Source organism: Sapajus apella, unplaced genomic scaffold, assembly GCF_009761245.1.
Source record: "Sapajus apella isolate SASKATOON/1434 unplaced genomic scaffold, GSC_monkey_1.0 scaffold40, whole genome shotgun sequence".
In the NCBI taxonomy this organism is placed as follows: Eukaryota; Metazoa; Chordata; class Mammalia; order Primates; family Cebidae; genus Sapajus; species Sapajus apella.
The window spans coordinates 6,845,442-6,917,530 of NW_022436980.1; the positions used below are offsets into that span (position 1 = coordinate 6,845,442).

Here is a 72,089-nt window from a genome sequence, read left to right on the forward strand (position 1 = left end):
TGCTCTATCTAAAAACTATTTGCATTCACTTTACATAAAAATGGGCTGGCTAAACGTAAGTTTTCTACAGGCATAATGTGGCCACCAATTTTCCATCTCTATGCCTTTATTAAGTCAGTTTCCTAGTCTGCAGCCCAAATACTTAAGCTTTTGAAAGGATCTTAGAATTCATAAAACCATGGACAATTGGAGCTGGAAATGATCATAGAATTTATTTATTACAACTTCATCTTTTTCAAATACGGGAACTGAGGCTCGAAAGATTGATAAACCAGCCAAAGCATATGCAACAAGGATATAGCAGAGTTAACACAAAACTAGTCTTCTGCTCCAGGTCTGATGGTCTTTCAGCTACTTGCCATTGCTTCTCCTAATGTGTTGGCTATAATCTTACTCTTGACATGTGCTTAATATAAATATCCCCTTTAAAGATCTACTGCACTGATATTAATAACAGTAAAATGATCAAATGATATGGACTGGATTAAAATGTTACATCAACTGAATAAAAGAAAATTTAGTTATTAAAGATGATAACCATAATATAAAATGTGTATAAATATTATTTGTAACTACTTTACATAGGGAGCATGATTATGTTGAATTATCTAGTGTTATCTAATGTCTCATTTCATGCGTTTGGTCAGAATGAATAAGAGGCACAATCCATTTGCTTGAGCTACTTGCTATGGTTCTATTAAGTACCCTAATATGACTAGAACCTTATGAACATCAGCACTTTCATATAGCATCTTGAAAACATAAGAAACAGTTGGAGCCCGTTTAAGAGAAACATAGGGAAAATAAGACAGGAAAAAGGAGAAAATGGGCATTTCCAGGGATAGTGAAGCCATTCCAATGAAGCTGAGTTTTTGAACTCCCAAGAGTGCTAGTGATCCTAAACGCCCTTCTTAGATGGTCATATTTGTCCTTTTTCAAACCAACCACTTTGTAATAGTCTGTCATTTTGCTCCACTCCAGGAATGATATTTCAATCATAGCAATGCAGTAGGATATCTGAACATCAATGACAAGATTGCAAAGGAGCTGTGGAAGCAGCAAAAGCTTCATGGAATTCAAGATTATTGTCATTAACATACAAAGTTCTACAAGTCCTGTCTGCTGGGGAGAATTGAACTTTTGAGGATTAGACAATGTAACCTGCAGAAAATGGATTGCAGGCCAGGTGCTGTGGCTCACGCCTGTAATCCCAGCATAGGAGGCCGAGGCAGATGGACGGACCACGAGGTCAGGAAATCGAGACCATCCTGGATAACACAGTGAAACCCCATCTCTACTAAAAATACAACAAATTAGCTGGACATGGTGGCATGTGCCCGTAGTTCCCGCTACTTGGGAGGCTGAGGCAGGAGAATTGCTTGAACCCGGGAGGCAGAGGTTGCAGTGAGCCGAGATTGTGCCACTGCACTCCAGCCTGGGTGACAAAGCGGGACTCCATCTCAAAAAAAAAGAAAAAGAAAAAGAAAATGGGTTGCAGATATACTTTATACGTGCTGAACATCTTGGAAAACAAGATATGAAGATAAATCAGCTCCTTTGTGCTCTAGGGCAGAGATCAAATCATTATGAAGGCACTCACCCAAGAGGAGCACAGTGTGTGAACACACAAACCCCAATTTATGACAAAAATAATGATATACATTTGCAAAAAAAAAAAAAGAAGACGAAGAAAGAAAGAAAACACACGGCCTGTTCTATGATGGAATGTTGTCAACTATGAAAAAGTTAAAGTGCCTCCACTACCCCTCCATCTTATTCCCCATGATATGTGTCCCTAAATGCCTAGGGTAAAACAGTTGAAACATTTCCCACCCAGTCTAGAGTCTCCAGGCAACCTTTGAGCCTCTAGATCTTCACTTTCCCAGACATTCATGCTTCTGTCATGAAAACACTCCCACATCTCTGATCCTCCATCTTCTATACACGCAGCTCTCTGATTTCCAGAGGGAGCAATAAAAGCTAGTGGAAAAAAGGGGAGGATTTCAGAAATATGGTGGAGTAGGAAGCACCAAGAATCTGTTTCCCCACTTAGACAACAACTGCACTGGCAGAGTCTGCCTGATGTAATTATTTTGGAACTCTGGAATCTATTGAAAGTGTGCAACTTCCAGGAGAAGGCGTGGATGGTAAATTATTAAGTTTATTTTGTCGTGTCAGCTCTTAGCATAATAGCAACTACCCATTCCCTATTCTCAGTAATGTGGCATACAGCTGTGTTTGAATTCTTAGAGCAGCCTGCAGGAGCCAGAGTGGGCAAAAAGAACCTTGTCCTCCAAATAGCAGGGAACTATGATCTGATTATTGATTGCTGTTTCTGATCACAGGCATGCAGACAAATGATCATGCTACCATGGTTGTTGCAACTTCCACACTGTTACAAACCCCTCCCTGTCTGGCTGTAGTAACTTCAAGAAGATTTAAGGTGGCTCATGCCTATAATACCAGAACTTTGGGAGGCCAAGGCGGGTGAATCACCTGAGGTTGGGAGTTCGAGACCAGACTAACCAACATGGGGAAACCCTATCTCTACTAAAAATACAAAATTAGCAGGGCGTGGCGGCACATGCCTGTAATCCCAGCTACTCGGGAGACTGAGGCAGGAGAATCGCTTGAACCTGGGAGGCAGAGGTTGTGGTGAGCTGAGATTGCACCATTACACTCCAGACTGGGCAACAAAAGCAAAGCTCTGTCTCAAAAAAAAAAAAAAAAAAAAAAAAAAGAAGATTTAAAGGGGCAGTTCCTTTTTTAAAAAAAACCTATCTTTATTTTTTTAATTTCCCCCTTTTGGAAGTAAGATATTACAGACTAGGACATTAAAAAACAACTGCATATACAGGGAAAATTAGAAAGTGACTGCGCATACCTAGGGAAAGGTGCAGGTTTAGAAAAAAAACCTTAAATTTGCATGTCAGGCTGATCCTTGACACAGAAACAGTACATAACTTTTTTTTTTAAAGTAAACAAAACACTAACCAAAAAAATATATATATATGCAAACCCTGGGGAAGAGGGAGAAACTGAGTTACAGAGTTACCAAATTATTAACTTCAAATGTCTGTTTTTCAACAAAAAATTATAAGACACCAGCCTGGGCAACATTGTGAGACTTCACCTCTATAAATAAATAAATAAAATAACATTTTTCAAGCATGGTAGGCCTGTAGTCCTAGCTATTGTTTGAGCCCAGGAGTTTGAGGTTACAGTGATCTATGATCATGCCACTGCATGCTAGCCTGGGTGACAGAGCAAGCCCTTGTCCTTAAAAAAATAAAAAAATTGCAAGGCACATAAAGAAACAAAAAAGGATGGCACATTCAAATTTTTAAAGATCAATCAACCAAAACTATTTCTGAAGGAGACTCAGTGGAGACTCAGTGGCAGACAACGACTTTAAAATATCTAACTTAAAGTCTCAAAGAACTGAAAGAAGATGTGGAAAAAGTCAAGAAAACAACATATGAATAAAATGGAAGTATTAATGAAGAGATAGAAACACTAGAAAGAAACCAAAAAAAAATTCTGAAGCTTAAAAGTATAATAACTAAGATTTTAAACTTCACTAGAGAGATATAAAGACAGATTTGAGCAGGCAAGAAAGAATCAGTAAACTTAAAGACAAGATAATGAAAATTATCAGTTTGAGGTACAAAAAGAAAAATAACTGAAGAAAAGTGAACAGAGCCTAAAAGACATATGAGACACCAACATGTGAACCAACTAACACACTGTGACAGTACCAGAAACAGATGGACTAGATAAAGGGGAAGGAGAATATTAGAAGAAAAATGGCTGAAAAGTTTCTAACTCTGATGAAAGACCTAAATATAACCATCCAAGAAGCACAATGAACTTCAAGATGAACCCACACCAAGACACATTATAAACAAACTTCTGAAAGATAAGGATAAAGAGAGAATTTTTGAAAGCAGCAAGAAAGAAGTAATTCATCATATATAAGAGATCCTCAGTAAGGTTATTAACAAATTTCTCATGAGAAACTTTGGCCTATCAGGTAGTGGGCCAATGTATTCAAGATGCTAAAAGAAAAAAAACACCTGTCAACCAATAATTTTATATCGGTACAATTGTCCTTCAAAGTGAAGGAGGTCAGGTACAGTGGCTCACACCTGTAATCCCAACATTTTGGGAGATGAATGTGGGCAGATCACTTGAATTCAGGAGTTCCAGACCAGTCTGGCCAACACGGCAAAACCCCGTCTCTACTAAAAATGCAAAAGCTTAGCCAGGGGTGGTGGCATGCACCTGTAATCCCAGCTACTTGGGGAGCTGAAGCAGGAGAATCGCTTAAGCCTGGGAGGCAGAGGTGGCAGTAAGCCAAGATTGTGCCGCTGCACTCCCGCCTGGATGACAGAATGAGACCTTGCCTCAAAAACAAAAACAAAACATAAGTGTTGCCAGATAAACAAAAGCTGAGGGAGCTCATTACCACATTACCATCAGACCTCCCCTCCGAGAATATTCAAGGAAGTCCTACAAGGTAAAATGAAAGGACATTAGACAGTAACTTGAAGCTGTATGAAGAAACAAAGAGCTCAATAAATGCAAGGACCATTATAAAAGCTAGTAGTATTATTACAATAGTTTGAAACTCTACTTTTTGCTATTTACATAATTTAAGAAACTAATTCATTTAAAAGATAAAAATCATTAGTCTAAAAGCTAATACTGTCATAACTTTGGTTTGTGGCTCCATGTTTTGTTTTTTACATAATTTAAGAGACTAATGCATTTAAAATAATTATTAGTTTATGTTTGGGGTCACACAATATATAAAGATGTAATTTTATGACATCAACAACCAAAAAGAGTGAAGAAAAAATAGTAGAGGACCAGAGATTTTAACATGTTATTGAAGTTAGACTGGTATAAACTCCAATTAGAGTATTATAACTTTGGAATGTTAATTGCAAACAATATGTAGGGCATATTTGGGGGGTAAAAAAGAAGAAGAAGAAAGAAAAAGAAAAAACTTTCAGATGTTAAGTATAATCTCTATGGTAGCCAAAAAAGAAATAGCTTAGGAATATACACAAAAGGAAAGAAGAAAGGAGCTTAAACATTTCACCAGTAAACATCAACTAAACACACACAAAAAAAGACAGTCATGCAGAATCAGATGAGGGAAAGCTAGAAGGCATATAGAAAACAAATAGCAAACAACAGAAGAAAGTCCTTCTTTATCAGTAATTTCTTTAAATGCAAATGGATTAAACTACCCAATCATAAAACAGAGATCAGCAGAATGGATAAAAAACACATGATTGCTGGATATAGTGTCTACAAAAAACTAACTTTAGATTGAAAGACATGCAAAAATAATAATAAAAACAATAAAAAAGAAAACAAAGACACAAGTAGGTTGAAAAGGAAAGGATGGAAAAAGATATTCCATGCAAATTGTAACCAAAAGATAGCAGAATGGCTAGACAAATATCAGACGAAATGAATTTAAGTCAAAAAAATTATGAGACAAAAAAGGATATTATATTTAATAAAAGATTTAATACAACAAGAAAATATAGCAATTTTAAACATTAACATGCCCAATAACATATGATCAAAATATATGAAGCAAAACCTGGTAGAATTATACAATTCTGGAGAAATATACAATTCTGGAAAAATATACAATTCTCCAGTCTTGGAGAAATATGCAATTCTACATTAATAGTTGGAGACTTCAACATCCCACCTTCAATCATGGATAGAACCACCAGGCAGAAAAGAAGTAAGAAAATAGAGGATATAAACAACACAATAAACCAGCTAGACCTAAAAGACACATACAGAACACTCTACCTGACAACAATAATACACACATTCTTTTCAAGTGCACATGGAACATTTTCCAGGATGGGCCATATGTTAGGTCACAAATTGTCTATCTATCGATTTTAGAAGGCAGATATTGTACAGAAATCAATAACAGAGTAAAACTGGAAAAATCACCAATTTGTAGAAATTAAACAACACAGTGGATCAAAGAATAAAGTATAATGGAGATATAATGCTCGTGAGGATGTGGAGAAATTGGAACACTCATGCACTATTGATGGGAATGTAAGATGATACAGTTGCTGTGGAAAACGGTGTGGTAGTACCTCAAAAAATTAGAAATAGAATTACCATATGATCCAGCAATTCCATTTCTGGATGTATATCCAAAAGAATTAAAAACAGGATCTCAACGAGATATCTGAACACCTATGTTCATAGCAGTGTTATGCACAATAGCTAAAATGTGGAAGTAATTCAAGCATCATCCATAAGCAAAATGTGGCACAACTGAGTATTATTCAACTTTGAAAAGAAAATTCTGACATATTCTTCAATATCAATGAACTTTTAGAATATTATGCTAAGTGAAATAAGCTAGTCTGAAAAAGACAAATAGGATTCCATTTATATGAGGTACTTAGAGTTGTCAAAATCATAAAAGGAGACAGTAGAATGATGGTTGCCAGGGTTTGGAGAAAATGAGGAGTTATTGTTAAACAGGTAAAGAATTTTAGTTTTACAAGATGAAGAATCATGAATATGAACAGTGGTAATGGTTGTACAATGTCATAAATGTATCTAGTACCACTGAAATGTATAACTAAAATCTGTAAGATTACAGATTTCATGTTACGTGTATTTTAAAAAATTAAAAGTTGAAAAATATAAGAAAGTGGAAAATAATAAACTCTTTGTCCAGCATCTAGAGATTTAGAGATGCATCTGTTTTATAGTCTTGTTTTTCACACCATTTGTTGCTACAACTTTAATAAATATTGGTGTACCTTGTTAAGATTAAAATCCTGGATTCAGTAAGTCCAGGGTGGTGGCCAAGATTCTCCATTTCTAAAAATTTCCAAAGTGAAGTTGATGCTCCTGGTCCTGGCCCTTGGCCCATATTTTGAGGAAAAGGGTTTTATAAATTTCGCAAAGGTGATATAGATAGCATCTAGTTTCAAACAAACACACCAAATAATTAAATAGTGATTTCCTCAGAAGGAGATGGGTCTCAATAGGATTTGAGATGTGCTCCTTCTGAACACTAAATGTGCCATGTTCTAGAGAAAATGAGTCTCAGATTATCTATTACCTATTGCTAAACATTTATTTTGCCCGTGAATCTGAAATTTGGGCAAAGCTTTGCAGAGATAGCTTGTCTCTATTCCACATGGCATCAGCTGAGATGGTTCAATGGGGGACTGGAGGAGCTGCTTCCAAAATGACTCACTCACAGCTGGCTAGTTGATACTAGCTTTTAGCTGTGAGCTTAGTCAGGACAATGATCTCAGTTCTTATCCACATGGCATCTCCGTGGGTTGCCTGAGCTTTCTCATAGCATGATGACTGAACTCCAGGAGCAAGTATCTCAAGAGAACAAAGTGGAAATATATGGCATTTTTATGAGCTGGCCTCAAAAATCACATAACATCACTTCTACCACACTCTCTTAGTAGACACAGTTATGGAGGTCTACCAGATTCAAGAAGAGAGACATAAGTAAGGTTCCATCTCTTGAGGGTGGAATGGTGAGGTTCTAGAAGAATGTGAGGAATGGGGTATATCAGCATCATCATCTTTGGGAAATATAATCTGCTATATCTACCAACCCCACATCCTTTTTGAACAAATGATAAATTAACTAGAATTCAAAATTCTCTAATTCTAACTGATCCTCATTTCTAGTTACGTATTTTGGGAAATAAGGAAAGAAATATAGAAGAGATGGAAGAAATTGAGGAAAAGTTGGAAGAAATTGAGGAATAGTTAAAAGAAATTGAGGAAAAGAATAAAAGATCAGATAAGGCCAGGTGTGGTAGCACATGTCTACAGTTCCAGCTACTCATGAGGCTGAGGTGGGGAGGGTTGCCTGAGCCCAGGAGGTCGAGACTTCAGTGAGGCATGATTACACCACTATACTCCAGCGTGGGTGACAGAGTGAGACCCCCCCAAAAAAATAGATAATGATGAAGGGTAGGAAAAAACAGGAGAAAAATAGTTTGAAAAGTTAAAATAAAAGTAGAAATGGGAGATAAAATTCAAGCACAAAGAAGAATAGATGCAGCAATAAAACCAAATATCATTTATTTCCTTCCTTACTATTAACTTACTATTACTCTGCGACCAATAATGAGTGACTAGGTACAAATCTGATTGAATGAGAAGCCTCCTTCTGTTATTTGCTGCCATTCTCTGGTAGAAAGAAAGAAAGTGGTGCTCAGTATTAGACAATAATAAATTAATTGAACTATTTTTCTTTCAAAAATTTATTATAGCAGCAAAATGAATTCAAATGTAAACCCTAAGACTTTCTCAGATGGTCCTCATCATACCAGATCTCATTGGAGAGGAACAGGGGCTAAGGTTGAGAAGAAATAACCATACTGCTGGAGCACTCACTGCATTTGCCAAATTACATTTACACTTTTACCACTTGAGGCCTGATTTGAGTGAAAAACATACTAAGAGGATATTCTTCAGACCTGATCAGTATCCATGCAATTTAAGATCATCATGTTAATCAAATCTTCCAGGTCACTGTAAGGAATGCTAGTTATAATAAGACATGGAAACAAAATGTTCATCTATTCATACAGGTCCTGCAAATTGGCTCCCCACACTGCTTCATTTGGTCTCCATACTGTTCTGGTGAGAGGGAGCTCAGTGAGGGTTTGAAGTGGTGTGAGAAACTCATGTCATACTCAAAGGTTGGTGCTCAAGGCAAGGTCATTCTATGGAGCAGCATTTCAAAGGCAAGAAGAGAAAATTCCCACCACAAACGTCACATCAATTTCCTTTTAAACAAAATCAGAGTAACCGTACATATCAGAAGCTCAGTATCTCTCCACTCTTTCTCTAAACTTCCCACTTCAAGTTCAAAACATAAAGACTTTCCCGATGAAGGGCCGGCCATTGGCTAGTACATGAGAATGTTCCAGCCATGCTATTGAGATAGAGTTTCTGGAAGGAAGACGAAGAAAATGACCTACATTTTTCTTGATTTCTACCCAGGCGTATCTGTTCTGTAGGCATCCTGGAGTTCTTCCCAGAAGGCATATCTCAATGCCAGTCATGAATAACGGTTCCATTTACTTAAAAGAATAAAATTATTTGGTGTTGTATGAATGGAAAGTGTCATGTAAAAGAAGCAATTGCTAAGTCACCTATAGTGAAGTCCAGAGAGAAAGGATCACCTCATTTACCCTGCTTCTCTTCTATTTCCACACCAATCTTTCCCCATTCACCATGAGGGTCAAGGAGTCTACCAGAGAGAGCTGAGTTGGGACACAGCCGACTGCCTAGATGTGTGATTTTAGGCATGTCAGTTCATTTTCCTGTCTCTTGTTCCTACATAGAATTAGAGTAAGAGTCTATATCCATCTGTATCTTCCTTTTAATTTTGCCAAAGAAAGGCACTAAAAACATGCTGAGGAGTATCTTGCCAGCATTTATAACTGCCCTGGGAAGATAGGATATGTGTTCTCAACACAGAAAGTCTACAAATAGGTTTCTTCCTACTACATCCATGCATTATCAGGATAGCATAATCATTAGGCACAAAATCTTCAAGTGTTAAAGAAAATAAACACAGGATACTGAAAGGTAAAAACCATATTGCTGAAAGTGAGCGATATGAGGTTAACTCCTTAGAAGGCCTCTGCTTCCTTCTGCTCCCACACCAGCCTGACATTAATCCCTGCTTTTATATGTCAGACAAGCCAAGATTTAGAGGTGCATATTCTTTTGGTCCCCTTATCTAAGGGAAGAAAAGCCTGGGGTTTCACATTCAACCCAGGAGTTCTAGTCTTAGGGCATGCTCAATATACTTATGCCATATAACTACTACATTTATGCCCAGTAAATTATGGGCAACCTTGGATATGAGATCTAATCTCTCTAAGCCTCTGTATTAGTTTGCTAGGAATGCCATAACAAAATGCCACATGCTAGGTGGATTAAACAAGAGAAATTTATTTTTGCACAGTTTTGAAGGGTAGAAATCCAAAATCGATAGGTTGGCAGGTTTCGTTTATCCTGCAAGACCCGTCTCCTCGGCTTGCAGACAGATGCCATCTTCCTGTGTCCCTTCCTCTGTGTGCACATTCCTGGTGCCTCTTCTTTTTCTTACAAGGAAGCCAGTCATATTGGATTTGGGCATGCCTTACAGGCCCCATTTTTACTTAATTCACGCTTTAAAGACCTTATATCCAAATACAGTCATGTTCTAAGGTTAGGGCTTCAACATATCAATTTTGGAAGGGCACAAATTATCCCATAACAGCCTCTGTAAAAATAGGCATCATGAAGATTGATGTAAGATGCAAATAAGAACATAATTTACAAAATGATTTCTAAATCATCTAAATGATTTCTAAATATAACTATATACAAATGTATTAATATTATTGTCATTATAATTATTATTCTCTCTGACATATTATCAGTCTTCTGGGAAGTTCAAATTTTCTACCTTTGGAAGACTATACCGTAGTGTTTAAGAGAATTAGGATGTTTAGATCCAAATCCTGGGTCTGCTACTTGTCAGCTGTGCAACTTTCAGACATTATGCTAACCTCTTTAAGCTTTAATTTTCCTATCCCTAAAATAAGTGTGGTAAAAATAGTACCTACCTTGTACGGTTGTTGAAAGGATTAAAAGGGGCAACGCATTAAAATGACTGGCTATAAGTACATGCTCAATAAATGACGGTTGTGATCAATAGCAGTATTTAGACCTTGTTGATGCTGCTGCTTTCTTTCTCAGCCAGCAGAGGTCTCCATCACAGTCAAATGAGAAATAGCTTCCCCATGACTGCACTGCAGTTGCCAAGCACATCCACTGTTGGCAGAGAAAATAGCAGAAAAATTACCACATTGCCTAAAAGGAGGAGAAAAAAGAGAGAGAGAGAGAACAGGAAATGGTTAGGATTCCACGGTAAAATGTAAGATGAACAGGTGACCATAAATTAGGATTGTTTATGTTTTACTACTGACTTTCACTGATATTGTCCTTGGTTGCATCTCACTTTAGCTTGTTCTAAACCAGTTTTTAAAACAGTATATATATCGCAGAGAATCAGTAAGAATGAATTGGCAAATATTTGTAAAGTTCTCTGAAAACAAGAAGTGCTACTACGTAAACATTTAACATGTCTTACAGTATTAAGCTTATTTCATCTTTATTACCAGTTATACGCCATGCCTCAATTTTGCTACCTTTGTAATATGTTTCCTTTAACCTTCTTTTCCCAGACAGGCTTACACCTCCAAATTCAATTATCCTGTCAATTGTATTTTAAATTGTACTGATTTCCATTAACCAATTGTGGTATCAATTTGATGATCTGTTCCTTCTTCTGAACTAATCATCTTTACACCCACCAAAATCTGGAAAGGCAATTAAACTGAGGACGGTGAGAGTTATTCAAGAGAAATTAAAGCATAAAGGTAAAAAGAGTGGAAAAACTAAGATTAAAAAGAGCACTGAGGGGAAAATACACATGTGCCAAAAAGCACAGTACCAGAGCAGATAGAGACAAAGAGGAAAAGAGGAGAGCGAGGTAGAAAACGGATCCTGCTTATGCCTACTCCATCTCTCTTTCAGCACCAAGGACAGAACCTCAGAACGGCTGACCCAACCAATGCTCAGTTTAGGGTCCCTCCCAAATCCTCTACAGAAAATCGATGCATTCAAAAGCAGCTATGAAACAGGCACTAAGGTCTAATAGGAAAGCTGGAAAAGCAGCACTCAAGTAATTTCACCTTGCAGGCAAAAATGGGTGATTTCTTTCTATTCATTTGCATAGTTTCTGAGTCCTGAGAAAAGCAAAGTTTGCTTTGCTTGGGTATGCCTGCTGTCAGTAAATGGCTGCAGGAGCTGAACTGGTAAACTCCTCGGTCTCCGGAAATCAGAAGAAAATTTTAGGGTAAGTAATTTTTCTTTTCGTTTCTAATTTAGTACATAGTATTTTCCTCAATGTTATTTAATCAGCTTGGGGTTCTGTGGATCTCTAAAAATATGCATTAAAACTCAATACCCACTCTTATTTAAAAACCAAAGCCCTGAGGAAATGGTTTTGTTTTTCTTCTAAGTGGTTGGACAGTAGAAACCTTTCCTATTCCTTTTCTTTTCTTTTATTCCCCAAAATTGAATCCTTGTGGGCTCTAGAAGCTATATCAACGAAGAATTAAAAGATGGGAAACAAAAAGCTGTTATTATTTCCAGGATTTGTATGGAAGTTGATTGTATTCCTCTTAAGGATTTTACTTAATTGTAAGGGTCTGTTATTTTAAACTCCTCAATTCAGCACCCTGGCAATTCAGAGCTGAAGGTTTGGAGAGGCACTATTTTCAATGGTCTATTTAAAGTCAGGCTGTTTCTAAGTCAGAATCCAATTATTCCCAGCAGAGATATGTAGTACTTGAGATGATGATTGTGTATGTTTCCTTTGATGATAGTATATGATTTTTAGGGTATTGTTGTTATTTAATTGTGAGACTTCCATTACTTGCTGTAGCTTACTGGGGCAACAGAAGTCATTGCAATTAGGTATTTGTTCCAGTTCATACATTTAGTTTAATTGAATACCATCAAAATGCATGCATGAATAATAATGCAGCAATAGCAAAGTGAAACTTGGAATCTAAACTCATTGTGCATGCCTGTTTCACTTTATAGGTGAAGCCCTTTGCTTGCTGATACTAAAAGGTCTGTAAAATGTCTGTCCTTAGGTAAGAGTGAAGACCCACTACTTGACATGGCACTGGAATCTCTAATAGTCAAAGAGAAGTAAAGACAATGTGAGAAAGATTCTTACTCAGGCACTCATTTATTCATAGTTGAATATTTTCAAGGGTCTGTATGGCTAGCAGTGAGCAAAGGTATTGAGCAAGGAAAATATTGACAGTATCCAAATGGGTGTCCAATATTAAAGCATCCATACAGAAGCCTGTTTATTATGGAATATGCATTAAAGCAAATACCAAACAGTTTCTACTCAATAGCAGATTCAATTTCTAATGCATTGAAGTTTGTCATCAATTAATATTTGCTTATTGATTGATTTCCTGAGTTCCCCATTTTATCTCCGATTAGAATGGTAGGATGCTCAGTCTTTAGAGGTTGTGATAGAAAGTGAGTATGCTATGCTTTACTAGACAGGTTTATTGAGGGGGGAAAAACTATTATCTTAGCTACTGGACCTAAGTAACCAGCAATAGTTTTTCTCTGTACATTTACCAACAGTGTAAATGTGCCCAAATACATAAACATGCTATGTATTGCAATGCATTTGTGAATCTTTTCTAGGAAAATAGGCAGCAATTTGCAAGAAGAAAGTAGCATAGAAATGCTAAAGACTGTCTCTAATAATAATAACAATGTAACTCCCACTGGCTCTATGAGCAGCGTGCACCTGCATTACTTCACCAGACCTAGTCAGGTGATATGCATAAGATACCCTGAACAAGTGAGATTTTAAAATTAGGACCCATTTCACATTTGTCTGTCTCACCCCAAAAGTGGCATAGTTAAGAACATGAACTCTGGAATCAGATAAATCTTGGGTTGAATCAACTCCATCATTTACTGGTTTGTGGCCTCACCGAGATACTTAACCTCTCTGTGACTCACCTGTTTTTTCTAGAAAAATTGGTATGATTATAGTGCTTACCTTCTTCATCAGGTTGTTGTGGGGTTGAATGATGATAATGCTTATAAATTTTAGCTATAATTATTAATTGTATCAGGCAATATAGCAAGTCCAAATTATAGCCCGGATCAGAAAAGCTCTGGTGACTGGTAGTCAGGAGTGTCTGAGTAAAAGATTAGAAGTGGCAATAGCCAGAGACCTGTGAAATGAGTGAAGATGTGGTCATGGAACCCTGCTACTGAAATGTTTTGTTCTTGGTTGAGTGAAACCCATCTCAACTTGGGAATGAAAATTTTGTGGGGTTTTTAAACTTTGAGACAGGATCCTGTTCTGTCACCCAGTCTGGGGTAGCACAATTATACTGCAGCCTCTAACTCCTGGACTCAAGCAATCTTCCCGCCTCAGCTTCTTGAGTAGCTGGGAATACTAATTTTTCTTTTAATTTATTTTTTTTAAAGATGGAGTCTCACTATGTTGCCAGGATGGTCTCAAACTCCTGGCCTCAAGTCATCCTTCCACCTCAGCCTCCCAAGGTGCTGGGACTACAGCAATGAGCCCCTAAGTCCAGCTGGGAATAACTGACATCAACTTCCATGCCTAGCATAGACACATTAGATAATTGTCAGTTTGGTATTTAAGAATGCCTGAGATAAATCTTGGTTCATATCAGTCCCTGACACATGGTGTAATCTTGAGAAAGTAATTGAATCTCTCTGCCTCACTCTGTCTCAGTTTTTTTTAATCCAAAAAAGGAATATGTTAATATCCACCTTTAGGGCTCCTGTAAGTATTAAAATGCACGTAAAGTACTTGTACCTGATACACACTAGTAGCCCAGATGTAGTTGTCTTTATCTTCATTTGTTCTCTTACAGAAAGAGAACAAATAATTAAAACTCTGTAAGTCTTAATGAGGTGCTAAGGAGGCACCCCACAAATGTTTCCAGCAGACTGTTACTCAGCACTGAGAAACTGAACATCAGCAAAGCAGGACAAATGTCATAACTGATGAGGACCTGACCCACTCTCTGTTCCTCTGACTTTTTAAATAGGTTATGCACTCACTCTGAAAGATGCTAGAACAAACTATAAAGAACAAGATAAATCAATACTTTATAAGGAATTTAAAAGCTCATTAAAATGTGTAAGTAGTGTTATATGTAATGAATCTTAAAAGAATGAAGTAAGGAGTAATATTCTAGTTCTCTGCCTTCTCTACTCTTTTACCTCCTATCCACTGTTTGCCGAGGTTACCATGAATGTCATCATTTCCAAGTTCTCTAGATACTCTATAATCACAGCTTATTTAACTCTTCACCTATTCCTACTTTTCTCTTAACAATAAAAGTGATGATATTTCTGGTGCTCTGTGCCAGACATTATGCTAGAGTGATGATTCTCAATGGGGAGAGCAATTTTGCACCCCCCACCCTGGGACATTTGGCAACATCTAAAAGCATTTTTGATTGTCTCAATTTTTGGGGAGGGGTGTGCTACTGGCATCTAGTGCGCAGATGTCAGGATGCTGTTAAACATCCCACAATGCACAGGACGACCTCCCCAACAAAGAATTTTTCAGCCCAAATTGTCAGTAGTGCCAAACTTCATGTATATCATTTCATTTAATCTTCATAATAACCCTATGGAATTGATATGATTATCCCCAGTTTGCTGATGAGAAAATCAGCCTATCATTGTAAATTACTTAGAGAGTGACTGAGTTAATGACTTCTCTAGGCTCTTTGCTTCTTCCTACCTGAGACCAGTTTCCCATCTGTTAGCATATCTAACAGAGGGGAAAAGAAAGAAGAAAGCCCAGCTCAGTTCTGTGTTATATAAGCAACTCTTGTTTGAAAAAAAAAAAATCTAAGCAGGGAGAAAGGTGAAATAATTAGCTGAGAGGCAGAGAGTGATCTAGCATCTCACTCATCTTTGCTTTCATCTCCCACATCCACAACTCTTCAGAAACTACCTGGACAATCACGGTTTAACCCACCTGCTGCTATAAAGGCTCTAAGATCAGATGTGGAAAAAAATAAATTAGAAATCAGAAATCCATGCAACTGCGATTCCAACATCAGGCTCAGAATTGATTTTCAGAGTTGAGGGTTTCCCTTCATGTAATTAGCCGCTGGCATTCAGCTATAGTATTTTTAGGTAGCTGTCAAACCTCTTGGCAGGTAAAAAGTCCGGCAAAAGGGTAACAGATATTCAAAGGTTTTATGCCTCTCTCTTACGTGCCAGGTAAGATAAGCTAAGGCATTAGCTTTAGACCCCAGAAAAGAGGGATTCTGGCCACTGTACTCCAAAGTGGCCCAGCTGTGAAAGGGAAGACATTTGGGCCCGAGCCTGCCTTAAAAGTGGAAATATCCTTGAACAATCAGAAAGCATTGTATTTTTTCAAAAGCTCTTGGCAGCTGCAGTGCTATCTCCAGGGTAGCGGCTGCCCTCCTCTGAATAATGAGAAAATTATAATTATTATCAAGAATTATTATTATGTTTTAAAATACATTGAGTGCAAACAGTGTGCCAAGATAAAGGACAATTTTTTAAACAATTCTCTAAATTTATTCCAAGTTGGTCACCCTTTTCCAATCATTTGTTCATTTTAACTCTTTCACATTTCAGGCTGAAACATTTCAAAGTGAGGTAAAAAATGACAGCCATGATTAGGCCAATCTCCTAATCTCCTAACCTGGCTTGAGGGCCAATTCTAGCCACCAGCCTCTACTTCTGCCAGGGCCTGAAGAGAGAGTTCCCATAAAGGTCCGTATGTACCATGTTTAAATAGTTTAAAGCTGCAACCAACAAACCACTGAGTAAAATGTTTAATCTTCCCACCTTGACGAATACACTTCATAACAATGTGGAAGGCCAGGTTTGAATTTAAGATTACTGGACCCTTCAGAATTCCGTACAAAATGTGACCATGCAGGAGAAGCTGGGCCCCCACCCCTAACCTACCTCAGGGACTGTGTCCTCTTCTCTCCCCACCTCAGGCTACATAGGATCTATTTGTTTGAACTGTAACTGAAAGCTACCCACTTGGCCCCAGGGACCCTCCACATTTATGGCATAGTCTACCCTAAGGGTGACAGATTTAGAATGAGGCCCATGATGCCCTGGAAACAAGCTCTGAGCAGTTTGGCAGAGAATTCTGAGTGTGATCTAGACAAGGGTGTAAACTTAGTGGATCTTCTCCTTGGCACTGTGGGAGGTTACAGCATCATCCTGTAGAGGTGTAGAGGCATAACAGTAGAGGGTGCCTTACTCCTTTTGGGCTGATATCACAAAATGCCATAAACTGGGTAGCTTATAAACAACAGATATTTATTTTTCACAGTTCTGAAGTCTGGGAAGTCCAAGATCAAGGCACCAGAAGTTTCAGCGTTTGGTGAGGACCTGCTTTCTGGTTCATAGACGGCTGTCTTTTCTCTATGTCCTCGCCTGGTGAAAGACTAGCTAGCTCTCTGGGTCTCTTTTATAAAAGCACTCATCCCATTCATGAGGGCTCTGTCCTCATAACCTAATCACTGCTCAAAGGCCCCCACCTCCTAATACCACCATATTCGGAGTTAGGATTTCTGCGTATGAGTTTAGGGAGACACAAACTTCAGACGATAGCAGAAGACCAGAGTGGGCTCCTTTATAGCACAGAGCCTGGAGCAAGAGTCACCTTTGCTTAGGTTTCAGGGTTACACTGTAAGTCACAGGCCTTAGCTCTTCCTCTAGACTTCAGAACTGTGAGAGGATACATTTCTGATCTTTGTAAATTACCCAGACTCAGGTGTTTTTTTTTTTGTTTGTTTTTTTTTTTTTTTTTGAGATGGAGTTTCGCTCTTGTTACCCAGGCTGGAGTGCAATGGCGCGATCTTGGCTCACGGCAACCTCCGCCTCCTGGGTTCAGGCAATTCTCCTGCCTCAGCCTCCTGAGTAGCTGGGATTACAGGCACGCGCCACCATGCCCAGCTGATTTTTTGTATTTTTAGTAGAGACGGGGTTTCACCATGTTGACCAGGATGGTCTCGATCTCTTGACCTCGTGATCCACCCGCCTCGGCCTCCCAAAGTGCTGGGATTACAGGCTTGAGCCACCGTGCCCGGCCTAGGTGTTCTGTTACAGCAACCCAAAATGGACTAAGTTAGGTGGGTTTCATTATTCCCACATTTTACACAGGAAGAATCTGGAGCTCAGAGAGGTAAAGTAATAAGCACAAGGTCCCAGAGTTAGGAAGCATCAGAGCTGGGATTGTAATCCTGCAACAGCTTCCCGTCCTATTCAGAGTTCAAGCATGGTACTTTCCATGGCACTGCACAACCTCTCTACCACACCACCTCCACTGTCCTACTCCTGCCTCACTTGGCTCCAGCCTCACCGGCCTCCCTCCTATGCCTTCTACGTGCTAGCTCTTCCTGCTGGCACCTGCTGTTCTCACTGCTTGTACTGCTGTCTTATCAGTTATCTGCATGGTCTATTCCTGATCTCCTCCAGGTCCTGACTCAATTGCTGATTTCTCCTTGAGGAGTTCCTGATTATATTCAGACTTATTCACCCACATACACACAATCTTCACCCACTACTTACCCACCTCCCTGATTTGTGTCCAATATACATATCACTATTGAACATACCGCATCTTTTATTTATCTTGTTTATTGTCTGTCTTCTTCTCTATAATGGGAGCTTCAAAGGGGAGCAATTTTTATCTACTTTGTTCATTGCTGTATCTCCAACTCTCACAACGGTCCCTACTTTGTAGAAAATGCTCCATAAATATTTGTTGATGCAATAAATCAAAACATGTAACTAAGCAACCAAGCCCCAAAGAGTCTGATTTTATTAATATTGTTTTCTGTCTCCTCATAGGAAGGCCCTTGGCATCAGGCACCTCCCTCTGGGCTATGGCACCTCTGAGTCAGCTGAGTGGCCACCTGAATTACACCTGTGGGGAGGAAAACTCCACAGGTGCCAGCCAGGTGCGCCCCCATGCCTACTATGCCCTCTCTTACTGCACCCTCATTCTGGCCATCGTCTTTGGCAATGGCCTGGTGTGCATGGCTGTGCTGAAGGAGCGGGCCCTGCAGACTACCACCAACTACCTAGTAGTGAGCCTGGCTGTGGCAGACTTGCTGGTGGCCACCTTGGTGATGCCCTGGGTGGTATACCTGGAGGTGAGTAGACTTCAGGCACGTGCTGCCTCTATGACTGTGCTTGTATTTGTTTTCCCTGAGTTCCCAGGCTTCAAGGTTCAAAAGACTCCCTGAACAGTCAGGAACTGAGGAAGGAAGGAGAGCTCTCATTCTCCCTTTAATGAGAGAGCCAAAGCTCTGGAAAGCAGCCACCATCTCATCTCTTCCCCACATCAGAACCAGGGAGCTGAGAATGATTCTGTTCATGGGTCTCCAATGTTCAGGTGACTAGATCTGAGTGATGGGACTCTTCCTAATATGGCCTCAAGTTTATTTTCTGTGTCAGACACGTCTCAATTACATGGTGGGCTAGGTGAGGCAGTCCAGAAGGCAGCTTTACCAGCTCAATGTATATAAGGGTGTTGTGCAAGAGGGAAGTGAGGCCAAGGGAAAAAAGGAATTATAGAAAAAAATTAGTGAACATAGGGAAAGAGAGAAAGAATGTCCAGCAAACAGATCAGACTTCTTTGGACAGCTCAGTTACCCTCCCTCTTTGCTCTTTCTTCCTGGGTACCAGCCCTCTGTAGACTCTGCTACCAAAGGACACATGTTTTCCATGTGTCCATTAATAGTACAGAGCTTTTGCCAGACAGATAGTGCCGAAGATCCTGGAGAATTCTTTTGGGGAGTAACATTTATTAAATTTAAAAGTATTTTCATTTGGAAGTGCAAAACAGAGTCAGGTGGTGGGTCAAGAAAAACACCCATTTGCTAACAAGGAAATCCGGGTGACTACATCTGTTCAAAAAACAGATATTCTTGCCAGGAAAATATGCAATTACTTAAGAGATGAAAATAAATAAATAATAAAACCTGAGGCCGGACATGGTAGCTCATGCCTGTAATCCCAGCACTTTGAGAGGCCGAGGCGTGTGGATCACCTGAGGTCGGAAGTTCGAAACCAGCCTGACCAACATGGAGAAACCCTTTCTCTACTAAAAATACAAAATTATTGGGTGTGGTGGTGCATGCCTGTAATCCCAGCTACTCAGGAGGCTGAGGCAGGAGAATTGCTTGAACCTGGGAGGCGGAGGTTGCGGTAAGCCGAAATTGCACCATTGCACTCCAGACTGGGCAACAAGAGTGAAACTCCATCTCAGAAAAAAAAAAAACTGCGTATACTATTAATATTTCTCCTCTGCACTGTGTGTCATTTTAAAGAGGTATCCAATGAAGGATAAAAATGATGCTATGATTAAGAGAAATTAAGATTCATCAAATTAATATCTCAGTTAATATTGATAGTAAAAGTGACAGTTAATTAAGCGTGACATATCACGGGAGAGCAAAAACCTTGTACATAGCCTGCCTATGCTAATGCCTGTGTTAAAGAATGGCTGGGAACTAAAATTAGACTTATGATCTCAAGGCGGAGACATAAAGAAAAAAGAAAATAGAGAAATAAAAGGAAGAGAAGAAAAACAACTAGGCTGGGTAGATCTAAAGGCTAAGGGAATACTTGAGGAAAAAATATGTATTTATTCTTCCCAGTTAGGATAATCCTAGTTGGGAGGGTGAAGGGTCTTATAATTATCTTGATTTTTCTGTCAACCCAATTAGTCTGAGTCAACCTTGAAGTCAGAAACTAGGTCTTTGTTCTTCATTTCCTGTAGCCTAAACATACTACCTGGCACACAACACATGCTAAATGTTACCACATTTGAAATCTAAATGACGAAATAAATCTTCTCTGTAACGTATGCATTATATAGGCTATTCATGCTAACACCATCTGCCTCTGTATCTATTGTTACAGTCCGACTTTTTGGGGTGAGGACTTTTGGGGATGAGCTATGTGTTATTTTACATCAATAATAAGGAGAGTGAAAACAATTTAGAGTCACGTGATATTTCTGTTCAAGAATGAAGCACTTTAGGTGCAACAAGCCAATATGAATTGGTCAATGACTCCCAGCACTGCCACCATTCTCCTAAAATGTTTTTGTCCATTTCTGTATGTTCCAAGGAGTCTTAAGTTGCCCAGAAGGATGAATGTCAGAAGGAAATGTAGGCAATGGACCATCATTCTAATGAGATTTTTATTCCCTCTAAGATAAAACCAGGCTTTTGGTGTCTGTAACAAAGCCACTCGCGTCATTAATTGGCTATGTATTTGTGGTTACTTCTAGGACTCTGGTTGGACCATACCGGAAAACGTCTGTATATATATATAGCCACACCTTCTGATGTAGTGGCGCTCCTATTCTCTGCTGAGCATAGATGGAGAGCTGAAACTACAGAAAATGACAGGAAATCTTGCCAAAGACCTTAATGGAATCACTGCAGTAGTACCTTTAGGTTTCCTGCCATGAGCAGCTCTGATGGAGTTCTTGGTTTCTCCCCATAAAAACCATAATACTATGCCCTCCGTCCAACAGGTTATTTGGTATAGGTGCTCAGTGATCAAGATCATAATTTTTACATTTGATCTTAACCAAAAGGCTGAGATGCAATAAGAATATGATTTTTAAAATCTACATTCACATAAGGAAGATTTAGGGGAGCGGAGATATCTCCTCACTGGCCTTAGGGCCTCTTCTTGGTCTTACCAACTTGATTCGAGGCACTGACTGGGCATTAAAGCAAGTTAGTAAGACCAAAAAGAGGCCCTAAGGCCAATGAAGAATATCCCTGCATCACTTTCCATAGCAGTGAGTTAAGGGTCTGTCTCAGTGAAAGATGGGATATCACTTAAAGTAGCCATCATTAACAGATGACCGGTTAAGATATTAGAAGTTTCTAGTTCAGAGAACCAAGTCTCTCTATCTTACATGAATCCATACTTTTCTTAATCTCAGATGTTTTCCTATCTTTCCTTAAAGGCAGATGAGGCACCTTAATGTAAGAAAAGAGCACTGTGAACCCTTAAAATATGAGCTATGAATATATAAATCCATGTGCCTCAAGAAGAAGCAAAGTACTATTCTCACTAACTTGTCCTAATGATAGTGCAGTTTGAGTAGCTACTCTAATAATTACTTAGCCTAAGAGCTCCCTTTAGAATAGAAAAGGGTGCAATGTTGATCTCAGAGACTGCTGTAGGCTTGAAGGCCCCCAGGAGGATAAGATACTCATGAGAAGGACACCATTTTGGGAGTCAAAAGATTCACCAAATTCATTGCCTCATGAGCTTTGGTTTGAACACATCTACCTTCTTCGAAGGAAAATTGGCTCATTTTGCCAGACACCAGTATTTATGAGTTAGGAATGTTTTGGCTGTAAATATTGGAAACCTTGATTCGTTGTGGCTTAATTACATTTAATGTTTTTCACATAACCAGAATTCTGGAGGAAGAGAATTGTTGTTGGTTCAGCTGCCCCATGGTGTCATCACAGGCCAGACTTTTCCATTCTTCCTCTTCACCATCCTTGGCAAGCTAGCCTAGTTCTTTATGTTCCCATAGCTCTCTAGCATCATGACAGCATTCAAAAATAGGATGGGTGGGGACAGCAGGAAATGAGAGATCGAGAGTGCATGCACTTTCCCTGGAGTAGCTTGAAGCTTGTTTCTAAGAGATTTCATGTTAGCTTAATTGGCCAGAACTTAGTCATGAGGCCACCTTTAGCTGCAAAGGAAGCTAAAAAAGAAAAAAGATAAATGTGTGTTTTATTTATAAAAGATGTAGGGGTGGGGAATTGCTCTGAGGTAGGCAATAAAGTATCACATTGCCTTTATTGGAATTCACTGGGATGAATGTCATTTCAGCACAGTGTCATGCTGTGAGAAAAAGACTCAGAACTGGGAGTCAGAAGACACGGATTTAAGTGAATAAAATGGAGGTGACAACAAGATTTTCCATGCTGAGCTGATGTTAGGCTCAGCTGTCATCGACTGATAGAGTACTTTGATAAACAAAACTTTTGATCTATAAATATCTCACTTAAGACATTTTTCATTATGTTTTTTTAAAAAGCTTAATTCCAATTGGCTTACATTAAAAACAACAACAACAACAACAAAACAGAATGCATTGGCTGTCATACCAGGACTTTATAAAGTCCTCTGGTAGGGTGGGCTGCAGGCACAGTTCCATCAGAGCTCCAGCTCCATTTCCCCACAATTCTCTCAGCTCTGCCTTTTTCCATATGTTGGCCTTATCTGCAGGCAACAGGCTTAGCTATAGGCCTCACATGTGCATACCACACCATTCACAGCAAGAGAGGAAATCCTTTTCCTAGAATTTCTGGTAGAAGTATCAAGATGTGCTCTGATTGGACTGACTTACGGCACATGATTTCCAGATGGAAGAATTGATTTGGCATAGATTATGTGTTTCTTCCTTGGATACTGCCCAGGGATCTCATAGATTCCCAGTGGAATCCAGGGACTATTTATTGGAAAGGTGGAAGAAGATAGTGAATAAGTGTGAACCAGTCAGATTTCATTGGTATCATTCTCATCTTTAAGACACTTGAACATTATATAAAAGGAGGGGGAGCCTTCACTTGAACATTACATAAAAGGGCTCACAGGGACCAGTCACTGACGTGCTTCAGTATTCTCTGTCCTCAAGCCTAGCAGAGAAGTTCAGGACAAAAACCATGCGGGTGACCTCACAGAAGGCTATATTTCTTAGGGCTCCTGGCTTGGCTATCTGTTTAATTCAGTTTGCAGCATTTTCTCAACTTTTCTGTGCCATCCCAAATTGTTCTATCTCAGATTTTCTCTCAAGATTTTAATTTCCTGCCTTACAGTCTGCACTCCGGAGCTTCCTCTCCAAGCACAAACATCTCATTTTTTTTCCACTCAGTGAAGCACCTTTTGTGATGCTTAAAGCACTTTTATCAGGAGAGAAAGGCAGTATAAGCAGCCAGGGGAACATTTGGAATACTAAACTCATGCTACTTGGAGATAGGAGAAAAGACTTGAGGATTAAGGAAGGTAGTCAAGCAAGATAGAATCGGATGGGCTCAGACAAGGAAATGCACCACAGAAAAAGCAATCGAGGTTGGATGGTGATGAAAGGAAAAAATGGCAATATTTTGGGAACAGAGGAATCTTTGAGTTTTGTAATGATATTGATTATAAAAAATAAAGAAGTGCTTTTTTTCAAGGAAAGTTTTACAACAGCTCAAAAACCCCCAAATGATAGCAATGTAAGACCTCCCTATTGGAAAACAAAAACAGGATATTCTCACAGTGTCTTCCCAAACCCTGGATTTTGATAAAAGCTCATAGAATATTAAAGCTGGAAGGCCTTAGAGATTATTTTTGCCATCATTTCCACAGTGTGATCCAACCACAAGAAATTCCTGGCCATATTCTAATGACATGGTTTCTCTGAGGATGAGTCTTGCAGTCTCATTTTTAAATGAGCTACTCCATACTTCTTATGCACCTAAACTTTCAGCAGCTCTAAAGTAAACTTTCGTTAGGGGGAATGTTAGTCCATTCTGTGCAGCTACGACAGAATACCTGAGGCTGGATAATTTATAAAGAACAGTTCTGGAGGCTTGAAAGTCCAAGATCAAGAGACCTCCATCTGGAAAGGGCCTCCATGCTGTCATCCCATGGTGGAAAGTGGGGGGACGGAAGAGAAGCAAAAGGGGACCGAACTTGTCCTTTAAAAAGGAACCTACTCCCACAAGAGCAACATTAACCCACTCATGAGGGCAGAGTCCTCAAGGCTAGTCACCTCTTATTAGGCCCCATCTCCCAACACTGTTGCATTGGAGATTGAATTTCCAAAATTCACGCCTTTTGGGGGACACACTTAACTTACAGCACTTGGGGAAGGAGAGACTGCTTGTTAAAAATACAAACTGGACCAGGTGCAGTGTCTCACACATGTAATCCCAGCACTTTGGAAGGCCAAGGTGGGTGGGTCACTTGAGGTCAGGAGTTCGAAACCAGCCTGTCCAACATGGCGAAACCCCATCTCTACTAAAAATACAAAATTAGCCAGGCATGGTTGTGCATGCCTGTAATCCCAGCCACTCGGAAGGCTGAGGCAGGAGAATCGCTTGAACCTGGGAGGCGGAGGTTGTAGTGAGCCAAGATCGTGCCACTGCACTCCAGCCTGGGCAACAAGAGCAAAACTCCATCTCAAAAAATAAAAAATAAAAAATAAAAACTGGGCCGGGCACAGTGGCTCATGCCTGTAATCCCAGCACTTTGGAAGGAAGGTGGGCAGATCACCTGAGGTCAGGAGTTCAAGACAAGCCTGGCCAACATGGTGAAACCCGGTCTCTACTAAAAATACAAAATTTAGCTGGACATGGTGGCAGGTGCCTATAATCCCAGCTGCTTGGGAGGTTGAGGCAGGAGAATCGCTTGAAACTGAGAGGTGGAAGTTGCAGTAAGCGGAGATCGTGCCCCTGCACTCTAGCCCGGGCGACAGAGCGAGACTCCATCTCAAAAACAACAATGACAACAACAAAAAACCACATTCTTCTGAGACGGGGACCATGAAGCTAACGAAATCAACAGGCTAAAGAATGCTCAAGGAGCCCTGCTTTAGTACAACCATTTGTGAGGATCATATTATGCTCCCCTTAACCCTCAGACCAGTGTTTTCCAAACCAACACAATAAGAATCACTTGAGGGACTTATTACTCCAAGTGAGGCCTAAGAAACATTTTGTTTACCAAGAGCTTCCTGAGATTTGGGAAATGCTGCCTTATAATCAGTAAATGTGGGGAATGCTGCCCTAGGCTGTGTCTATTGAAAATCGATGGACAAGTTCAGTACCTGAAGACACTTTCCTGCTTACTCAACTTCTGTATTGCCACAGGGAGTTAGTATATTCATTAGCAAGTAAGAGTAACACCACCTGGTTGCTGTATAATTCTGAAGTGAGTTATTCATTAGAATGCAGGAGAAAGAATCGTGTCTCTAAAAAGCCTTAAGCCAAGCTGACTTTTTTCACTTTTTTTTTTTTTTTTTTTTTGAGACTGAGTCTTGCTGTATCGCCCAGTCTGGAGTGCAATGGCACGATCTTGTCTCACTGCAACCTCTGCCTCCCGGGTTCAAGCCATTCTCTGGCTTCAGCTTCCCTAGTAGGTGGGATCACAGGTGCACACCACCACACCCAGCTAATTTTTGTATTTTTAGTAGAGATAGGGGCTTCACCATGTTGGCCAGCTGGTCTTGAACCCCTGACTACAAGTGATCTGCCCACCTTGGCCTCCCAAAGTGCCGGGATTACAGGTGTGAGCCACCACACCTGGCCTCTTTTCACTTTTATCTGTTTTAATTTCAAAAATCACTCTGCCTTTCATAATCTCCCAACACTTTGTACCTGTCTCACCTTTGGCACTTACCATGTTACCTCATAGCTGTTTTCTTAGTGTCTATCCCCTGGGCCCTCAGTTCACCCACACCCATTCACACATTACTTCTGGTAATAGGCACACATTGTATTCTGAGACCCTGGGAACAAAAATAGGTTTGTTTCAATACACCCACCCAAGCAAAATATCAGACACATCGTGGGCACTCAATAGAGTGTACCCAAGTGGCTACATGGGTAATGGATGGACACACACCAACTCTTCCTCCTATGATATTAGAATGGAGTTAAATTGTACACTTCTCAGAAGCAGAAGATGCTAACCTTCGAGAGGCAAGAAGAGTAATGGTTAATATAAAGAGGTCGAAATGCTAGCTCCCTTTACAAGCTAGGTCCTTAGGCAAATTACTGAACCCTTCCAGGTCTCCATTTCTTTTATTTATTTAATTTTTTCTTGAGATGGAGTTCTGCTCTTATTGCCCAGTTTGGAATGCAATGGCACAATCTTGGCTCATCATAAACTCCGCCTCCCGGGTTCAAGCAATTCTCCTGCCTCAGCCTCCAGAATAGCTGGGATCACAGCCATGTGCCACCACGCCCAGCTAATTTTGTATTTTTAGTAGAGACAGAGTTTCTCCATGTTGGTCAGGCTGGTCTTGAACTCCCGACCTCAGGTGATCTGCCCACCTCAGCCTCCTAAAGTGCTGGGATTACAGGCGTCAGCCACCACACCTGGCTTCCATTTCTTTACCTATAAGTTGGAAATCATATTTGCCTCTTCAGGTTGCTATGAGATAATGTGTGAGAGTTACCAGCATGTTCTTGGCACCTAGATGCACTTTATTGATCTCTTACTATTAGTTTCTTGATGTGGAGGATGCCAACAGAAAAAAAATTCCACCATAAATCCCACCAATTAGAGACTCATTTTAATGACTAAGCTCCAGGGAAGGCTAAGTGATGGCACCTTAGTGGGAATTATTTTAATCAGCTAATCAGATTGTTTTCTTCTTGACTCTAAGCTGAAATCAAGGAGAGAATGAGAATTTTGATGGCAGAATCACGAGACAGGAAGAGAGGATAGTCAGAATGGGATGAGAGGCCAGTGGGGGAGTGGAAGCCAGAAAACAGCTTGAGGGTTTTGGCCTTTGGTGGCTAAGCAGGAGGGGTATTTAAGAAAACTGTCTGGTGTACTTTCACCAGCCCCAAAGTACCACTGTCTCTTGCACTATTCTTTGAACCCTGGGATAGATGCAAAGAAGACAGTGTCTCTTTCTCTGGAAAGGAGATCATGTGGTCTGTCACATAAAAATCCCTGAGAAGCACCTGGTTTTCTCCTTTCCCCTGGTATCTACCCACTTCCATCTCTTTTCTAACAACTACCCCTCCTCACCTAACACTTCCCTACAGCAGGGTGTGTAACAACCTACATTCCAATGCTCTGTCTGCCTGTACTAGCCCTGTGACCTTGGACAAAGTGGTTATTCTCTCTAAGCTTTTAGGTTCTTCCTTGACAATAAAGATAATCCTCTGTCAGAGAATATAATTGGCAATAGAGGCCATGTATGTAAAATGCTTTGCAGAACACCAGGCACTTAGTAAGCATTCAATAAAGATTAGCTCTTATTATGACAGAGTATGTCAGAGGCCATTTATTATTTCAGAATATATTTTCATGCTTGGGCCTTGCTCTGCGAGCTGGGGATGCAACAGCAAACAAGTAAATCTTCCTGCTCCTGTTGGTGTTGGTTAACAGTCACTCCATCTCCTACCGAGTAAGGGTATAACTTGTCTTCAAAAACCTCTAAGAACGCATACAATAAAAACAAATTCAGTTTTCAAAATCTGAAGTTTCAAAGTTATAGGAATTTCCGGAATGGGTCATGTGGGTTGGTAACACATGTACAGTAAATTCTTAATAAATGTTCATTCCTATTAACAATATTAGGATATCACGATGATCTCTAGTATTCTATTGAAGAGTGTCTTGCTTCTCCAGTTATCTTGTAACTTCTTCTTTTTTTTTTTTTTTTTATTGAGACAGAGTTTCTCTCTCATTACCCAGGCTGGAATGCAATGGCGCTATCTCAGCTCACTGCAACCTCCGCCTCCTGGGTTCAAGCAATTGTCCTGCCTCAGCCTCCCGAGCAGCTGGGACTACAGGCATGCGCCACCATGCCCAGCTAATGTTTTGTATTTTTAGTAGAGACGGGGTTTCACCATGTTGACCAGGATGGTCTCGATCTCTTGACCTCGTGATCCACCCGCCTCGGCCTCCCAAAGTGCTGGGATTACAGGCGTGAGCCACCGCGCCCGGCCTCTTGTAAATTGTTTAAGGATAGGCCCTATAGTACATTTTGAAAACCTCTCAACACACCTGGCATACACTGCTCCTACAGACCAAGAACTAAGAGCTTCACAAGTGTTTGCTTTACAAGTGCATGAATGAATGAATGAATATCCAGCAAACACTGAAGTTTGCTGTTGTCTTAACTATCCTTTTTCACCTACACTAGCCCAAAACACACATGAACAAACATGTGCCCACAATTATGCCAAAAAGTGTTTCTTTACCCAATTTAAGACATTAACTGCTGAGAAGATATAATGTTGAAATAAAACTTATTATACAAAATCAACTTTTTCAAGAAGCTTTTACAGTATACAACTGTCCTATGCAATGAGCAAAACCATCTTTTATTCTCCTGGTTCCCCTAAATCATTGTGACATTATGACTCTTTAGATCAGAATTCTTACATCTCAATTTTTTAAAAGCTTTTTATTCTCATGATTCCTATAAATTCATATTCAGTTTTCATTTATATAGAGCCAATTGGTCAAACTAGAAGACAGACAGTAATCCAAAACCAAATGAACAAATTCTTCACTAGTTTTAACTTTTCATTGTTGCTTTTAAACAAAAAATCATTGGTCAAGTTTTCTCAAAACAGTCTGGAGATGACCAAACATAGGAATAAAATGAGATGCAAAAAAAGAAACAAATCCAAGGGGAAGACGTTACGGGCAAGGTAGGGCAGATGATCTTTTAGGACCTGGCTTTATTGGGATAAAACAGAAATGAACAGTAAAGTACCCTGGTCAGATAAGAAAATTTTTGGATGAGAAACTCCAGATGAAGGGATAGCACTATCATTAGGCACAGTCATTTGTCAGTATCTGTTTTCTTGTTGAGAAGCTACTTTAGAGGCTATTGTACCATTTTTCTCTCTCTCTTCCTCTTAAATGGCCACTGGGCCTGTTCAGGAGGGGTATTGTGAATACCCAGCTACAGCCAGAGACACAAAGCTTGGCAGGTTTCTCTCTGAGAACTATGGTCCCCAAGAATGGCAGCTCCCGCAGGCAAGAAGCTGGTAACCACACAAAGCCTGGCGGTCCATGAGTAGCCTTTGGTGGATAATTTAAAAGTGACAATCTCCCTGACACATCTTCCTGGCTCAATTAGGCTATGTAAAAGTTTTTCAAATAAATAGAGATATGCTAAAATATAAATGATATTACCGAAATTCCTGACTGTAAGCATTACTCAGAGGATCTTATGGAACTTGAAACACAGGTATAGATAGATACATGAAGTCGAAAGCATCCTCATGAATTCTAAGTAGTAGAGAGAATCCAGCCCTCTTCTCCACCTTTTGGTTTCTGGGATGCGGGTGGGGAGGGAGAGTGTTGAAGGCAGTCACATGGGCACAGATTTATTTTATACAGACTCCCATAGGTGTTGTTTCAGAGTGTTTCCAAGCTTTACAACCCGAAGCCAGAAAGATTTTTACTTTGGAGGTACATTTTATGAAAAATGTGTTCTTAGCTTATTTCTTGAGTGATGAACTCTCTACTGGGTGGAGGGCTTCAGAGATACAGTTTTGGCACAATGCATGCATCGGGCAGTCACCAAAGTTCTTTTACCACCAGCTAAGCATCTATGAGCAAGTACATCACTTAACCACAAGGAGAGTTACTTGCCTCCTGAGTTTGAACTTCACCAGTGATTCTCAAATCTTGGTATGTATAGGAGCGTTTATTTAAAAATGAAGATTTATGGACCAAAGAGCCAAAGATTCTGACTCAGTCGGTATAATAAGAAGGATTCAGAAATCTACATCTTTAATGAATATCCCACTGTGGACTACACTTTGAGGATCTCTGGTCTAATTGATTTGGAAGATCACTTCCAGCACTAACATTCTAACATTCTGTGAATTTGTCCTTTCTTTAGCAACCAGTCTCAGATAGCCTGGCACTCCCTCGATGTCCATCTGCCGTGTGGGAACAATGGTACACAGGGAGCAGGAGCGCCAACATCTACTCTAGGCGGCATAGGAAAGACGATAGGGCCAGTTGGGTTGTTGTTCCTTCACTGGGGTGAAAACTAACATCCTTGTCTCTGACACCCAGGTGACAGGGGGAGTCTGGAATTTCAGCCGCATTTGCTGCGATGTTTTTGTCACCCTGGATGTCATGATGTGTACAGCCAGCATCCTGAATCTCTGTGCCATCAGCATAGACAGGTAGGGTTGCAATTCCCCCTCCAGGTGACCCAAAAGCTGGGGAAGTGGGGAGAAACAGGTTTTGCCTTTGAGGGTACTGGGGTAACCTCCAAGTAGAACTTGACACGGGAACATTTTCTTTCTTTTTCTTTTAAAGTATGGTTTGCAGGTGAGAAGAAACCCCTGCGACAGCAGGGAAATAATGACCCTATAAGCTTTCCTAGCCTTTCTTCTCCTCCAACTCCCTGAAAAGGATTCTGGTGCTGCTTTTCCACCATCCTTTGGGGGCTTTATTGCTTTCTAATAGGAATGCAAGGAGGGGGGCAGAAGGAGGAAAAGTGAGCTGACTGGGGTTCGTAGGAAATTCTGTTATTGTTTTGTTTGTTTTTGCTGAAGGGAGAGATAGAGAGAAAGTGGGGGGGCAGGTATAGGGATAATTTTTGAGGGTGAGAGGGGAGAGAAGTGAGGGAGAAGGACAATTTTAGAAAGCATGGACATGATCTATATGTTTCTCTCATAGAGCTTAGAGAAGGAAGTAAAGAACAGTACGTTACTTAAAATTACATCGTGTTTGCTGGGATGAATTGCTATGATTTTGACTCCTCTCTCTGTGTGTGCTGCCTGAGTAGCATTGCTTTCTATCCCTGAGAGCACTTGGACTCACCACCCTTGCTCTGGGTCCCTCTGCTTCTCCCTTTCCCTCTCCTTTTGCCTTCCTCTCTTCTTTCCCCTTTCCTCTCCCTGAGCCTTAGATTTGTCATGGCTCCCCATGACATCGCCAGCCCCACTGAGAGCCCTGGGGAAAGGAGGTCACATTTAAGCCTATGGCCCTTGACACCCATCAAGAGCCACCTCCTTTTCCTCCTCTGAGTTCTCTCCCTCCCACTTCCCCTTCCACCTCTTCCGCCCCAATAATATCATCCATCCACCTCATAGCTCCACAGGTGACCCCAGATAAGATCTGCCATTTATTGAGAATTTATCACATTGTGCCAAGCTTTGACACACATTAACTCATTTCATTTTCACAATTCTTAGGTACTGTCATTATCTTCAATTTCCAACTTCTTAGAGTACTTAAGAAATTTGACAAGACCACACCACTAGCACAGGGCCACACAGGATTAGAATTCATGTCTATTTGACTTGAAGTAAATAATCTCAAGCTTTGTGCTAACCTCCCTAAATCTCCAACTGCATTTATGCCTTCTCCCCTGAGTTCCAGATCACATTACTGCCTGGATATTCCACTTGTTCCTCTTATGCCAGTTGTTAAAAACCAAACCATTAAAGCACCAAATCATCTTGACATGGTGATCTCTTCTTGACAGCGTCTTTCTCCTGGAATCTTGTGTTTTGTTTGACTCCTTTCTCTTCCTAATCTTTCATATTCAAGAGGTTGGTGTTTATAGACCCTATTTTTGCCTTTTTTTCAGATTCTTCTCTGCTTTGTCTTTCTTGCTGCCTCCTACTTATTTGAAGATCCTATGACCCCTTACCTAAATTCTGCTGCACTTTCTAACTGGTCTTCATATCACCGTCAAAATTGTTCCCCCAGAAGTAAAGCCCCAGTGGCCATTCCCCCACTCAAAACCCCTCAGTGTCACCTGGGCTTACTGAATGCAAGTTAGAATTACCTCCACAGCCTGGCATTCAATGTTTTCCACGATATGGCCTCAAGCAATCCTTCCTTCCTTCCTTCCTTCCTTCCTTCCTTCCTTCCTTCTTTTCCCTCCTTCCTTCTTTCCTTTGTTCCTGCTTTCCTTCCTTTCTTTCTTCCTTTTTTCCTTTCCCTTTTTCTCTCTCTTTCTCTCTCTCTTTCTCTTTCTTTCTTTCATTCTCTCTCTCTCTTTCTTTCTTTCTTGTTGTTTTGAGTCAGAATCTTGCTCTGTCTGGAGTGCAGTGGTACAGTCTCAGCTCCCTGCAAACTCCGCCTCCCAGGTTCAAGCAGTTCTCCATCCTCTGCCTCCTGAGTATCTGGAGTTACAGGCACCCACCAGCCTGTCTGGCTAATTTTTCCATTTTTAGTAGAGATGGGTTTTCACCGTGTTGGCCAGGCTGTTTTCAAACTCCTGGCCTTAAATAATCCACCTGCTTCGGCCTCCCAAATTGCTGGGATTACAGGAGCTAGCCACCATGCCCAGCCTCAATCCCTTTTCATCTCTTCCCAGGTCACCCCATATCCTCATGCTCTAAGATCACAATGGTCCTCTTTTCCATAAAGCCCTTTCACAGTCCAGCAGTCTGATTCAGTCACCCTTGAACCCTCATAATGCTTTCTATGCTTTCTCTGTCACTATGTTGTGGCGTCTCCAGCCCGCCTTTTCTAGAGGTCCTAGCACAGGCCCCCTCAATGGCCCAGTGTTGTGCCCTCTATAGCAACAGCCTCGCACTTCCTTTTATGTGCCGAAACGGGAATTTTGAAGAATAATAAAAAAATGAATATGAAAACACTTTCCTCTGGTGATCCTGCACACCAATCAGCCAACTGGATGATTTTTTATTTATATCACTTGGTTGGCTATCCAACTGAGAGGAAAACTAAAGAACATGTCCACAATGCTGCAAATAATACCATTAAAGAGTGTGCTTAAAATAGAGGGATCCAAGTGCAGTCGCATGTGCCTGTAATCCCAGCTACTTGGGAGGCTAAGGTGGGAGGATTGCTTGAGGTCAGGAGTTTGAGGCCAGCCTGGACAGCATAGCAAGTCCTCATCTCTGCAACAACAACAACAAACTATAGGAATATAACTGCATCATTCTGTAAACATACTGATATAACATTGAACTATACACTTTGAGTGGATGAATTGTGTGGTATGTGAGTCATATTTTAACAGAGCTGTGTAAAAAAGTGAAGAGTTGGGGATTTTACAATATTTTTAGCTCTAACAGCTAAGTCTTTTGTGTAATTTCTAGACATTTAGTACACATTTTCAGGAATACATTATTTACAGACGTGGAGGACTGCAGCTGGTTTGCTTCATCATCACCTCCCCAAAGCCTTCTATAAGACCTAGCTCCTGATCACCTGCGACCCTCTCTGCTATGCCCATTATAGAGCCTTGAACAAAGAGTGTTCCAGCTGAATTCAGTGGTCCCTGCTTGGAGGTAGCCAACGTTTATACCATAAAGTAGGCACTTTCGGAAAGGACATGAGCAAATGGGAGAGAGTTTGCTTTGTGAGGAGGGGGAAGAACCGTAAAAGGAAGAGCCTCCTCAGCACTCCTAGTTCCTGAGTCTCCTCTCTTCCCTCTTGAGAATGTGCCTATACACTTCACCCACACGTATTCACAGGCACTTAGGGCTGTGGATGAGATTGTGAAGGTTGTGCCCTCCGCAAGGGTGTGGGAATGAAATTCAGCCATCACTCCTTCTTCCAAGCCTAGAGTTGGCCAGGAGAGGGTGCCTTTCTCTAATGTGCACAAGAGCACCATTTTGCCGGCAGCAGCCATGCTTAACACACACTTCCAGTTTTTACCACTTACAACGCAACCAACAAGAGTAACTTTGGATTGACTTCTGTCCCATATGAGAAAACTCCGAGAATATACAGCACTTACCTACCCGAAGGGACCAGACACACCTTAGCTCCCAAGCAAAAAGGAAGCTCCCTTCTTGGTTCATATTTCTATATGAGCCAATGAACCCTCACCAAAACTCAAAATGGAGCCCCCTCCTTTTCTAGAAATGAAAACAGGCCTTGGAAAAGCTGGATTCATTATTCTTCACAGCAGTTTGCAGTACATAGCATTAAATTCTGTTCGTGGGATGACAAATAGCTGGTCAATTCACTAAAAATGCAGTCATTCACACAGATCTTTGGTCTTCACACAATGCCAGTCACCAATCTGACAAACTTAACCAAATGGATTCAGTATTTTTTGGTCATGAAGCCCTGGTCTGTAATAACAGTGTGGAAAGAGATACGAAAGAAAAGGAAATGATAAAAGGGTTTTTGAAAGCAAGTAATACTATTGTCATTAGATTCTTAGGCATAGCTCTGATGCTTGGATTAATGCTGCCTTTTCTTTTTTAAAAAGCAGAGTGGGAAGTCCTCTGAGCACAAGCCCCCACTCCTTTAGCTCCCTGCCTCCCCAGGGGGCCAGCCCCCCTCCCATCTCATCCTGGGTCCAAGCTACCTCAGGGAGAGGGCTGAGAATGTGTCAGAAGAGGAGGACACAACCAAGTGGTGAGAATTAGAGTCCTCCGAGAGGAGCCCAGGAATAATGCAGCCAAATTCATTCACCAGGGAGTTCTTTAAGTGGCTCTCAAATGGCACCCATCACACAGGCAAGCCTCCGCGTCTTTGCAGCGAGCACAATAGGTACCAGATGAGTCACAGGCACCTTGGATTTTTAGTTTGCATCTAAATAAGCACTTTATATTTGCAAAAGGCTTTCCAGTGATTTGCAAAAAGCTTTCTCCTTCAACAATTCCAGGAGGGGAGTCCACAGAACTAAAGATTTATTGAGCCCCCTGTCTGACCAAATAAAAGGTGGTGAAAAGCAGCCCTCACAGAACTCTGGGGCTCATTAAACCCAGGCGGGGAGTTAGAGTCAGGCCTTCCCACCCAGGCTGGCCTCTTTCCTCCTGGACTGCTAGCTTCCTAAAGAGCAACACTTGTCAGTTCACACACACACACACACACGCACACACACACACACACACGTGCATGCGCACACACACACACACACACCTCCCACCCTGGGACAGGGCTCTGAGACAGAAATCAAATTCTGTGAGGTACTGAGATCTTCAGTAAGTGGCAAGCCATATAGATCCCGCTCAAAGAACCAGAAGCCAGATGGGGCATCGCAGTCATCTCATTTGAGGAGAAATGCTAACCACTTGCCTGAAGTCCTGCAGCCTCTTAGCACACGTGTGGGACTAGAAATGGAATCTCCTGACTTTCCATCAGCACTCTATTACAATAAGTGATACCTTCACTGATGAAGGTGAGGATGGGGCACTAAGGCAGGGGCTTCTGGCCACGCTGGCCACTCATCTCTAGAGATGCAATTTTCTTGCACTAAATGAGACACATTTCCTATGTCTTCAATGCCCTGGCTGTCTTCTGTGCTAATGCTAACTTACATGAGTCTGGAAGCAACAACAATAAAAATAGCTACCATTTATTTAGCATGTACTATGTGCCAGACACTTCATTCATTATTGCTCTTCATTCATTATTGCTAACCCTCATGACAACCCAGAGAGAGAGACAGAGATGTATTATCTTCACTATATAAATAAAGGTGCTGAGACTAGAATGGGTGGGTGAGTTTGCCAAGATCACACAATTAGCTGGTACAAGAGGAAGGACTGAGGCAGCCTCTGTCTACTACAGCACACTGCCTCTCTCAAAGATGGTGAGCTGTGAGTCTGGCTCTGGGATCCTAGCTACAGAGTCGCAATGCCTGGCTGAAAATCCAGGTGCTACAGTTTAATAGCAATGTGACCTTGGGCAAGTCAATTAACCCCTCAGAGCCTCAGTTCCCTTATCTGTTTAGTGTAGATAATAGCAAATACCTCAAAGGATTGTTAGGAGGATTAAATGAAATAATATTTGTAAAGCACTTCAAATAGTGCCTGTCACACAGAAAGTGTTATGTACTTTTTTGGTGGATAAATAAACAAATGAAATGTTCCCTGATAATCAGGAGTAAGGGGAAGACAACCTTAAACTCACTGATATGAACAATCACTGATCCCTTGAGCTAGCACAATAATAATGACACCAATAACAATACTGGCTTTTGAAAGTTTAGTATTCATCACTAGGCACTGTGATCAAAAACAAATGTCTACAGAGATAACATTCAATATTCATTACAGACTTTTCGGGCAGGAATTATTATCCCCATTGTACAGATGAGAAAATTGAGTCTTAGAAAAAGCAAACCATTGGCCCATGGCCACACAGTTCAGTGGCAGAGCAGAGATTCAGTGCTGATCAGTCGGTTTCTCAAGCCCACAGACTTAATCACCATGCACACTGCCAGGGCTGGGGTCCGCGGTGTCATCCACACCAGAAACGGCCCAGGGAGCTAAGAGCTCAGACACAAGGGGAGGGGCCCTGGCTCAGGGGCTGCAGGGGCGGCGCGCACAGTGCGAGGCTGGCGGCCCGGGCCCTGGAGTACCGCGGTGAGCGCAGCGGCCAGATGTTCAGAGGCGGCCCTGGGCCAAGCCTCTCTTTCTCACGGCCAAGCCCAGCCCAGCCTTCCGGGTGCTTTGGCGGGGCCCTTGCCCGCGGTCGGTAACGTGCGATCGCTCCGAGAGGAAATCAGAGGCTAAGCGGTCGGCCGGGGTGGGAATGCAGGGTGCCTGCAGGGCCCCAGAAACCTGGGCGCGGGGCTTTCCCTCTCTGCCTCCCCACAGAGCCTGGAGAGCCCCCAGGTGAGCAGTGAACTTCTCACCCCAGCCGAGCTGGCAGAGTTCTTGCTGCATTATAGTGCCCTCCGATGGCCAATTCCGGGACAGCCTCGATGTCGAAGTCAGCTTATGGCAAGCGGGGGACCTCATTTATTCTAACAGTTTAATCGTGTTTTAAAAAGAGTAAGAAAAAAATTAATGTAACAGTGTTAAAATGTAGTCTCGTCTCTCACTTCTTATCCACGTGAACAAAAAACCTTTGTCACAAAATTTCCCCTAATGCAGACTTTCGCAAAACCTGTCTAATCACAAGGTGTGCTCGCTTGTTAAAAATACACATTTCCCTTCTCACTGATGTGGGAGCTGAGCTATGAGGATGCAAAGGCATAAGAATGGTACAATGGACTTTAAGGACTTGGGGGGAAAAGTTGGGGGGGTGAGGGATAAAAGACTACAAATATGGTACAGTGTACACTGCTCCCGTGATGGGGGCACCAGGATCTCACGAATCACCATAGAGAACTTACTCATGTAACCAAATACTACCTGTATGTACCCCAGTAACTTATAGAAAAGTAAAATTAAATAATTTTTAAAAAGAAGAAACAAAAATACACATTTCTGGGTTCTACTCCAGAAGTACTAAACCAAAATCTTCAGAAACTGAGCCTGATATTCTGCATTTTAACAGGACCCCCAGGCAATTAACAGAATCGAGCTAATTGAGGAAACTCAGCCGTGGGCCCTCACAGTGCTTTGCAAGTGCAAACCACCCTTGCCATGATGACTTCGCTGAGGAAGCCCTTGTCCCCCCACAAGAACTCAGAGACCTGCCGATGCCTTGAGAGGGAGGAGGGCACTCATGAGAAACACACCTCAGAGGTGGGAGACCTGGCTCTGCCACAATTTGCTGCAGAACCTTGGGTTCATAATTAACATCCTTGAGTCTCTGCTTCCTTCTTTATGGGATAGAGCCAGCGTTTCCTACACTTGCTGACTCACTTCATTAATGGAGCCTCCAAGGAGTTGCTGAACATTATAGCATATTTTAAAAGTATACAACTCTCAGTGGTCTGCTGAAGCCAGCTTATCATGGCCAGTAAGAGCTAATTGACAAATGTTAGAAACTTTTTGAGTCGGTTATTAAAGCTTTGGTGGTATCTTAAAATGGGCCATGGCGGGAGCATTTACACCACAGAAACTGGCAAATATTACAAATTCGGGCTTTTTTAAAGCTACGGAGCCTATTGTTAGCCATTTACCAGCACCCCACTAAATACACAGGAGGGTCAGGCTCTTTTACGTCACAGGACATTCTGCAAGTGGCAGGCCTGGAGAAAGTGAGTTACCGCATTCCTTCCCCTCGCTGTTCGGTCATGGCAACAGCAGGACTCAAGGCTCAACCCCTCCTCCAAGGTGCCCATAGCTACCACTGACAGCGAGGCCCTTGTAGACATACTGGACTGGAAGCCCAGCAGAGTCTAAAGCCCTGAGGAGAGTCAGAGGCCTGGAGAAACACCAGCTGCTACTTGACCTGCTCTTGTATCAACCAAGGAGGGGATTCAAGAGAGGACTTGCACCAGATGAAGGGAATTAGGTTGTTGTAGCCTCCCGAGGAGTGGGTGGCAGGATCTTAATTTGACCTTATTCAATTTTTCCCTTTTGAGAAAGAAGCCAACTTTGTCGTACATCATGGTGTCAAGGCCAAGTCCTGCAGAGTTTACCTTCATCTCAGAACTCACAGCTGACTGTGAGTTCAGCTCTTTGGGGAATACAAATGTTACCACTCTACAAGATGCACATGAGGCAGATTCGGGGAGTGCTGGCCCGAAGGAGCAGGGCACACACAGGAGGGGCATCAGGAAGCCTTGCCCAATCCCCTCTACCCCAGCATCTGTCCTTCCTTTCCTTAATCCCAGGCCCTGAGGTACACAAGTGTTAAGGAGGCTCCAGGTTCCCTGGAAACTGATAAGACAAAAAATGTTGAGCCATAGGTAGATCCACCTATATACCTTAGATCACTAAGTCTGGCCAGGATTAGAAGGGAAGGAGGCCTTCCCCTCTTATGGGAAAGGCCTTCATGACCGATGAGGCAGTCAGTTAACAGTTCCTTATTACTTTCTTTGTACAGAGATCTATTAAGAACATCAAGGTTATAAGATGATTTGATCCTCAAGTAACTTAAATCACATGGGGCTCTCTCCAGCCATGAGGCAAATTCAATCATGGAGCAAGACAGCTGTGTGCAGGAAGGCACACTGTAACTGATTTGCATACAAGTGCTAAGAGTTCATAGTTAGAGTACTCTGTACAATGGAAAGGACTGGGAAGGTTGCTAGAGAGATCACCTGAGATTAAGGGAGGGCAAGACTGAGTTGCCCAGGGAGGGAGAAGAAATGATTAATTGAACAAAGATGCCAGTCTCTGACTATTGAAGAGTGCTCATCACCAGGCCTGTTTGGCTGGAGCTATGAGTGAGTGTCAGGGACCAGTGGGAGGTCAGATTGGCAACGTAAGTTGAGGTCATGTTGGAGAAGGCTGAGCTTGGTTTATGGGTGAAAGACGAGCCATGAAAAGTGTATTCATTTTCTATTGCTGTGAAACACATTATCACATATTTAGAATCTTGAACTGTACCCATTTTTATCCTGCAGGGTCTGTAGGTCAGAACCCTGTGCACAGTGTAGGTAGGTTCTCTTCTCAGGATCTCACAGGGCTGAAATCAAGGTGTAGACTGGGCTGTGTTCTCATCTAGAGCTTGGGATCCTTTTTCACACTCATTCAGGTTGTTAGGGGTATTCAGTTCCTTGCAGTTGCAGGACTGAGGCCCCTACTTTCTAGCTGGCTGTCAACCAATGCAATTCTCAGCTCCCGTAAGCCTTTTGCCATCTCCTAAAAAATGACCCTCTCCAAAATACGGCAGTTTGCTCCTTCAAGGCCAAGAGAATAATTTCTCAGTCCCCTTTAAGGGCTCACCTAATTAGGTCAGGCCCAGTCAAGATAATCTCCCGTTTGATTAGCTCAGCCACAACTGATCGGTAATCAAGTCACAGAAGTGATGTTACATTATAGTCAGAGATTCAGCCTACACTCAACGGAGGGGATTACACAACGCAGAAATCTTGGGGCTATTCTAGAGGCCTGCCTATCTCAGATCATTTTCAGCTGGGGAGATGAGGCGACATGATAAAATTTATTTTTGAAACCTCGCAGCAGGAGCTCAACGAGGAGACTGTAGCCATGACAGAAATCAGGTAGCAGGAAAGGAATAGGTGGATAAATAAATAGGGAAGATATACAATGGATAAATTTACAGGACCTGGAATGTTCCTCCCCCATCTGACCTCATGGCTGGCCCTCTCTCATACCACTCACTTCCCTGCCCACTCTGTGTTAGTTGTACCTCCTCCCTGGTTCTCTAACACATCACCCAGCTTATTTCTTTCATGATACTCTTCATTTTATATTAATATATTTGTTTCCTTTTTATTGTCCATTCACTCCACTCGACTCTAAGCTCGAAGAGAACAGGGACAATGTGTCTTTTGCACACCTCTGAATGTCTGGAATTGGGCCTGGCATATAGTTGAGACTCAATAAATATTGAATAAAGGTTAAATAAATAAGTGAGCAAATTATATGAAAGGATCCAGGGAGATTCAAAAGGTCTGAGTATCGGGTCTGGATGTCTTGAAGAAAGGCACAACATGGAATCAGATTAAGAGGTTTGGGGAGTTGGGGAGATCTGTTTTAGACATCTTGAGTTTGAGGTGACTATTGTGCAGCTAAGTCCTACGGGCAGCTGGAAATGCATGTGAGGAATGGACACAAAAAAAGCCACAACCATAGTGGTTGTTCCAATCATAGTAAGGAACTGGGCTTTGACCACGAAAAAGAATGAAAACTGGATTTTAAAATAAGCCTCCATTGGACATTTCTCATTTATATTTTTAAAACATCTACTGCTTAGAGGAGCTGTCGCCATGAAGGTTATAATTTGTATTAGGACACAGCAGAGGGTAAACTTCCTCTTTGGGTACTGTTCTATCATTGCCTGAAAACCTGCGGGAGGCAGTGAAGGCACGCAGCCCAGCACCCAGAGTGTTGAGAGTGAAGGGCGTGTGACGGTAGGGCCGGTTATGCTGGGCGATCAGGCAGAACCAGGAAAGCAGATCTCCAGCAACGCAGTGGCGCTGTGTTAATCTTTTTATTTTTCTCTTTCTCTGTTCATCTCCCTCAATAAGTTCTTCATTTATCTTATCTCAACCTTTCTGCTTTTCTCTCTTCCTCTAGCCAAATCATATTTCTCATGCCTTATGTATCAACCTGATTATTTCTCTACTAACTTCTTTCATCTGGTCTTTTGAAAAGTTCCCCTCACTAGACTTGGTGGCTCATGCCTGTAATCCCAACACTTTGGGAGGCGGAGGCCAGAGAGTCGCTTGAGCCCAAGGGTTTGAGACCAGCCTGGGCAACAAAGTAAGACCCTATCTCTACAAATAAAATAAAATAAAATAATTAGCCAGGTATGGCGGCACAGGCACATAATCCCAGATACTCAGGAAGCTGAGGTAGGAGGCTCTGATCCCAGGAGTTGAGTTGCAGTGAACGGTGATCACACCACTGCGCTTCAGCCTGGGTAACAGAGTGAGACCCTGTCTCCAAAAAAAATAAGAGAAGTACCCCATTCCATCTCACCATTCCTATCCCCTCTCCCTTTGCTTTTTCAGGTACACTGCAGTGGTCATGCCTGTTCACTACCAGCATGGCACGGGACAGAACTCCTGTCGGCGCGTGGCCCTCATGATCACGGCCGTCTGGGTACTGGCCTTTGCTGTGTCCTGCCCTCTCCTGTTTGGCTTCAATACCACAGGTAATGATGATGGCTTCACTTCTAGCATCCGTACGATTCACAGCACACCTGAATGTCTGGCTGTGAGTTGTGCTCAGCCTTGAAATTTCTGACCCCGGGTCAGCATACTTTGCAATTAAAGGAGAATGCCAGAGAATGCAAAGCTTTGGCCTTTGTTGGTTATAAATAAAATATAAATAAAACCTCATCAATTATTGGCACAGGGGGTAAAGTTCTGCCCCAATTAATGAAAAGTCTGGCTCATCTTTATTTCAAAAAAATGTCATTGTATTCATTTGCAGAAATGTACCAGTTGAAAAAACCAAGATACATATTAATAATTCAGGCAAGTTCTGCTAATGAAAAGATAACAATTCATAACAGACCTACTATAAGACTTTTATAATGCAAAATAACACATTATAAAAGTCTTATAGTAGGATATATATTTCCAACTTTTTACTCAATAAGAATAATTTCTGATACTTTAGAACTAACCAGTATACTTTTGCAAATTGCTGGAGTGTGTATTTTCTATTTTTAATATAAAAATTCTGGATATGATGGTTGGCACATGGTACATCGATAGGATGGACGGATGGATGGATGGATGGATAGACGGATGAATAGATGGATAATGTATATATCTGAAATGCTCAGAATTTTAAGTGTAGGACACCAATACCTCAGATGAATCAGTGCCTTCTATGTTTGTACCATGTCCATCTTTTAGCCTCAGTAATTTTTTTCTCTTTTTTTCTTTTTTTTGAGAACAAGTCTCGTTCTGTTGCCCAGACTGAAGTGCAATGGCATGATCTCAGCTCACTGCAACCTCCACCTCCCAGGTTCAAGTACTTCTCCTGCCTCAGCCTCCCTAGTAGCTGGGATTATAGGGATCTGCCACCACCTCCAACTAATTTTTGTATTTTTGATAGAGACAGGGTTTCATCACGTTGGCCAGGCTGGTCTCAAACTCCTATCTCAAGTGATCGGCCCGCCTCAGCCTCCCAAAGTGCTAGATTACAAGTGTGAACCACTGCACTCAGTAATTTCATGTGTGAAATGAAAGATATTAACACACATAGTAACGTGATGGGTATTGACAATATACACTGAGTGCTAAGAGAAAACTGCTTGATTAGTGTTCCAGTGGTCATCTGGATTTCTTATTTTGTCCATTTGAATTGATTTCATTCAACGCCTATATGCCAGGTTTGTAAATTTCTATATGTATGTACTAGTCACATAGCCACACGCTTGTGTGTATGCAGATATTATGTCTAACATATTATGTATAAATACAGGCAAATCCTAACTTTAAGTGATCTTCCAAGTGTCATTTGCTGGACAATGACTTAGAAGTCAAAATACATTTAGGAAGATAGGCATAGGCTTTGGAGTCAGTAAAATCTAAGTCCAAACTCTAAACCAAAGTCCAGTTTTACTAGCTGTCTCTCCTAAACAAGTTACTTAACTTCTCTGAGTTCAGTTTCCTCACTGGTAAATGTGGGATAAAATTACAGTGGAGCATATACTTGAGCAAATTAAAATATGTGGACTCGATCTACATATTTAGTTAAGACATTTTTAATATTTATTTTTATATTTGACCTGCTACAAATAAGCCCAGCAACTTTATCTCTAAAATGATATTCCATAGGAACCCTGTACTGTATGACACATTACTATATGTATCATACAACCTATTACTCTTCAGGGTTGTAATAAAACACGTATATCTTTATATGTGATTCAGATTTTCAAAGCAAATTTGGAGTCTATAATTTTCACTTTATTTACTGACTTTAGAATCTAAGCCTACATATAACTCCACTCTACCTTCTTCATAGAGATTTTTGCAATTAAATGAGGATTAAATGGGGATAACATATGTAAATATGCCAAGCACTTACTGCCTCCTCAAGGCCAGCTTGTCTCTCTGCCACAGTGAAGGGTAACTATTCAACTTATCAACAAATATTTGCCTGGTTAACCCAGGCTATTCCCAAAATATGGTGTTGTTATCTTTGCATTACTGTTTACCATTCATTACTTTGTTATTTTAGCTGAATGACACTTTATACATGCAAACACGTGTGCACATGGGCACACTGCGTAGCACAAAGCAATATCCCTTAACATGGCTACGGAGGCTGACTCTGTGGCACTAAAATACCATATCTGGTGAATGCTAAATGTGCTTTATAGGTTAGTCTGATAGCTAAGTCACCTTCTGTAAGTTTGTTTCTATATGAAAATGTATTCTGCCAGGCGCGGTGGCTCAAGCCTGTAATCCCAGCACTTTGGGAGGCTGAGGTGGGTAGATCACGAGATCAAGAGATCGAGACCATCCTGGTCAATGTGGTGAAGCCCCGTCTCTACTAAAAATACAAAACATTAGCTGGGCATGGTGGCGCGTGCCTGTAATCCCAGCTACTCAGGAGGCTGAGGCAGGAGAATTGCCTGAACCCAGGAGACAGAGGTTGCGGTGAGCCGAGATTGCACCATTGCACTCCAGCCTGGGTAACAAGAGTGAAACTCCGTCTCAAAAAAAGAAAGAAAGAAAAAGAAAATGTATTCTTAGAATTTCTAGTGTGGGGAACTCACCACTGCTAGACTAGGCACTGTTTACCCCCTAGCCAACAGCAAATCCCCACCAGCATCTGCTGGGCTGGCTGTGGTTCCCCTGACTCACTCTTGGTGGAGGCGGTCTTCTTCACTCTCACAGACACACCACACTGGAAACAGTTGAAACAGTCTCAAAATCTGACATTAGACCATGTTCTCGGTGAATGTCGACATCCAGGGTGAGGAATAAGGATGAACAACTCATTCCAGTGTTGTTGCCACCAGTGAGATCATTATTGTTCCAGAAACAAAATTCAGGAAAATTTTTTTCAAAAGGATTTTCAAATATAGGATTGAGAAGGCAGAAAAGGCCTGTGACTTAGCATGTGCGCTTTCACTTCTCTCTCGTCTCTCACAGCCTGTCTCCCTCTTTTACTTAAGTTTATTGCACTCTAGCAAGCCCTCCAATTATTCATATATAGTGTCAAAGTGTCAGGTTCCAACGTGAGGGCTCAGTAGATATTACCTAGTGCTATAGTTGTTATTAGTTGTTGGAAAAGTTTAACTATACATCAAAATTTAACTATACATCTGCAGCTGTAAGAGTTTTGCTGATAGTTTTAGAGATCAGTCACCTCTTCCTTGAACAGTTAGGGGACTTAGTAAGCGAAACTCGGGCCCAGCCGTCCTCCTCTGCCTCAAGCCGACCTTCACTGTACAGCTTCATTATCTTGATAGATGTGGGTTCCTGCAGCAACTCTCTCATCTATAAGGAAGTTCCCAAGTTCATTTGAAAGCCCAATATAAAGGACTCCTCTCAGTCATTTTTTCTACTCCTTCTGTGGAAAATCAAGGGGGAGAGAGCAGGATCCTGCCAATAACACCTGATATTGGAAGCAGCTGGACTTTCACTAATAAGTGCAACACAAAAAAAGAACTTTCTGGCAGAGCTCTCCTTTTAATATCATGGGCTGCCACATGCAATTGTGAATTAAGAGAACATAAGACACAGAAAAGTTGAACTTCAGTCTCTTCCAACTTGGAGTTGCTCCTGATCTCAGATGAAAGGTCAATATAAGGCAGGGTCTTGGGTCAGAGAGTTCCTGGCCAGGATTGCCTTAACTTCCAGCAGAGGCCCAACAGTCTAGGCAAATACCACATCATCAACAGACCCTGATACAGCAGAGCACGGTGTGCTGGTGCTAAAGGAAACTCTGAAGATCCCTGAATGAGCAGCCCAATCTTTTCATTGCATAGATAAAACTAGTATTTAAATTCCTGCTAAATCAGAAAGCTATTGTGTTATTTTTAAAAATCTAGATTGAATAAGCAAAGAATGAATAAGCTGGTGATAAGGGTTCAAGAAACCTTTAAGGGAGGAGAAACAAAGTTAAGAAAACTCTATCAGCTGGCTTGATTTTCCTTTGAAAGAAGGAAATGGAGGAGGGCTATTTATTTGATTTCATCAATAGAACAACTCACCTAGTTTTCAGAGCACTGGAGCTAGGTTGGGGGAGGGGGAGCTTGGTTGCACAAAAAGTTGAAAGAATAATAGAAGCACAAAGTTAAAAGGATAATAGGCTCATCCTAAAATCAAATTCATTGGCACCGCATGTCTTTGGAATCAAGTTGGGGTCAAATCTGTCAGTGAGTTTGAAGTTCATGAATCTTTCAAGTAAACCTGCTCTGAGCCAAGCTGTTCACATCATTGTGGGGCTCAGTTTCCCAAGACAGCCTGCAAAAGCCTCTTAGATGCCTTCATATTTTTCACCCAGCACAGTGCTTTACACATAGTAGGTACTCCATAAAGGTTTGTTGAATGAGTAAATAGGTGACTCTTCATCATCATCCTTTCTTCCTGAAATGTTGACATTAATCGGGAGAAGCATCTCTAATCTCAGAGGAGCAGTGACCTCCCCTCCCCCCGAAAGGCCTTCTCCATTATCCTCTGGTCAGTGAGTATGCATGTGTTTACATAAAATGCTCATTTGTACATTTTGCTCATTTTCATTTATTATTTTTGCATTTGCTCAATAACTATTGTGCTAACAAAACAACACTCCTGCAGTTAAATCATCAAAGCAAGGCAACTCATCTTCTGGGGAACTGTCAGCTTCTGAGGGGGGCCTTACTGTCTTCCTCACTTCTTTGGTATTCAGCAGAGAAGATTTCAGAACTGCTGCTGTGTGGTGCATCACTCTGCCCTGCCAACAGGTCACACACATCCAGGGCCAGGCCTGCTGGGGGCTGGGGCAGGCCCCACTCATTGGCCACCCACCTCCAGTGTCACTCTGCCTGCAGTGGGGACATTCTGGAAGAGGCTGCAATGCTCGATCTAAGGAAGGGAAACAGTTTACTTAGGGGAGGAAGGAAGGGAATCTGCAGTGCAGATTCTGTGATTATATGTGAAAGCCTTCATTGACTAGGAACCCTGAAATAGCTATATGCCCTCTCAACTCTGTCTTTCAATATTTTTAATGGAGAAATAAATGCTTACACATAAAACAGTCATAAGGTATCATGAGATACATACATATTTATATGTAAGTCTCCCTTCTACGCCAGATTACTAAATTCTCCCATCCCCTCAGAAACAAACATTAATATTGTTGCAAGATAATGTTTGCAACAAGTGTGCATGTCATACACATATATGTGTATGTACATGTATGTGTATTCATTTTTACACAAAGAGAAGTATATCATACCCCCTTCTGACCTTTGCTTTTAAAAGAGGTAGCTCATATATAAAATTTAGAGGTCAGCCTCCCAGAACCCAGAGGGGTAGGAAAAGGTAGAAAATTAGATAAAAGGACCAACAGGGAATACCCAGGACATGGGATGGCAACAAGATGGGGAGTGCCACCCCGCTGGCCTCTTCTCACACACGAGACATGCGAGACGCCTTTTGATCATGGGCAGGATTTAAAACCATAGTCAGACGCTGACAACAGGACTGACTTCAGAGAAGGGGCAGATCACCGCCAACATGGCTCCCTAGAGATTCCAAAAGGCCACCCTCTGCCACTCATCCCTCTCCCAACTCCATCATCCCCTAATACCAGAAGATGCCAATTTGGTGAACTATGCTGAGCCTTATGAGCCATTTCCTAAGAGATGATGACACAGGCTTTGGTGAGACAACATGAAATTTACCTGAATTTTACTTCCCTTCAGAGAATCAGAGAATTTAGGAGTAGCTTGTAAAGATTCTAGTGGCAAAGTTGTCATTAAAATGCATCACTGACCACTTTTTTCATTTTTGTTATTAGCTATTATTCTCTTCCTTCTCTCAGAAATATTGTTTCCTGTAAGTTTCTCTCCAAATGATACCTTCCCTTTTCAGGTCAAAAAGCTCAGGGGAGAGAAATAATAAATAGTAATCATAAATAAATATTAATAATAGCTACCATTTATTCTCATTAATTCTCACAACTACTATATAATACTTCTATACTTTTTCTTTACAGGTAATAAAACTGAGGCTTCACATATTTAAGAAACGTGCCCAAGATCACACAGTTAATATATAGTAGACCTGAATCTCACACTTAGGGCTGCCTGCCTTCCACCTCCCCCAGAAGACCAAGAAGCAGAATAAGGGGCTTACATGGCCACTGCCCTCTCCCCACCAGCTCACACCTGAGGCTTCATCTTCCAAGGCCAGATTTGGGGTTGGAGAATCCCCAACGCTTTATGAAGATCGGCCAGGTGTACCAACAGTTGTTGCTGACAGTGCTGGATGAAGCACAAATGTTCCACGTCACAATAGTAAAGGGGGATGGGAAGTTAAAATTACAGAAAGAACATTGGCTTGGGGACAAAACTGGCTGCAGGAACAGATTTTTCAGGTGCAGCCTTGGGCTACTTACTGAACCTCTCTGAGCTTTAGTCTGCTCATCTGAGAAGAGAGACAGTAACGGCACCTGCTTCATATAATGTTGCCGTAATTATTAGGTAGGATAAGGTGTACAAATCTCTTGGCTCATTGCCTGGCAGATATTGGTTTGCTTTTCTTTGCTTTTTCAAGATGGGGCAAGTTTCAGGCCCTATCTTGGGCCATGGAGGAATCTCAAAATCTGCTATGAAGAAGGCAAAGCTACAGGGACCTCCCAAGGAGAAGTGGCAGGAACATTTCAGGACATAAAGCACATTCTAAGCACTTCTAAATGCACATTCTTCATGTCACAATATCATTACCCACCTTTTTCCCATCTCACCTCTGGCCAGTGCTGGGATTCCCTGAAAAATCAAATCCCTGTCTTATATTCAGCCACCACCTGCCCTCCATTCCAGATTCAGAATTGGAAAACTGGCATTCTCAGCAAACGAGGCTTCTTCCTTTCATTGCATTCCAGCAATTCTCAAATGCTTCCATACCAGCAGGCCCTTTTCTGGGGGCTGTAACTCTTCTGGGAGTCTCTGCCCTGTTGCCCTATAATGCTCTCTCCAGCCTCCCAGGTTGCATGCATCTGTGTGACACTTACGACATCCTATGAAAGGGATCATCTGTCTTTCTAGACTCTTTGCTCCCTTGAGAGCAGACATGGTGTCTCATTCATCATTGCAGGCTCCAGTGTCTGGTATATGATTGTTGGCAAATGTTCTTTTCTTTTCTTTTCTTTTCTTTCTTTCTTTCTTTCCTTTCTTTCTCTCTCTCTCTCTCTTTCTTTCTCTTTCTTCTTTCTTTCTTTCTTTTCCTTCCTTCCTTCCTTCCTTCCTTCCTTCCTTCCTTCCTTCCTTCCTTCCTTCCTTCCTTCCTTCTTTCTTTCTTTCTTTCTTTCTTTCTTTCTTTTTCTTTCTCTTTCTTTTCTCACTTTCTTTCTTTTTCTTTCTTTTCTCTGTCTTTCTTTCTTTTTTTTCTTTCTTTCTTTCTCTTCCTTCCTTCCTTCCTTCCTTCCTTCCTTCCTTCCTTCCTTTCTCTCTTTCTCTCTTTCTCTCTTTCTTTCTTTCTTTCTTTCTTTCTTTCTTCTGTCTCTCTCTGACGCCCAGGCAGGAGCCCAGTGGTACGATCTCAGCTCACTGCAACCTCTATCTTCTGAAGTGATTCTCCTGCCTCAGTCTCTCAAGTAGCTGGGACCACAGGCGTGTGTCACCACGCCTGGCTAATTTTTGTATTTTTAATAGAGACAGGGTTTCACCATGATGGCCAGGATGGTCTTGGCCTCCTGACCTCATGATCCACCCACCTCGGCCTCCCAAAGTGCTGGGATTACAGGTGTGAGCCACCACACCCGGGTGGTCTGTAATTTTTTTAAGGCATAATAAGACTAGGACTTAAAAAAAAAATGCCCTGTAAAATGAATGCTTTTTAAGAAATAATAGAAGTCACTTTTATTCCAACATGCTATCTTTATTAAAATATTTTCTTTTTAAGCACTGTGAGAAACACAAAGGCGAATTAGACCTTCTACCCTCAAGGACTTGACAGTGTAGGTGTCTGAGACTGCACCCTCCCCACCCACTGTGCACCACACATGACATGGGGCCATGTTTTATGCTCCCTACTGAGTTCTGATGCTTGCTAACTGCTTTATCTTCCCTCTTCTCATCCACAGGTGACCCCACTGTCTGCTCCATTTCCAACCCAGATTTTGTCATCTACTCTTCAGTGGTGTCCTTCTACCTGCCCTTTGGAGTGACTGTGCTTGTCTATGCCAGAATCTACGTGGTGTTGAAACAAAGGAGACGGAAACGGATCCTCACTCGACAGAACAGTCAGTGCATCAGTGTCAGGCCTGGCTTCCCCCAACAAGTAAGCACCCTGGATGGGGTAGAGGGAAGACAACACCCAATCTGCTGACCTTCCAGCCTTGTGTCCAGCAGTGCACGATTTTGCCGTTTAGCTACATTAGAGACACAAATCTGACACCCACTTTGGAATCTGCTAATACTGGCTGTGCTTTGAAGGTAGGAAATCCAATCTCAAGAGAACATTGACAGTTGTCTCTAGAGCCTACCTTACCTGGCAAGATGATCAGATAGTACCTGGGCTTGTTCTGCTTCCCTTCAAAGTGTTTCATTTTTCCCAAATGGGGAACAGTTCAGATGTCCTACAGGGTTTGATGTTTAAGTGCAGCAGTTGGTAACTTGCACTGCTGGTGGGTTCCCAGGACTGACTTTGTCCAAATCATTCATCCCAAGAATCACTGGGGCCCATCAAAACCTTTTTTCCTTACTGGATCTGCCCCTGTGCCAAGGAACCAACCAGCTTGTGGGATAGGATGCTAATAAAGCATTTTATTGGATCTTTCTAGGCTCTGAAAAGAAATGTCATTGCCTCTGCAATGATCTTACAATTGCTAGGGCTTTAAATTCCACTTACCCTAGTGCCTGGCACATAGTAGTTTCCCATGATGTACTTGAAGCATGAATGAATATATATTGATCACTTGAAATCTACTAGGGAAGGGACAGTGGTTAACATTAAACAGCCTTCATGGAGCTTAGAATCTAGACAAGCAAATAAAGCACCCCTCCACTAAAAGTTAATGAACAGCCCAGAGCTGAATGGGATGTTTGCCAAATGTGAGGGGAAGACAATTAAGCAGTCAGTTATGAAGTGCTATGGAGGTTATAGAAGAGAAAAACCAATATGCTCAGTGATACGGTTTGGCTGTGTCCCCACCCAAATCTCATCTTGAATTGTAGCTCCCACAATTCCCACATGTTATGGGAGGGACCCAGTGGGAGGTAATTGAATGATGGGAGTGTGTCTTTCCTGTGCTGTTCTCATGATAGTGAGTAAGTCTCACGAGGTCTGATAATTTTATGAGGGAGAGTTTCCCTGCACAAATTTTCTCTTGTCTGCTGCCATGTAAGACATGCCTTTCACCTTCCACCATGATTGTGAGGCCTCCCCAGCCACGTGGAACTGTGAATCCATTAAACCTCTTTTTCTTTATAAATTACTCAGTTTCAGGCATGTCTTTTATAAGCAGCATGAAAACAGAGTAATACAATCAGAAAAGCGCTCCATAGACAGAGTAAGGATTGAGTTTCATCTTGAAGGCAGATCCAATTTGAGTGTCTAGGTTAATATTTGATGACCTAGAATCTTTCTTTCTTTCTTTCTTTTTTTGAGACAGAATCTCACTCTGTCACTCAAACTGGAGTACAGTGGCACAATCTCAGCTCACTGCAGCTTCTGCCTCCTGGGTTCTAGAGATTGTCATGCCTTAGCCTCCTGAGTAGCTGGGAGTACAGGTGTCCACCAACACACTCAGCTAATTTTTATTAGAGATGGAGTTTTGACACATTGGCTAGGCTGGTCTCTAACTCCTGGCCTCAAATGATCTGCCCACCTCAAACTCTCAAACTGCTGGGATTATAGGCTTAAGCCACCGTGCCTTGCCTGATGACATAGATAATCTCTGATGACCTTTTAAGGTCTTTGATGACGTCAAAAGTATGAATGAAGGTCAGACTCTTGAAGTCCCAAGGCTGGAGTAAAACAAGCCTATTAACCCTCATGAAAGAGGTGACCAAGACAAGGCTGAGGATATGAAAATATTACATTCAAATATGATTGTGTCACATGGCTACATATGGCATGGCTTGACCCACAACTGACTGTTCCTCCTTCAGCCCACCCTAGTCTTCTTGTCTGCAGCTGCACCCCATTCAGCAGTGTTCAGTCAGGGCCTGATTTCCATCAGATGCCACAGGAAAAATGGTAAATGGGCCATGTCTTTGATCACAGAAAAAGAATAGGAGAACTTTTCCCACAATACTGGCTTATCTTGATTCTACTCTCACCCCAGAAGGAGATCTTGCCTTGATTCTCACACATATATCTTTAAGATAAGGCCTGAAATTCTGCCTAATTTAAGCTGCAGACTAGAATTCATCAGATGATATTCAGAAAGCATATGACTATTGGGCTTGACCTTAGTGACTGGAGCCAATGACTCTTCCACAATGCCATCCAAGGCCACCTGCATTAGAGGAAACAGACGTCAATGACTGTTGGTGTGACAATGCCATCCAAGGCTACCTGCATTAGAGGTAAGAGACATCAAGGAAACACACATTGGCAGAGCAAAAGCCAGGCATAGAAAGGAGAATTTCAAGTGCCATATTTACCACTGAATGTGGGAAAAACCAAGACAATTTCATGGTTACCATGAGCCTTGTTTTTCCAGTTCAAGCCAGCCCTCCCTCACCCAGCTAGCAGAGTGCAGAATGGAGTCTGGAGGTGTTAAATATAAGAACAGTATTCCTTTCTATGAATTCCACATTAGAAATAAAGCTTCAAAAATTTGTAATAATAAAGGGTCTGAGCTTTGTTCAATCTTAGTATAGTTAACCACTTTTTACCCAGCCTGCTGTAGCAAATAGAGATAAGTGCTTTAAATGATAATAGCTATGCAGTTCAAACTTCCCTGTGGTTGATCCAAGGTCTGAGGAGGCTTCAAGGTCAAAAGGGGGAAAAATATTGAACACAAGAGAGAGATCGGAGATTCAAGAGGCTGGCATTTCCAGCAGTGTGGAGAATTAGATTCTGTTCTGCCATCTGGGAGTGGAGGGCTCTGCTAGCCAGACCCACAGGAATCCAGTGTTTCCTCCTGTCAGTCATGGAAGTAGTGATGAGGGTTTGCAGACAGAGCTGAAAAGTACACTCACCAATGTATAATCTTGGAAAAATCATTTTTCTCCTATAGGACTGAATTTCCATATCTGTACAATGGAAACAGGGTATACTAGATCAATGTTTTCAAATCTGAGATTTTTTTTTTTTTTTTTTTTGAGACAGAGTCTCACTCTGTTCCCCAGGCTGGAGTACAGTGGTGTGATCATGGCTCACTGCAGCCTTGAACTCTTGGGCTCAAGCAATCCTCCCATCTCATCCACTACACCTAGCTAAATATGAGATTTCATAGGCAATCCCAGTAATTTGTTTTCTATCCCCTAGTTTTAGAAATAATGCATTAGAATCAAATGTTGTCACTCTAAGAAGATCAGTAGGTGCCAGTTTAATTATAAATTTAATCTTCGTTGTAAATAAAACAAAATATGCTTATTTTAATTATTAGAAAATTCCATCAAAATAAAAGCCAAGACATTTTAATATATATTCTCTTAACTTGAAGTCATGTTAAGTGACATAAGCCAGACATAGAAAGACAAATACCACACATTCTCAATCATATATGGGAGCTAAAAAAGTGGGTATTGTGAAAATAGGGAGTAGATTCATGGTTACCAGGGGCTAGGAAGGAGATGGGGAAGGGGGCAAGGAAGAGAGGTAGACACATAGGTACAAATATACAAGGAACAAATTCTAGCATCTAATTGCACAGTAGGGCGACTATACTTAACAGCAGTTTATTGTGCATTTCAGAATGCCTAGAAGAAAAGATTTGAAATGTTCCCAACGCAAAGAAATGATCATTATTTGAAGTGATGACTAGCCTGATTTGATAATTTCACATTGTGTGCATGTATCAAAATATTGCATTTACCCCATAAATATGTACTATTATTATATATGAATTTAAAATCTTAAAGAAAAAAATGTGTATTATTCTAGAGTTCCTAAGAATACCTCTGTGGAGCACAGTTTTTTAAAAAAACCCTAAGCCAAGCATGGTGGCTCATCCTTGTAATCCCAGCACTTTGGGAGGCTGAGGTGGGCAGATCACTTGAGGTCAGGAGTTCGAGATCAGCCTGGCCAAAATAGTGAAACCCCATCTGTACTAAAAATACAAAAATTAGCTGGGCATGGTGGTGAGCGTCTGTAATCCCAGCTACTCAGGAGGCTAAGGCAGGAAAATTCCTGAACCTGGGAGGCGGAGATTGCAATGAGCCGAGATCATGTCACTGCACTGCAGTCTAGGTGACAGAGTGAGACTCTGTCTCAAAAAAAAACCCTAAATTGGCTGGGTGTCGTGGCTCACACCTGTAATCCCAACCCTTCGGGAGGCTAAGACAGCAGGATCACTTGAGCCCAGGAGTTCAAGACCAGTCTAGCCAACATAGAGAGACATTGTCTCTGCTAAAAATAAATAAATAAATAACACTAAATCATCCTGAAGACCCCTTGCATTCATTCATTCATTCTGAGTATGTACAATGTGCCACCTCTGTGTGTCTAGAAGACTGCTTCCTTGAATTAAGAAAACTAAAGTGAGGGGCTTTGGTTGCTGACACTGACTAACTTATGTAGAAAACAAAGTTACTTGGAATGCTGTCAGGTGGCTCACAGGCTCAATGAGAAGGCTGAAAAACAGCTTCAGAGAGATTCTATTCATGCCTAAGAAATAATCTGGTTTGAAGACCTAGGACACTGGACATTGAATGTCATCACTACTAATAGAGTTCTGAAGTCTCCCTGCTTCACAAGTTCCAGGTGTGAATCTGCAGTTGACTGGGCTTGGTGCATGTGCCTGAGCTCTAGCTGCATGGGGATGGAGGTGTGAAGTGAGTATCTGGCTTTTATGGCATCAGTAATGGAAGGTGGGGAGTTGAGTTCTGCCTCCTGTTCAGGACTGACACAAGGGTCTGATTCTTCAAACATGAAAAGAAGTTCATGTTAGGGACACACACATCTCCCTCTCCCTACCAGAAAAATTCACATATTTCAGTTTTCCATTCTCAGAAGCTACTCATCCCAAACCCATTTTCTCCCTATTTCTTTTCTGTTTTACAAATGAAGCTCAGAGATACTAAATTAACTTGCCTAAAGATACATCTACTAAGTAAGAAAGCTGAGAAGAAAAAATCCTGTTTTTTTTTTTTTAACTTTCTATTATGGAATTTTTCAAAAATAAAAAAGCAGAAAGACAAATATAACAAGCCCCATAGTCACCATCAGGCAGCCTTAGTCGTGATCAACTTGTGGCCAATCTTATTTCATCTATAATCCAACCTACATTCACACATCCACACTGGATTGCTGTGAAGCAAATCCTAAACACCATACTATTTCGACCCAAAATATTTCTACAAGATCCTCTAAAGAATACAAACTGTAACCACAATACCACATCACGTTAAAAAATTAATAATAGTTCTCTAATATCATTAAATATCCAATCGATGTTCAGATTTCCCCAATTGTCTTGTAAATTTTATTTATAGTTGGTTTGTTTAAATCAAAATTCAAATAAGGCACATATTTTGCAACTGGTAAGTACTGTCATGTTGTTGTTAAAATTTATTTGTTGAAAAAATGAGTCATTTGTCTGGTGGAGTTTCCCACACTCCACATTTTGGGGCTTATATCATAGTGGTGTCTCTTAATGTGTTTCTGTGTATCACCAGGTCATTCTAGCTCAAAAAGGCCAGACTACAATTCTATGCTACCCTGCTCAAAGGGTTGTTGTGATTATCAAATGTTCTATATGTGGTGGGTGCTGATTTATTTATTTATTTAATTGTTTATTTTACTTTAAGTTCTGGGATATATGTGCTGAAAGTGAAGGTTTGTTACACAGGTATACATGTGCCATGGTGGTTTGCTGAACCTATCAACCTATCATCTAGGTTTTAAACTCCGCATGCATTAGGTGTTTGTCCTAATGCTATCCCGCCCCTTGCCCCCTACTTCCTGACAGTCACCAGTGTGTGATGTTCCCCTCCCTGTGTCCATGTGTTCTCATTGTTCAGCTCCCACTTATGAGTGAGAACATGTGGTGTTTGGTTTTCTGTCCTGTATTAGTTTGCTGAGGATGATGGTTTCCAACTTCATCCATGTCCCTGCAAAGGACATGAACTCATTCCCTTTTATGGCTGCATAGTATTCCTTGGTGTATATGTGCCACATTTTCCTTATCCAGTCTATCACTGATGGGCATTTGGGTTGGTTCCAAGTCTTTGCTATTGTACATAGTGCTGCCATAAATATACATGCACATGTCTCTTTATAGTAGAATGATTTATAATTCTCTGGGTATATACCCAGTAATGGGATTGCTGGGTCAAATGGTATTTCTGGTTCTAGATCTTTGAGAAATCACCACATTGTCTTCCACAATGGTTGAACTAATTTACACTCCCCCCAACAGTGTAAAAGTGTTCCTATTTCTCCACATCCTCACCAGCAGGATGTTTCCAGTCTGTTGTTTACAGACTTTTTAATGATCGCCATTCTAACTGGTGTGAGATGGTATCTCATTGTGGTTTGGATTTGCATTTCTCTAATGACCAGTGATGATGAGCTTTTTTTCATATGTTTGTTGGCTGCATAAATGTCTTCTTTTGAGAAATGTCTGTTCATATCCTTCACCTACTTTTTGATGGGACTGGTTTTTTTCTTGTAAATTTGTTTAAGTTCCTCATAGATTCTGGATATTAGACCTTTGTCAGATGGATAGATTGCAAAAATTTTCTCCCATTCTGTAGGTTGCCTATTCACTCTGATGATATGATGGGTGCTTTATATTTGTAAAGCCTAAAGCAAATTTTATTTTCCTTAACTTCCCATGGTCCTACCACTCCCTCAGATGTTCCCTTTGTAGGTTTCCCACAATTATGTTCCCCTCTTCTTTGAATTCTCTTGCCCTTTCAGGAACATTCAGAAGATAAACGATATTTCCAGAAATGTCAGGATCCCCTCTTGTCGCACCTGCAGACCCTCTCTCCTGACCGGGCACATCTGGAGCTGAAGCGCTATTACAGCATTTGCCAAGACACTGCCTTGGGTGGACCAGGCTTCCAAGAAAGAGGAGAAGAGTTGAAAAGAGAGGAGAGGACTCAAAACTCCCTGAGTCCCACCATAGCGCCCAAGCTCAGCTTAGAGGTTCGAAAACTCAGCAATGGCAGATTATCAACATCTTTGAAGCTGGGACCCCTGCAACCTCGGGGAGTGCCACTTCGGGAGAAGAAGGCAACCCAGATGGTGGCCATTGTGCTTGGTAAGTTTGAGTTGACTTGCATTGGGTTGGACTGGGTTAGGTTGTGTTAAGTTAAGTGGAACTGGCAGAAGATGCTAAGGTAGCCACATTTGACAGAAATTGGAAATTCAATGACAGTAATATTTATCAAATGTTTACAGTATAATTGAAAAGTATTTGTGTATAAATACTAACTCTGGTGGAAATTTAGAAGACCTAGGCTGAAATTTATGAAGCTGAACAAGCCATTTAACTAAGCTGTATTTTGCTGTCTGCTATGTGGAACTATAACACATAAATCAAACAACAAATAAGATATTGATGCAATAAAACTATCTGGCACATATTAGATATTTAAATTTAACTTATAATATTAAATAATTTTAAATATTTAAATTTTAATTTAAAATTAAAATTATTTTAAATAATTTTAAATATTTTAAAAATAGGAATGCAAAACACTATTGTGATATGGTATGATAAAATCTAGATTATTTTAAATACAGAGTAAAAAAGACTAGAAAGAAATCGCCGAGATACCAAAAGTGATTAGCTTTAAGTGGTGGGTGCTTATTCCTTTTATTCTCTACTTCTCTGTGTTTACCAAGCTTTTCATAATGCACACAATCAAAGATGTTTGATTTTCGTGTTTTTTTTTTGAGACATGGTCTGACTCTGTTGCGTAGGCTGGAGTGCAGTAGCACAATCATAGCTCACTGCAGCCTTGAACTCCTGGGCTCAAGCAATCCTCCTGCCCAAGCCTCCCAAGTAGCTAGAATTATAGCTGTGTGCCCCCAAGGCCAGCTAATTTTTAAATTTTTATTTGTTTTTTGTAGTGGCAGGGTCTCATTATGTTGCCCAAGGTGGTCTCAAACTCATGGCATCAAGCAATCCTCCCATCTCAACCTCCCAAAGCACTGGCATTATAGGCATGAGCCACCACACCGTGCCAGAATCTGGGCTAATTTTTATAGTAATAAAATATAAGCTTTATTAAGTTTTTGAGATAGAGTCTCACTTTGTCACTCAGGCTGAAGGGCAATGGCATGATCTCGGCTCACTGCAACCTCTGCCTCCCAGGTTCAAGCAATTCTCCTGCTTTAGCAGCCTCTCAAGTAGCTGGGATTACAGGCATGCACAACCACGCCCAGCTAATTTTTGTATTTTTAGTAGAGACAGGGTTTCACCATGTTGGTCAGGCTGGTCTTGAACTCCTGACCTCAGGTGACCCACCCACCCTGGCCTCCCAAAGCGCTGGAATTACAGGCATGAGCCACCGTGACCAGCCTGAACTTTATTTAAATAAAGAAATTAAAAATTAATAAATCATAGGTATGCTATAAAGTTAATGAAGGCAGTTCATCCTGTTCAGCGTCACTGACAATCCCAACTCTCTCCTATATCAGGGACTTTACTAGAATTCCTAGCTGTAATCTCCTCAACAGCAGGAACTGTGTCAGTGCCATCTTTAAGGTCTTCGTCCCTATCAGTGCCTAGGATCATGTCTTGCATGGGTAGACATTAAATAAATGTCTGAATTGAATTGAAAAAGAAAATAAAGATTAGTAAAGAACTACCTAGTGACCACACTAGAAAATTGATTTAGTAACAAAGGCCAAAGTGAATCAAAGGCATTAGCATGCAGCTTTCTCACCTAAAAAAGTCTGGCTAATCACACCTACTTCATAAGGTTGTTATAAAAAAAAGTAAGCGTGTATGTAAAACCTCCAGCTTAGTGGCTGGCATTAAGTAGACAACTGTAAGTCGTTCTCATGTTATAACAAAAGGAGTAAGCAAATCCCTTACCCAGTTTCTCTCTTCTTTGGCAACGTAGGGGCCTTCATTGTCTGCTGGCTGCCCTTCTTCTTGACCCATATTCTCAATACCCACTGCCAGACATGCCACGTGTCCCCAGAGCTTTACAGTGCCACGACATGGCTGGGCTATGTGAATAGCGCCCTCAACCCCGTGATCTATACCACCTTCAATATCGAGTTCCGGAAAGCCTTCCTCAAGATCCTGTCTTGCTGAGGAAGCAGAGGAGGGAACACTCCTTGTGCCTATGTCTAGCTGCCAGGCTGTTGGCCCACTCCGAAAGACTGTTCAGTGTCCTCCGGCCTGTGGTAGGAAGAAGATTCCTGGAACCAGGATGTCCCTGCTTGTCAGGTATAACCAAATGTGTCCTCCAAAACAGAACATTTTACCTCCCCAGCTAAAATCTGACTTCCTTCTGACAATCTTCAAATGATTGGGGAGCCCCCGAGTGATAAACAGTAATTCAGAAAGAAGCTGATAAATCGTGGCTCACACAAAATTGTCGTTGGAGGCATGATTCATTACACTAAAGGAAAAATGAACAGATCTCATCATTCTCAACTTGCAGGGATCCTTGAAACCAGCCAGTAAACCACATAGAGCAGCCAGTCTGTCTTCCTTCAAACCTCTAATTAACTGTCAGGCTAACCTTGTACTTTCACGGGCCCATTCCTCTTGGTCATTTCTTTCCTTCACTGTACCTGGAAATAGGAATGGCAAGGCCAATGCTTCTACCTCTGTAGAATCTGATGGGCTACATTCGGTGAGGTGAATTTCTCACCCCAAGAGAAACACTGTCCCACATTGGGACGGGGACTTCATTTCAAACTTTGCTACCCTTATATTTTAGCTTTAGCTGAGAAGACATTTTGATTCCATTCCTGTACTCTCTCAAGGCAATCTCAGAGTCTCAATTTCCAGAGCCATTCAAGATGGGGATATTATCTGAAGATGGGACAACACATCCCATTGTAGTTTCACTGTTGAACCTTATGGTTCAGAACATTCCTTAGATATGCATTTTATATCACTACCAAATTTTCCTACCCAGAACATCTTCATTTCTCCTTAACAGGGACCCAATGTAGTGGACCACATCATGACATCTTGGGCAACAGTGGACCACATATACAACGGTGGTCTCATAAGATAATAACGGAGCTGAAGAATTCCTATCACTTAATGTCATAGCTGTTGCAACATCATAGCTCAATGCATTACTTACATGTTTGTGGTGATGCTTGTATAAACAAATCATGCTGACAGTCATATAAAAGTATACAATCGTGTACATTACATAATACTTAATATTAATAATAATAAATGACTACGTTACTGGTTTACGTATTTACTATACTAAACTTTTCACCATTATTTTAGAGTGTACTTCTACTTATTTTTAAAACGTTACTTATAAAACAGCCTCAGGCAGGTCCTTCAGGAGGTATTCCAGAAGAAGGCACTGTTACAGGAGATGACAGTTCCCTGTGTGTTATCGCCCCGGAAGACCTAGTGGGACAAGGTGTGGAGGTGGGAGACAGGGACACTGATGATTCTGACCCTGTTTAGGACTAAGCTAATGTGTGTGTTTATGTCTTAATTTTTAACAAAGTAGTTTGAAAAGCAAAACTAATTTTGAAAATAGAAAACATATATAGAGTAAGTATATAAGGAAAGAAAATGTTCTTGTCCAGCTATCCAGTGTGTTTGTGTTTTAAGCTAAGTGTTATTACAAAAGAGTCAAAAACGTCAAAAAAACCTTTTTAAGTTTATAAGGCAAAAAGGGGGCAGTAAGCCAAGATTAATTTATGATTGAAGAAAAAGAATTTTTTTAATAAATTTAGTGTAGCCCGAGTGTACTGTGTTGATAAAGTCATATCCCAGGACTTCCCCTCCAAGCACCACTCCACTCACTGACTCACCCAGTCTTACAGCTCAACTCAGCTGCCAGTCCGCAAGCTCCATTTATGATAAGAGTCCTATATAAGTGCACCGTTTTCTGTCTTTTGTATCGTATTTTTACTCGATCTTTTCTACGTAAGTTATACAAATACTCCCCATCGTGTTACAATTGCCTAAGTGTACTTAGGCTATATGGTATAGTCTATTGCTCCTAGGCTACAAACCCAGACAGCATGTAACTGTACTGAATATTGTAGGCAATTGTAACACAGGTACTTGGGCTATATGATCTAGGTTTGTGTAAGTTCATTCTATGGTGTTTATACAACGAGATCACCTAATGATTCATTTCTCAGAACGTATCCCTGTAGTTAAACAACGTGTGACTGTGTTTTCAGACCCTGACACTCACCAAGTAGTATGTGCAGAGTGCACAAAGACTTTTCCAAGGATTCCAAGGCCTCCCTTGCCCCACCTGTATTCCTCGTACCCTTAAATATATAATAAGGAAATATATACACTCCCAGTGAGCTGGTTACCTGTTACTCCTAAATGCTTTTGATGTCAGCATTTTATTTTTTTCCAAGTTGGAGTTTCACTCCTATTGCCCAGGCTGGAGGGCAATGGCGCAATCTCGGCTCACTGCAACCTCCACCTCCTGGGTTCAAGCAATTCTCCTGCCTCAGCCTCCCAAGTAGCTGGGATTACAGGCGCCCACCACCACACCCAGCTAAATTTTTTTGTAATTTTAGTGGAGACAGGGTTTCATCATGTTGGCCAGGCTGGTCTCGAACTCCTGACTTCATGTGATCTACCCGCCTTGGCCTCCCAAAGTGCTGGGATTACAGATTTGAGCCACCGTGCCCAGCCAATGCCACCATTTTAAAAATTCCTATAATAATATATATAGTATTACTCCTATAATAATGTTTATATTGTAACTTGGTGGGAAAATTCTGTCTGCCCATTAGTTCTTCTATCTTGTGCCACCCAGTTCATCCAGGTTTATGGTGCAAGCTAAGCTGAGCCTGGAGACAGTAAAAATCTGCAAAAGTAAAAATAGATGATTTCCAGGTTTTTCCATGCCAAATGAACAGAAAATGGATGAGATGGTGGAGTAAAATATCATAGAATTCCATGTCAAAACCAGAGTCCTAAAGGCAGAAACATAAACAACAGACTGGGCATAGTGGTTTACGCCTGTAATCCCAGCACTTTGGGAGGCCAAGGCAGGAGGATTGCTTGAGCCTAGGAGTTTGAGACCAGCCTGGGCAAGATGGCAAGATGCAGTCTCTACAAAAAAAATAAATAAATTAGCTGGGCATGGTGGCATCCACCTGTGGTCCTAGCTACTTGGAAGGCTGAGGCAGGAGCCTTGAATCTAGTAGATCAAGGCTACAGTGACCCATGATTGCACAACTGCACTCTGGCTTGAACAACAGGGTAAGATCTGTCTCAAAAAAAAAAAAAAAAAAAAAAAGAACAACATCAGAATTAGCATATTTGTGAGGAAGAATAATAATAAACCTCCTGTATCTTTTTTTCACATCAAGTATTCAACCCTTATCATGGTCTTCAAGAAGATAAACTCCATTTTATAGATGAGGAAACTGAAGCAGAGGGAGGTTAAGAAATTTGCCCCAGGTCATATATAGTCAGTAAATGGCAGGGCATGGATTAAAATGTATCTCTGATTTCCAAGACCAGGCAATTTGCCACTACAGCACATTGCTTCCCACAAGAGAGATAATGGGGAGGGGAGGAAGAGGTGGGAAGAAAAATATGGAACAAAGATCCCTGGGGCAGCCTCATCCTACCCCATCCGCTTGCACCCCAAATGTTCCTAAGAACCCAAACCAAGGCATTAATTTACTTTCCTGCCACTTCCAGTTCTAAAATAGTAGCATAGGAAACTCATCTGTTTTTACAGAACATGGAACAGTTTTTAGAGTGCATTTGGGTCTGCCCTGTCCTTCATTTACAGAAAAGGGAACGGAGGCCCAGAAGTGTTGTCCCCTTGCTGGCTAATGACAGACTGGCACTCAAATGTGCTGAATCCTAATTCTATACTACTTCTATTTTGCTGCACTCCTAAGGGCTCCAAAAAACTGTAAACTTCATGTAGATACAAAGTGAGTTATATTGTCACCTCCACCATTAAACTGAGAGCCACCTCTTTTCTAGATAGTGTCTATTAACCCTAATTCTAGACAGCATCATTTTCCCCAGCATTTTCTTCTGATCCAGGAAGAACTTCCTACAGGAATCCCAAACAAATCTCCCAATCTAGCACTTCAGCCTCTTTATCCTGAGACTCCTCATTCTACCTCCTCCGCCTCTACAGTCCCCACCAAGAAGCCACACACCTGCAGTCAAAGCTCACTACCTTCAGAGCCAGCATGGCCCAAAGTCCCAGGGAGAGGTTGCCCTGAATGAAGCAGAGCAGAATTCTTGGGGCAGATCTTTTCTGGATCCCAAAGAAGTCTCACAGTTGCCCACACTATTTGGGTAAAATGCAGATACATGAAAATCTAACATTCAACTCTAGACTTTACATAAATATTTTCTTCTTCCAGGACACAATCCTCTAATAATCTATCCATTACTGATTTACTAAATCAATCACTTATTCAATAAATATTGATTAATCACCTTCTACCTGTCAGCCATTGTGTTTGGTACTGGGAAACATCATCAGAGAAGACATGGTTGGCCCAGCATGGTGACTCACACCTGTAATCCCAGCACTTTGGGAGGCCAGGCAGGCAGATCACCTGAGGTCAGGAGTTTGAGACCAGCCTGGCCAACACCATCTCTACTAAAAATACAAAAATTAGCAGGGCATGGTTGCAAATGCCTGGAATCCCAGCTACTCCAGAGGATGAAGCAAGAGAATCACTAGAACCCAGGAGGCAGAGGTTGCAGTAAGCCGAGGTCACGACATTGCACTCCAGCCTGGGCAACAAGCAAAACTCTGTCTCAAACAAAGGAAGACATGATTCCTGCCCCCAGAAGCTTCCAGCCCATAGTAGAATCTAGGTATACAGTGATAAACTGCTTGTTGTCTATAAAAGAGAGAATTCATAGTGTTTGGAAACCCATGAATTCTTGAAATTCATAAATTTGGAGGTCCAATATTCAGCTTTGAGAATGCTTCTTGGACAAGTACTGTCAGGGTTGAGACATAATAAAAAAATAGGAAAGGCATTCTAGGCAGAGCAGACCTCTGATGAGCTAAAGATAAGTATAAGCAAGGACCATGCAAGGAATTTCAAATAATTCCATCTGGCTGTAGAAGAAGACCCTGGGGAAAGGACAGGAAAGGAAAGGGTGTGATCTTGGCAGATCTTTTCCAGGTCTGCTCAAGTGCCCCCTGAGCCTGTGGGGACCCTACTCACAAATGATCTTTAGGTCTTGCCTCCTCTACCCTCCATGTGGACAGTACACACCACAAAGCATCCATCACTCACTTATTTACCTCTCTCTGAGCTACATTCCACAAATGTAGAATTTAATTTGAATTCCTCCCTTTTTCTCTAAAAGAAGAGGAATGACTAGTTGAATGGATGTGGAGTCAGAGATGGTTAAAATGAAGTCAGTTCAGAGACTTTTGGTCAGAAGCCAAGGGAGGTCAGGCAAAGAGATTTGTTTTCCTGAATGCTTGGATCAGAACTAAACAAAGAGGCAGGAAAGGCCAGGGATTCATGCAGAACTGGCTGTTTCCTGGAGGTCCTGGATCCCAGAGCTGTGCTCTGATCATTGGTATCTGCTGACACTAGAAAACTGAAAAAGCTTAATTTGAATCAATACACAGAGAGCGGAGAGGGGATGACAGGCAATTAACTCAATTCTTCCTTTCTACCTAATTGTCTCCTCATTAGCTTGGGAAGGGAATGAGTTTCCATGACTACCTCATGACACAGAGACTCAGTGCAGGTGATGCCAGTGTCAGCTTGGCTTTCTGTTGCACACATTAGCAGAGGCGGAAACGAAAGTTCATGCCAAGCACAAGACCTGGGACCTCTTGCTCCACCTACCCTCACCTCAATTAATCATCCCATCTCCATTATTCTGCATTGACTCCCTGCTTTGTGTATAGCCTACAGGGCACTGAGAGGAGGGAGTGGTGGCTATAGGACTCTGAGGATACATGTGGTGTCCCAGAGAGGGAGCTGGGCTGAACCCAGCATGGTTCTGACCTCCTTGTGGGAAAGAAAATGAACAGAAATGAGTCAAAGACTGGCATTCTAGTGCTAGCACAGACAAGTTACTTTGGGCAAGTGGTTTAACCTCTACGAGCCTCAGTTTCCTCGTGAGTAAAATGGTGACCTAAAGGCCCTATCTTCCTTACTAGAATGTTTGAAGATTAGATAAAAATCTGTCTTAGTCTATTCCTGCTGCTGTAACAAAATACTACAGACTGGGAAATGTATAAATCATGGAAGTTTATTTTCCTCACAGTTCTGGAGGCTGGGAAATCTAAGATCAAGGTGGGTTCAGGTTCAGTGTCTGGTGAGGGCCTGGTCTTTGCTTTTAAGAGGACACCTTGTTACTGAATCCTTCTGAGGGGATAAACACTGTGTCCTCACATGCTAAAAAGGCAGAGAGTGAAAGGCATAGGTAGATCCCTGTAGCCCTTTTATAAAATACTAATCCATTAGGCAAAGCCCTCATGGCCTAATTACTTCCTGAAGGTCCCACCTCTTAATACTGTTGCACTGGAGATAAGTTTCAACGAGACTTATGGAGGGGACACAAACATTCAAACCATAGTAGAAGTGTTTTGTTAACTGCAAAGCCCTAACAAATGTAAGACATTACTTTCATTGGTACTCTTGTTATGATTATTTTCACCCTAAGCAGCTATTCCTATCATGTCTGTCTAGTTCACAGCCCACCCAGAGCCTATTTACTTGGCATAGTGTTTTCAACCTCTCACATAAAATCAGATTTTTCTCTTGTCGTTTATTCCCTATACATGCCCAGGATACTTGGTTGACTTTGTAGTCTGATTTTCAGAAAAATGAACAGTACCTAACAGAGCACCTTCTGCTTACACAGTCCAGTGCACAAGTATGTTATGCTCTAATACCCAGGCTGATGAGGGCAGATGCTTGCTAAAGGCTACCTTGGGTACTCTGTTCCTCTTCTGGCCAGAAAATGAGGAGCAGAACACATCTATTCTTCAAGACTTTCCTTCTTTGTCGCTTATGATATCTGAGCCTGACACCCCTTCCTCTTACTCCATCTCTTCCTGCCTAGGAGAAGCACTTTGGATATGGTGTATTTGTTTCTTAGGGTTGCCCTAACAAAGTGCCACAAACTGGGTGGCTTAAAACAACAGAAACTTATTCTCTCACTGTCTGGAGGCTAATCATGAGGGCCTACCCTAATCCAATATGACCTTATCTTGATTTGATTACATCTGCAAAGTCCCTATTTCAGCACAGGATCAAAGACCAGGCATTAGGACCTCAGCAAATCTTTTTGGCAGATACAATTCAACCCCTAAAATATAGTGAGGGTGGTATGGCAGGCAAGAGAACTTGGAATTTGGATGACTAGGGGAAATGTGCAAAGGCTATTTCATTCAGAACACAAGATGTCAGCTTCCAGCACTGGCATGTAGTCCCTTTGATGGCCTGGGTCAAGTCTGTAAACTTACTAAAGCTCAACTTTCTTATCGGTAAACATGGGAAGTCTGGATTTCTAAGGCTATGATAAGACAGGCTAAAAATAATTCTAGAAGGACATGAATTATCTTCTGAGCCCTAAAAACCTGTAAATATGTTTACTAATAAAAGTTAAACCTGCTCAAAGACAACCTGTTGCTTCTCTGTGTCTTAAAAAAGGAATTTAATAGCAAACTCATTGAAGTTGGGGAAAGCTAAAAAGGAATATCATGTATTTACCCTATTTTATGCAGTGCCAGTTCAGACTAATGGTGATGGGCAGTATTTTTTCTCTTTAAGAAAAACTGATAGAATTGAGTCTTGTATTATGCTTGGACAGATTCCATGAGACTTCATATAAAAGACTCTCAAGAAGCCTGTAATTTTTCACAACCTACAATCATGGGATTTGAGAGTTGGAAGAGACTTGAGCCTGGTCCCCTAGTAATTTTAGAAATTCTCTCTAGAACATCTCTGACCCATGATCATCTAGCTGTACTAAGAAGCTGGCTCGCTTGTTCCTAAGACATATGACAGGTCATCCTTTTTTTTTTTTTAAAGCCTACAACACCCAGTATTCCCAGGCAGTCTCCTATCCAAGTACTAACCAGGCCGGACCCTGCTTAGCTTCCGAGATCAGACGAGATCAGGCGCGCTCAGAGTGGTATGGCCATAGACGACAGGCCATCCTTTAGAAAATTCCTCTCTTCATTAGGCCAAAATCTGCTGCCTTATAAAATCCACCTTTTGGTTTCTACTATTTGCTCCTCTAGCACAGAAATCTCTTTTCTTTCCTCCCCGTGACAGTCTGTGGGATTAAAACAGTTCTCCAAAGCTTCCATTGCTTTATCTCTACTTCACATAATATTTTCTTACGCTATCCATCTTGGTTACTTTCCTGTGGATGTAGCCATGTTATTAGTTTGTCTTAAAATACTAGACCCCAAATAGAACACAATCCTCTAAATGTATAACCAGTTCAGAGTGCCATGAACCCATTATTTCTTGTGATTATAGTATTCAATTTTTAATGACCCAACTCAAATTGCATTGACTTTTTAGGTCTCATTGAAACTCTGAGAAGATTTGCATGCAGAATGGATACGTTTAATGAGGTATGCCTTAGGGATCAACACCTATAGGAGAGTGAAGAAAGTAGATTTCAGCACAAGGAAGAGTTGTACTATAATGCAGTCACACAAAGAACTCAGACAATCCCATAGGGAGCTCTGTAGAGGGCAGGGCATTTATGACCCCAGACAGTCATTAAATGGGGGCTGCCTCTGGCAGAAGGCATGCTTAGACAAAGAAGCTCTCTTCAACTGAAAGCCTCCGGTTGTCAACACTCTCAACAACTGGCGAAACAAATTCCTCAGTAAGATCTTGGTAGCACATCACAGCATCCACTATAGTCTACCTTTATGCCACTTGGCTCTAGTTTCTTCAATAATAAATACTAGAAACAGCTTTAGCAGGAATCTAGCTGGTATCTCTTCCTGGGGTAGGTTAGTGGGACAAACTGTAGTCTCTGTCACAGCAGCTGGTCTCAGAGCCAAAGTCATTCTCATCATCACCCTTTCTACTATCTATATTCCCAATTCTCCTCACTATTGACTAGCACTCTACTGGTCTAGGTGGCTGCATTAGTCAGGGTTTTCTAGAGAAACAGAACCAATAGGATATGTGTAGATATAGATACGTGAGAGGGAATTTATAATGGAAATTGGTTCACACAATTATGGAGGCTAAGAAGTTCCACAATACATCGTCTGTAAATTGTAAAAGCAGGGAAGCTGGTAGCTTCACTCAGTCCAAGTTCAAAGGCCTGAGAATCAAGAGAGCTGATGGTGTAACTGGGCCTAAAGCCCGAGGCCTGAGAACCTAAGAAACCACAGCTGCAATCTCGTAGTTTGAAGGCCAGAGAACCTGGAGTTCGGATGTCCAAGGACAGGAGAATATGGGTGTCCCAGCTTCAGAAGAGAAAGCAAGCAAATTCACCTTTCTTTGGCCTTTTTGTTCTATCTGGATCCCATTTGATTGGCTGGTTCCTGCCCACATTGGGTAAAAAGGAATCTTCCTTACTACTGATTCAAATGCCAGTCTCTTCCAGAAATACCTTCACAGACATACCAGAAATAATACTTCATCAGCCATCTGGGTATCCCTGAATTCATTCTAGTTGACAGCTAAATTAGCCATCACAGTGGCAGAGTGACTCTGAGAGACATGGTGATTTTCTCAAGCTATGGTTGCTGCATTTATCCATTTACCATCAAAATTAGACAATGAGTTGTAAAGAGACACCTCAGTGAATCATCCAAGTACAAAATGCATTCTTCCATGTTCCCACTGTACATTCCTACCTTTGCCTGAAGATCAAGATGTAATTATCCTTTCCATGATGCACCACTTGGCTCTTTGTCTCCTGGCATGAGATGGAAGCCATAACTTAGAACTTAATCGGATTTTTATGCCCTAGAAGACATATGGGGACAAGGACCTTTACCTCAAAAGATTAAACATAGCATTACTGTATGACCCACCAATTTCACTTCTAGTTATATACCACAAATAATTTAAACAGGTATTCGAATGAGTCCCTCTACACAAATATTCATAGAAGCACTATTCACAATAGCCAAAAGACAGAAATAACTCAAATATTCATCAATGGATAAACAAATTGTGGTATATACATACAATGGGATATCACTCAGCCATCAAAAGGAATGAAGTTGATACATGCCACAATGTGAATGAACCTTGAAAACACTGTGCTAATGAAAGAAGTCAGACACAAAGGTCACATATTGTATGACTTCATTTATATGAAATATTCAGAGGTAACAGGTAAATCCATAGAGACAAAAAGAAAATTGGTAGTGTCCAAGGATGAGAGAAAAGGAAAGAGGAGTAACTGATGGCTACACAGTTTTCTTTTGTGGTGATGAAAGTATTTTGGAATTAGATAGAGGTAGTTGTTGTACAATATTGTGAACATAATAAATGCCACTGAATTGTTCGCTTTAAAATAGTTAATTTTATTTATATGAATTTTACCTCAATAGAAAAATGTTAAAATTATGAAAAGAAATTTAAAATTAAAAAAGAACAGGGGCCTCTAACATTCTATGTTCTGAGATTTGAAAACTCAATATGTTAGGATGGCAGCTTTCTGCAAATTGATATATAGACAACGCAATCCCTCTCAAAATTCCACCAGCCTTTTTTTAAAATCACAAACTGACAAGCAGATTGTAAAATTTACATAGAAGTACAAAAGACCTAGAATAGCCAAAAATACTTTTTAAAAGGAAAAATATCTAGAATAGGTAAATCTATAGAGACAGAAAAAGGATTGATGGCTTTCCAAGGGTGGGAAGAAAGGAGTTGGAGAATGTTTACTCCTTCAAAACTAACTATAAAGCTGCAGTTATCAACAGTATGGTATTTGCAGTAAGAAGACTATAGACTAATGGGACAGAATTGAGAGACCAAAACAAATCCTTATATTTATGGTCAATTGATTTTCAACAAAGATAATCCATGGAGAAAGAAGAGCCTTCCAAAATTCATATGTTGAATCCATAACCCCCAATGTGACTATATTTGGAGTTAAGATCTATAAGAAAGTTATCAAAATTAAATGAGATCATTGCCGGGCATGGTGGTCCACCCCCTGTAATCCCAGCATTTCGGGAGTCCAAGGCAGGTGGAACATGAGGTCAGGAGTTCAAGATCAGCCTGGCCAATATGGTGAAAACCCATCTGTACTAAAAATACAAAAATTAGCTGGGCATGGTGGCAGGTGCCTGTAATCCCAGTTATTCAGGAGGCTGAGGCAGGAGAATCACTTCAACCCAGGAGGCAGAGGTTGCAGTGAGTGAGACTGTCTCAAAAGAAAAAAAAAAGATTAAATGAGATCATCATAAGAGTGGGGCCCTTATATGATAGGATTAGTGTCTTCATATGAAAAGACATGAGAAAGCTTATTTTCTAGATCCATGTATTCTATTGATTGGGTCAGCACATACAATGGTCATTGATTTAGAATGTGTACTGTTGTCTGAAAGCTGATATCTCATCATTGGAAAGTATCATCTCCAAGCTGATGCCTCAGATGTGCATTTAAAAAGCTGTTCTACATTCCATCAGGCTGGAAACTTCAAGAGGTGTGGTGTGTAACAGGAACAGTGGATCACATTGTCGTGTCCACACAGCCATACTTCCATTAGCATAAGCAGTTACTTTGGTCTGATGCAATGTCTGGCAGAATCCTGTTTCAGTGGATCAAATGCTACATAGGCACAGTCTAGCTGAAGTTGTATGAAAAGGAAAGGGAAGTGTCCATTTGTATCAAAATTATAGAGTGGAATCACAGGGTGGAAAGGACCCATTGTAATAAATTTGCCATTAAGAAGCTGGTTGGTCTTCTTGAGGGATAGAGCCATACTGGGGACTCAGTGATGGTATCTGTTGTTGGCAGGCTGGATCTTCAGCAGTGGCAGTAATAAGATCAACCTTAGCAAGTGAGAGCCTGTGTTGTTGGGCCTATAAAGAGCTTCCATCACCACCACTGCTTCTCAGTCATGGTTGTTGTACTTATCCATTTGCCATCAAAATTAGGCAAGGAAATATTCTTTTCTGTCTCCATTATGTAAGAGAAGAGCTGTCATCTCCTGATTAAGGAAGTCAATTAGGCCAGGCATGGTGGTTGACACCTGTAATCCCAGCACTTTGGGAGGCCATGGCGGGCAGATCACCTGAAGTTAGAAGTTTGAGACCAGCCTGGCCAACCTAGTGAAACCCCCATCTCTACTAAAAATACAAAACTTAGCAGGGCATGGTGGTAGGCCCCAGTAATCCCAGCTACTCGGAAGGCTGAGAGAGGAGAATCACTTGAACTCGGGAGGCAGGGGTTGCAGAGAGCCGAGATGGTGCCACTACATACCAGCTTGGGCGACAAGGGTGAAACTCCACTTAAAAAAACAGATGGCATCTCCATTCCCTACCCATGGTCCATTAAAGCACCTATTGTGCCAGCACTGATAGGAGCTGGCTGACATCAACTGGCTAAGACATTCTATTTTCCAGGTTGTGTAGAGTCAACTGTCCAAGTCATTCACTACTGCCTATAAGTGATACATAGTCTTATCTCAGAGTATTTCTCTTGACAAAGGCAGTGTCTGATGCTTTATCCATTAGGAAGAATTTCCCTCATCCCTATTTTTCTGGGACACCCTGAGGATGTAGCCCTGTTTTATATTAGCTTGCTACTGCATTCCAATCTTACCTATGCATAAATCAAACTCAGTTTTTATCCTCACTTCATGCTGCCATAAGTGTGAGCTAAGGGTGAGGCATTATTGCAAATGTGGTGGATAACCTAGGGGTCTGGGCCACATACTTGTGTAATTTATTTGAGCTCTCTGGCTCTGCTAATGCCTGATCCCAA

At 41.4% G+C, this 72,089-nt stretch overlaps 1 protein-coding gene and 1 pseudogene across 1 annotated transcript; one reads left to right on the forward strand and one right to left on the reverse strand.

The window, feature by feature from the left end:
• Positions 1-11,244: 11,244 nt before the first annotated feature.
• On the forward strand, positions 11,245-60,458 carry DRD3 (dopamine receptor D3). Its single transcript, XM_032299012.1, has 7 exons — positions 11,245-11,962; positions 18,553-18,857; positions 30,523-30,635; positions 41,720-41,862; positions 49,968-50,164; positions 56,984-57,266; positions 59,080-60,458. The coding sequence occupies exons 2-7, from the start codon at positions 18,588-18,590 to the stop codon at positions 59,274-59,276; spliced, it is 1,203 nt and encodes a 400-aa protein (XP_032154903.1). The 5' UTR covers positions 11,245-11,962; positions 18,553-18,587; the 3' UTR covers positions 59,277-60,458.
• A 6,735-nt stretch (positions 60,459-67,193) lies between these two features.
• Positions 67,194-67,312, reverse strand: LOC116565625 (annotated as a pseudogene).
• Positions 67,313-72,089: the final 4,777 nt, after the last annotated feature.

Coding starts and splice junctions, on each gene's coding strand:
- DRD3 (XM_032299012.1), top strand. CDS start 18,588: ATGGCACCTCTGAGTCAGCTGAGTGGCCACCTGAATTACACCTGTGGG. Junction 18,858..30,522: donor CCTGGGTGGTATACCTGGAG/GTGAGTAGACTT, acceptor TCTGACACCCAG/GTGACAGGGGGAGTCTGGAA. Junction 30,636..41,719: donor TGTGCCATCAGCATAGACAG/GTAGGGTTGCAA, acceptor TTGCTTTTTCAG/GTACACTGCAGTGGTCATGC.